The 72,089-nt window shown below is 31.6% G+C and overlaps 6 protein-coding genes across 7 annotated transcripts in view; 3 read left to right on the top strand and 3 right to left on the bottom strand.

Moving 5' to 3' along the window:
- LOC134701622 (uncharacterized) overlaps positions 1-2,152 on the top strand; it is a 6,639-nt gene extending 4,487 nt beyond the window's left edge. Inside the window, exon 3 of the mRNA XM_063562758.1 lies at positions 863-2,152. Within this exon, the coding sequence (XP_063418828.1) occupies positions 863-1,032 (170 nt within the window). The 3' untranslated portion in view covers positions 1,033-2,152. The remainder of the gene's footprint in view (positions 1-862) is intronic.
- A 29,501-nt stretch (positions 2,153-31,653) lies between these two features.
- Positions 31,654-58,076, bottom strand: LOC134701587 (uncharacterized). 2 transcript variants are annotated; one of them, XM_063562719.1, is made up of 5 exons: positions 57,956-58,076; positions 38,977-40,765; positions 37,736-37,933; positions 36,216-36,377; positions 31,654-34,428 (listed from the first exon to the last, which is right to left on the bottom strand). In XM_063562719.1, the coding sequence occupies exons 2-5, from the start codon at positions 40,714-40,716 to the stop codon at positions 33,844-33,846; spliced, it is 2,685 nt and encodes an 894-aa protein (XP_063418789.1). In that variant the 5' UTR covers positions 40,717-40,765; positions 57,956-58,076; the 3' UTR covers positions 31,654-33,843. The 2 variants fall into 2 exon arrangements, with proteins under 2 accessions (XP_063418789.1, XP_063418788.1); XM_063562718.1 differs by lacking the exon at positions 57,956-58,076 and adding an exon at positions 48,348-48,455.
- Positions 48,750-58,296, top strand: LOC134701588 (protein psiD-like). Its single transcript, XM_063562720.1, has 3 exons — positions 48,750-48,814; positions 56,148-56,331; positions 57,837-58,296. Exons 2-3 carry the CDS (start codon positions 56,300-56,302, stop codon positions 58,294-58,296), a joined length of 492 nt encoding a protein of 163 aa, XP_063418790.1. The 5' UTR covers positions 48,750-48,814; positions 56,148-56,299.
- A 3,703-nt stretch (positions 58,297-61,999) lies between these two features.
- Positions 62,000-63,457, top strand: LOC134701663 (uncharacterized). Its single transcript, XM_063562799.1, has one exon. It carries the CDS (start codon positions 62,000-62,002, stop codon positions 63,455-63,457), a length of 1,458 nt encoding a protein of 485 aa, XP_063418869.1.
- A 978-nt stretch (positions 63,458-64,435) lies between these two features.
- Positions 64,436-65,215, bottom strand: LOC134701662 (uncharacterized). The gene has a single exon (XM_063562798.1). The coding sequence runs from the start codon at positions 65,213-65,215 to the stop codon at positions 64,436-64,438; it is 780 nt and encodes a 259-aa protein (XP_063418868.1).
- LOC134701638 (uncharacterized) lies at positions 65,078-68,931 on the bottom strand. The gene is made up of 2 exons (XM_063562770.1): positions 68,806-68,931; positions 65,078-66,159 (listed from the first exon to the last, which is right to left on the bottom strand). The coding sequence occupies exon 2, from the start codon at positions 66,153-66,155 to the stop codon at positions 65,592-65,594; it is 564 nt and encodes a 187-aa protein (XP_063418840.1). The 5' UTR covers positions 66,156-66,159; positions 68,806-68,931; the 3' UTR covers positions 65,078-65,591.
- Between the last annotated feature and the right edge of the window lie 3,158 nt (positions 68,932-72,089).

Raw genomic sequence — 72,089 nt, 5'->3', positions numbered from 1 at the left:
AGATAAATTGTAAAAAAATATAATTCAATTCGTGTTTCGAATCAAAAATTGGTTTATTCATCTTGAATGTAACATTTTTGAAAATCTATATCATGGTTGAGGAATTAAAAATGGAAGAATGGTCATTACACTGTTTGAAATATAAAATAAACTTGTTGATTTTAGTTGGTAACAAGACCAAATGAGACCGTAATATCGCTTAACTTGTTGACACAATAAAAGCTAATCACAATCTCTTATACAATGTCTGTTGTGAAAAATGACAACGGTTGCCTAAAAGTTGCGATTGTGTTGAAATAGATGGGTTTATTTTTCTTCTTTAAGGTTGTGCCAAACACCTTGACTAAAATTAATTTGTCTCGTTTAATCTGAATTAAATTTTGACAAAATATTTACTTATAGAAAAATATATTGATTTCGAAAAACTTGAACTACACACTTTATCGGAAAAAATTCATTGGATATATGGCAGTTTGACAAACACTAATTTTGATCATTGAGAAGCTTCATATCTTCTTAAGAGTAGAACCTGATTAAAACGTTCAGCTGATTTTTACAGAGTTATCCCCCTGTAGTTTGATGAACCACTTTAAGTACTTACAGGTCAGAACACGTCCAAGCCATTAAATTTGACACTCTGGGATTTGCTTTATATTAGTTTAATTCAATTCAAATCAAAATTTATATCATTGAGAGTTATTGAGAAATGAGCCATTTATTGACGTTGAGAATACCAGAAAGTCGGCCATCATAGAAACAATTACAACTTGAAACTTGCATTTCCCGTCATACTAGATACAAGGTAATATTAACTTGGAAATCAATAACTAGTCAGTTTAACAAATATGTTATTTTTTTTCAGGAGGACATGCCTTGATCGGAACAATAGTCTTCGCAGCAATTTCTTCTGGTGGCATTATGTTGGATCCGTCCAACTTTCACTATTCATTTGGGCTATGTATTGTAGGTGGAATTGGAGGAATTTTTTCAGGCATTGTTTTCATCCTAGCATGGCGGTGGGTGAGAAACTGAAAAAAGTGGCTGGATCGAAAAGCTTATTGTATAAACGTTATTTCTATGATATATACGAAAGAAACTACATTTCGCTTCTCCATAGCAATATTAATGTATTCGAAGGATTTAAACGATGCAAGGTACTCAATGCTAGATAATGTCATATCATTATATTCAAGGCGAGAAATGTCATATCATTCTATGCAAGACGACATAATGTCATATCATTCTATGCAAGGCGAGATAATGTTATATCATTCTATGCAAGGCGAGATAATGCCGTATCATTGTTTGCAAGGCGAGATAATGTCATAGCATTCTATGCAAGGCGAGATAATGTTATATCATTGTATGTAAGGCGAAATAATGTCATATCATTCTATGCAAGTCGAGATAATGCCATATCATTGTATGCAAGGCGAGATAATGCCATTTCATTGTACACAAGGCGAGATAATGTCATATCATTCTATGCAAGTCGAGATAATGCCATATCATCGTATGCATGGCGAGATAATGCCATATCATTCTACGCAAGGCGAGGTAATGTCATATCGTGATATGCTAAGCATGATGATGCCATTCCATATTATGCAAGGCGAGATAATGCTATATCATTGTATGCAAGGCGAGATAATGTCATATCATTCTATGCAAGTCGAGATAATGCCATATCATTGTATACAAGGCGAGATAATGTCATATCATTCTATGCAAGGAGAGATAATGCCATATCATTGTATGGAAGACGAGATAATGTCATATCATTCTATGCAAGGCGAGATAATGTCATATCATTGTATAAAAGGTGAGATAATGTCATATCATTGTATGAAAGGCAAGATCATGCCATAGCATTGTATGAAAGGTGATATAATGCCATATCATTCTACGCAAGGCGAGGTAATGTCATATCGTGATATGCTAGGCATGATAATGCCATTCCATATTATGCAAGGTGAAATAATGTCATATCGTTGTATGCAAAGTGTGATAAAGTCAAAGAACGGCATATCAGTCTTGATATTGGAATATAAACATGTGTAAGGTGTTAAAACGCCGCATCATTCATTATATGCAGTACGTTTCTTTAACTTCTTTGATATTTGGATTATATTATTTATAATAAAGAATTTTATGAAAGGTAAAACAGATATTCAAATGTGCGCATTTGCTATATGCATTCATTGGACAATTTCTTTATAACTCTAGATTGTTCATTATGATTGTTAGTATCAATGAATGCATAGCACAAGGTGAATCGTTCACTTCGCCTCGTTATTCCGAACTACGTTGTATTCTCCACACAAAACTAAGCGTAAGATTTTTTTTCTCCAGATTTTCATCGGTAAAAAGTAGATTCTTGATTGTTGATTGTTTTAACCCACTTATTATAGAAGCGCATTATAATTTTCGGTATGTGTGTCCGTTCGTAGTTCCGCTGTCAGGTTAAAGTTTTTATTCTAGGTTGTTTACTAGGAAGTTTTTGTCACATCTTCTTGAAAATAATATAAGCAAAGGATACCTAAGGGAAATTCAAACTCATAAGTCGAAAATACACTGACTGCGCCATGGCTTTAAAAAAGACAAACATACAAACAACACAAAATAGAAAACAAAAAACTGAGTAACAAGCGCCCACTTAAACTAAGGTGCTCCGGAAGTGTAAGCAGATCTTGCACCACATGTTGCAGATAAAGCCCCAAACAACATCGTTTTTGTGTGTAAAACTCATTACATTAACTGCTTGATAAACGAATTAGGTATTGACAATTCACTTGGAAACTCAACATATACCCTCACGACACTTACCAAAGAGGAAATCCTGGATAATCATAGGTCTGTTCTGTGTTCCTTTGGAATTTCAACCAAAGATGAAGAACTAGATCTGCCATCACTGTATTGGATACCTAAACTACATAAGTGTCCTTACAAACAACGGTATATTGCTGGGTCTTCCAAGTGCTCCACGAGTTGGTATTGCTTTGCTTCGTTAGAAAGAATGGCCAACGTAGATACAAGTATCTTGTCTTAGGGAGGGATAAATCCTACTTTGTAAAGGATCACTCTGATTCGAACAAAAAATTCTCTGAAACTGATATTATCAAGATGCTTGATTTCTTAATTGACAACATATTTGTTACGTTCGGAGGACGTGTTTTTCAACAGACTGTCGGTATTCCAATGGGAACAAACTGTGCCACTCTACTTGCCAACTTGTTTCTTTATTATTATGAGGCTGACTTCATGCAGGAACTTCTTAGGAAGAAAGATAAGAAGTTATCAATATCCTTTAACTCTACTTTTCGCTATATAGATGATGTTCTTTCACTAAATAATTCAAAATTTGGTGACTATGTGGAACGCATATATCCAATCGAGCTACAGATAAAAGATACTACAGATACAGTTAAGTCGGCCTCATATCTTGACTTACATCTAGAAATTGAGGGTCGGTTGAAAATAAAACTTTACGACAAAAGAGATGATTTCAGCTTTCCAATTGTGAACTTTCCATTTCTAAGTAGCAACATTCCAGCAGCACCTGCATACGGGGTATATATCTCCCAATTGATACGATATTCCCGTGCTTGCATTTCCTATCATGATTTTCTTGATAGAGGATCGCTGCTTACAAGGAAGCTATTAAACCAAGAGTTCCAAATGGTGTAGATGAAATCATTCCTTCGTAAATTTTACGGACGCCATCACGAGTTGGTTGACCGTTATGGAATAACCGTTTCACAAATGATATCGGATATGTTCCTTACGTCGTAACTACAATCCCCTTCCCTTTCATGAATGTGACCTACCGAATTAGACTATTTACCGGATTTGATATCACATAAGCAACACGACGGGTGCCACATGTGGAGCAGGATCTGCTAACCCTTCCGGAGCACCTGAGATCACCTAGTTTTTTGGTGGGGTTCGTGTTGTTTATTCTTGAGTTTTCTATGCTGTGTCGTGTGTGCTGTTGTTTGTTTGTCTTTTCATTTTTAGCCATGACGTTGTCAGTTTGTTTTAGATTTATGAGTTTGACTGTCCCTTTGGTATCTTTCGTCCAGCTTTTTGCACCAGTCATTTTGCTCATGTTAGTACAAACCCGGTGGTAAGTCTAATTCGGTAGGTCAAATTCGGGGAAAAGTGGACGGGATTTTAGTGACGACAATTGGAACATATCTGTTGCCATCTATGAAAAGGATACGCCTTACCGGTCAACAAACTCGTGATGGCGTCCTTAAAACATTATTATTGATGTTTATAATGGTGTAGACATTTTACAAAATCTGCCATACAGAGGCGGCAAAGTCGCGCGGAGATTTGTTTTATCTTTTCTGAACAATTGGTTCCTCAGTGTTGTTGGGCGCGATTTGTATTTCCATCCTGGCTTAAACTGATTATAAAGTATGGGTATGTTTTAAGGGAGACGGATTTAAATAAGTTTTTCCAAACGTCTTTCATTATCCCATATTTAAACTTCATTTAACATGGTAATATTTTATCTTGAAATTTTTCATTGATAAATACTATTTAAACTAATTCTGTTTTGATATATATGCGTATTTCTCTTCTTAATCAGTTATAAAACATATTGTTTAAAAGAGTAAGTCCGGTAAGGGCCCATTTTGGCCTCAATTTTCAGGTTCATCTGAAGAAAGATTTTGTACACTTTTTAAACACTTATTATAAGTGTCTACTTCAGTCTATTCAATTAGTTTGTATGAAAAATTTTAACAGATTTAGTCATTTCAGACGGCCATATTCAAGCTTAAATATGACAAATCTATCAGTTATGCCATAATATGTCACTTTTCAGATAGTTTTTGTCAAAAATGAAAGTGGCCGCATACGTGTTCATCCTCAACCTTTACATATGTTATGTATTATCATCAAATACAACTTACATTTAAATATTAAGAATGAACACGAATGCGGCCACTTCTATTTAAGACGAAAACGGTATAAAATTTAACTCAAATGACTAAATTGTGAAGATTTGAGTAATTTAGCATGACTGAATGATGCTAGTATCCGATGTATGTGCATTATATTGTCAAAACCACCCCATATTTATGTAGCTTTATATTTATGCATCTGTATTCGACTTTCCAATAAGTAGGTACATGTAAAAGTTTACATTATAACAATTTTGTAAAACTGATATATTTTGTGGCTCAAAAGGGGTCTTACTGAACCTACTCTTTCATGGGATTCACACCACCAAGGTTCTATATGCCCTTAACCTTTTATATTGAAATTAGAAGCATATGCATTTTGTTTTGTGTGACGAATGAAAGAAGCAGACGTTATGTTTAAAGTCCTTACCTTTTTTCGTAATCGATAGGTTTTTATAAATTTGCAGGAGATCGTTACTATTTTGCTTTACAGTATTTTAATATGACAGCCTCCGTCAACAGGGTAATGCGGTAATGTGATTGTTGTAAAACTAAGTCAATCATTTTGAATTCACCAGTATGCTGAAATCATTATTGTTATAGAGAGCTTCATCCTGATATTTGACTTAACTATGCATTATATTGGCTTTTAATACTAAAAGAAAAACCGGAATTTAGGTAGCATACTTTTGTTTTGCGATCTTTTGTGATAATATTTCTAATCAGAAAATTGAATTAAGAATGACCTTAAGTTAAATTGATCACTTTTAAGTTGCTTAAATATTCAGACAAACTAGCATGATCTAGCATGCAATGTTGCTAGTGAAATGAATCTGATGTCTTTGAGAATATATTCTTTATAGTAAAATTTGTAATACCGATTAAATAAATATTAAATCTTAGTTTTCACAAAATAGTTTGTAAATTATTAAATTATAAAAAAAACATAACACGAAAAAAAGTCATGGTACAAGTATTGGTATTCAATTATATTTTGATATAAGTACGTATTTCAGTCCCAATTTTGTTTTAAAACATACTGTTATAATTTAAAACTATTTAAGAGGTTCCACAACACCAATCTGTAGGTTCTTTAAGTCCGATTTTTTTCCTTTTAAAATGTACATGTGAAACAAACAATTATGAATATACCGACCATGCTTTGTTTTCCACAAAAATTACACTAATACCAAAATAATGTTCGTAAACTACTTGTATGTGTGTTAAATATCGACTACCTTTTGCTTTTCTTCCTTTTGATTTTTTCATCCACAGGTTTCTCCTTTAACTGAGTGGATAATCCGTTTTCACTTTTTTCGCCTGTCATGTTTGACATTAACTTACTAAATGAATAGGAGATGGACAACAAGACCGAATTGTATTTAAGTACCCATTGTTTCCAAATGGAACAGTATTTAAAGGCCCGTAAATTTTACTACTGTATTATCCAGAAGCGCTTCCAACATTTTACAGTTTTTAGAATTGCATCCTGTTCAAATTAAATTTGATTTTATTGTTATGAAATACAATATACTTATAACCCAATAAAATAATATAATATGATGTACTGTAGTCTAATTATATATTATACCATCAGTGATAATCAAGGATATATTGTATAATGTGGGGTTTTCACTTCATTTTTATGTTACGTACCAGTCATTTTACTATTAACCTGAATAATGTGTAAAAAATGCAGTTAATAGTATTGAAATAGTCAATACCAGTACCTATGCATGCACTCGTAAAAATTGTGCATAGCTAAATGAGATTTTTATAATAAAAAAATAAAATAGAAAACATACGGGGAACAACTCTTCATCATCAATGATGTTGATTATCACAAATATGAAATTGTTGATGATCACTTCGGTCATAATTATAATTTAGTGGACAATGCAAATGAATATAATAATAATAATAATAATAATAATAATAATAACAATAATAATAATAATAATAATAATAATAATAATATAATTGATGATGATAATAAAAAGAATAATTTATTTTATATATGTATATATATATATATATTAGTAATAATAATAAAAATAATAATAAAGTTAATGATAAACAAGAAAATAATGTTTATTATAATAAATAAATGATATTAATATGATAAACATAATGATATAATGAAAAAAACATTACTAGTTTCACCTAAACACAAATGTTTGTGTCTGTACAAAGTTTGGACCCTCATGATTTGTTTTCATGTGTATTATCTCTATGTTTTGATGTTTGAAGAAGTTGACGTTCATGGCAGTGCCTTGATATGTTCTATTTAAGACAGATCTGTTAACTTTGTTGAATTCGGTCGCTATTTTAATAAAAGTAAATTAACAACAAATAACGAACTCCGATTAAATTTTAAACGGATAGTCCGTAAGAAAATAACAAAAATCAAAAGCTCTAACACATCAAACGAAAGGATAACAACTGTCACATTCATGACTTGGTCCAGACATTTTCTCAGGAAGAAATGGTGGATAAAACCTTGTATAATAGCTAGCTAAATCTCTCACTTGTATGACAGTTGCAATGATAAATTGTATAGAAACTATCGATTGTTGGAGAATATATGTTGATCCCTAGATACATGTATATTTTGGAAATAATTGTCGTTAGTTTGCTGTGTGTTTGAAGACATGTAGCTGTCTTTTTTTTATTTCTTGTCTTTTTTTTCTATTTCTGGATTCATTTATTTTTGTTTTTAAAATTTTTTGTTGAATCAGGAAGAAGTATTTTAAGAATATTCTACTTAGTGGTTAAACAAAAGTTTGAATTATACATTTTTATACATGTTTGGAATCGAACATTTTTACTCCCATGAACATTTAAATTCCTAGTTCATAAAAGGCCACAATATCCCTGACAATCATTATCTCCTGGATAGTGATAACTTTTTAATTTTTCTATATAGAATCGACTCTATAGAAAACAAGTGGAACTTATCACGTTTTGGCTACGTTTTCTTCTTTGCGTAAGACATTGAAATGACATTGACAAACAAGTGTCGAACCTGAGGTTTCTGATACAGCGATACAACTGTTATCTTCTATTTACTTTTTTAAAATCTAATTTTAAGATCACAAACTAGTTCATAGAAAAAAAAAGAATTGGAACTAATCATGTGTTGCTTCCCCTTTTTTGGAAGACATTGAAATGACTTTGACATAAAAGTGTCAAACCTGAGGTTTCTGATACAGAGCAATCATGGATTATACTACTGTTGCTTATTGAAGAGTTAAAGTAAATACTTATATTGACTTAACTTATGTACTGGAAGTTTTATTGTTATCAATAATACTTATTCTTAAATTGTTAAGATAAACAGTTTATCTATGCGTGATTTAAATACGAACATTAAATTTTGACACGACCTGCTTCCATTTATCATTGTCATACTTGGCGATATACATTTTAATTTCACTTTTGTGAAACTCTTACGAAAATATAGAAGAGTTTTTCAGTTTTAAACGTACTGTATGGTTGTATGCAACTTGACAAGGATTTTTTTCAGGAGTTGCATATAATTAACCAAAGATACATTTCCGTCAAATCGTTATACTGATTAAGGCTTTTATATGTGAGTTGCTTTCGGGAATACATGTATGATACGTTTTATCACTTCCTTTTTCTTTTATATTTATGTGAAACTGTATTCTTACGTTCATTACAAACATTCCAAGAGACTAAAAGACAAAACCATGCAGAATAATTTCAACTGTTTGTTTAAAAACATCTTTACATGCAATAGTTTGAAAAATTATACCAAAATACAAAAAACAAAAACAAAATCAGTAAAAAAAAGAAAATCAGCAATACTAAGACCAAACAGAAAAAAATCCGACGAAAAGACACTTCAATAAAGAACTTCACCGCAAATTAAAAAACCGAAAAAAAACAACATCGCAACACTTACGGATAGGGTGAATAGGTAAGTTCTCCTTTTTTCTCAAGGCAAGAATCAAACCTAGGATGTTACAATTGAGGATAAGAGGCAATAATATGCCGTCTCAGAATCTGAAGAACCATGGATAATTTCATCGTGCGTACCCCAAAATGAAAATAACGTCACGTCATTGGTTGAATTTTCATTGTTTATGACATTTTTAACCGATCACGTCGTTTTGGTGTACACCCAAGATGCATTAGATTCTGAAAAGACGAATTGGGACTGGAACTTCATCATTTGAAACTTTGGTTTATTAACTTTTATGCAATCATTTATTACATCCCCCTTTCAAAGAAATCATTATTGGAAAATTGAGCCCTGAAATATTGTACCAACCGATATATATTATACTAGTATACTGCATATGCAGGCGCTACTGGATTATGGCTACGGAAAATTAGAAAGTTTACAACTTCAAAATCCAACATTGTTTTAATCGACCCACATTGTTAATTTTTTATTCATAGTCAAGATATGACAGATGCAGATTTTACTGTATCTGTGGTATCCTTCATTTTAAAGTTCATTTTTTTAAGGTTGAATAAATACTGTCACTAAACTTTTATAATTATTCTATACAGCGGCAAAAATAAAAAAAAATAATGCCAACATTTTGCTTTCGTCGTGTGCAGCTCTTCTATGAGTCTGCATACAAAGAAGAAATATACATTTTGACAGAAGAAAAAAAACATTTAAAACACTGAAACGTATAAACTTTGGTCTACTTCGATCCTTATATATGTCAATCATGAATATACAATTCATTTAAGTATTATTGCTTTTCTAAAATAAACCCAAATACGCAGTTAAAGATTTTATTACATAGTATTATATAATAATAAAATCAAACTTCGAAATACGTACATGCTTCTATATACGTATTCATAACCTACTATACCGTATTTCACTGGTGATCATTTAAACATTTATGATTTTTATTTAAATTCTTTTTTTGTTGACTTACATTTTTTAATGAATATAATTTAAAAATGAACGTTCAACTATTCTACATAAATAACGGCAACAGTAGTACTGTTCAAAAGTCACAAATCGAATAAGAGAAAACCAATATGGGTTACAAACTAAAATCGAGGGAAACACATCAGCTATACGAGAAAACCAAAGGAACAGCAGAAAAAACTGAAGTGCAATACAACAAACGCCAACATGCGTAGAAACGAACTACATAAAATTATAATAATATTTAGACCTTTTTTTGTTTGTTTAACGTGAGTCTGAACTTTAAAAGATCCCTTCATTATGTTGTTTTTCTATAATATGTCATTATGCAGTTCTATAATATGTCATTACGTTGTTCTATTATGAATTTGAAAATACTTTGAACGACACCGACAAAATTATATTAGATTTACTCACGTAGTGGTATTAACCAAATGTGGATTCTTACAAAATCTACAGAACTTCTGGATAATTTTAAATCAATTTTTGTTTCTGAAATTAATTCTAACATACATTTTGATTTTTTAATCCTGTAAACAACCATTCCCCATGTTAAATCATATTTGTTTTGAATATACATTAAACGACAAAATTTCTTCCTTTGTGACGTTTACATTTTCTGTTATCAAACACGCGAAGCAACGAATGTGTTTTAAAATTTGATAGATGCTTTTTGTGCTTTTTTGTAAATTTTGTTTGTTTTATCGCTTGATGACTGCTGTACCCATATTTTGACTAGTTTACCTATTATATCTGTTTTGTTCACGCATCGTTGTAAATATAACGGAATTTAATACGACTATCATACAAGTGAGAGGTTTAGCGCTATAAAACCAGGTTTAATCCACCATTTTCTGCAGATGAAAATACCTGTACCAAATCAGGAATATGACAGGTGTTATCCATTCGTGTACATGTAATGTGTTCGAGATTTAAATTTTGCCATTTGGTTAGGCCTTATATCTAGAAATTGATAATGAGGGTCGGTTGAAAACAATACGTTTCGACTAAAAAGATGATTTCAGCTTCCCAATTTGACCTTTTCAATTTTAAACCAAGAGTTTCAAATGTTGAAGTTGAAATTATTCCTTCGTAAATTTTACGGACGCTATCACGAGTTGGTTGACCGTTATGGAGTATCCGTTATACATATGGTATCGGATATGTTCTCTATGTCGTAACTACAATCCAGGTCCATTTTCACGAATGTGACCTACCAAATTAGACTATTCACTATGCTACATGTTAAGTAAGATCTGCTTACCCTTCCGTAGCACCTGAAATCACCGGAGTTTGCGTTGTAACTGTACCCCTATATCCCTATTTGTGACATTTTGTTCACGCATCATTGTCAATATAATGCAAATTGATGCGCCTGTCGGACAAGTGAGAGGTTTAATTAGCTATTTAATCAGGTTCAATCCACCAATATCTACATTTCAAAATGCCGGTACCAAGTCAGGAATATGACAGTTGTTCTCCATTCGTTTGATATGTTTTATTTTTTTATTTTGCCATTTGATTTGGGACTTTCCGTTTTGCATTTTCTTCGGAGTTCAGTATTTTTGTGACGTTACTTTTAACTTATCTTTATTTTTCAATTCTCTCTTTGGAGAGAAAACAAGGAAAGTGTGATTATTGTTAACTGCTTTCAAGTGCATACAGCTTTATAAAAAGTTGATGTCTGTTGAAAAATGAATACTTTACATGAAATTCAACTTGCATGCTAGAAATAACACAAATTAAGTTTAATGATACTCTCATATAATGTATTACAAATGATACATGCTCTTAACTTTCTTATTTTGTGATTCTGCACATGCATTGTGTAAAAACTAAAACGTTATCGAGTAAAATAAAAGAAAAGATCAGTGTCAGATTTTGGAAAGTTACTGTTTTTTAAAGAAAAAAGAGCGTAGGCTCTTGGACCTAGTCAGTCAATTAATTCAATATATATTCTGTTTGCAGAACCAAATATTGATCTGGAAATAAGACGATGTGGTATGATTGTCAGTGCGATAACTCCCTATAAAATATAATTGAAAATGGAAATAGGGAATGTGTCAAAGAGACAACAAACCGACCACAGAACAGACAACAGCAGAAGGTCACCAATAGGTCTTCAATGTAGACAGAAATTCCCGCACCCGGAGGCGTCCTTCAGCTGGACAAAGGCTACATGACGTATCTGTTGTTATCTATATGGCATCATAAGGCCTTCAACAATTAGTAAAACTCATATCACAGAACAAGATATAAAAGCACCATAAAGACAAATGTTAAACTATACAAACGAGAAAAATAACGCATTGATTTATGAACAAATCAATAAACTAAACTGAACACACATTTGCTATACAAGTTCAAACGACAACCATTTAAAATACAGGCACGTGCAGAATGTGTATGGGTTAAACATTATAGGCGCCTCCCAACCCTTCCCTTAAACCAGGACAGTAGAATCACAGCACATCATATGAACAAAGTATACAAAGCAGTTGTAAAGGCACTAACTCACCAGATCAATATATAGCTATCACACAATTTACAAATGCACTGAAGTAATAGGTTTAAAGTGCAGATCTGAGAGTACTGGCAGTTACTAAATGCTAGTTCAAACGAATATAGATATTTGAGAAAAAAGGTACTTGAATGAAACGGTTTTAATTAGTTTATCAACAGTTACCACAAACTTTTCAACATTGAGGTTGTGAGCTCGAACCCTGCTGGAGGTAGATGTTGTCTATTCCAATGACAATTGACTAGAATTGAGTTTTCCTAGTGAAGGTTTGTGGTTCTCTCAGAACGTAAATTAATCTGTAGTTCGCATAATGACAAGAGCTACGTCATTCGAATGCAGATACAAACACATTTCTGAGGTCATGAAAGTTCATACAGCTCTCTTCAACACCAATACACAAACGTAGTCCAGCACTGGGTGAAGCTTTAAAGGGATGTCTGTATAGTTTAAAGTTACAGCCTAGCGGTATCTATTGAGTTGTATATGTATAATAAGACATCCAATTGCAGGATAAATACATTGGCACAACATTTTTTAATGCTAAGCCTGTATTTCTCTCGAATTTTGTATTTGATTATGGCCCGCTTGTGTTGTTACAAAATATACATTTGATGATTTTTCGTTGTATAAATACATAGTGAAATTAACAAACGTTTATCAATACAATCTTAATTTATTAATCATGTTAATATTTGTTTTTTAAAATCTTCTGTTGTCTTTGAATCGTTTTGATAAATATTTTCGTTTTGTTCTTCTGTCTACAAACATATTTTCTATACACATGGAAAAAAGTAGTGCCCACCCTTTTTTTTTTAAACTTGAAAAATCAGCCTCTTATTTTGGATGGAATATAATAAAATAATTGTATAATCATATTGAAACATAGTTAATGATAACATTGGCATTTAAACGAAAAAAAAAATGTTTGAAAAAAACACTGTTTTATCTAACCACAATATTATTTTGATAACATAATGAAGTGTTTTTTGTACAAAAAATGCATTTTACAACTTTTATTGTAGTTGAACTTGACATTTCAAAATTAATCTTAAGATGATTGTTCACATCATGGTTGATCGTTATACCCCAAAGCATTAGTACTTTGTGCGCAGCCTCCATTCAAACGAATAACCTCCTCTTAACGTCTTCTAAAGTTGACTAATTTGTTGCTAAGGTAGCAGCAACCATTCCGTTGAAGGGCATTGTTTATTTCATGACTTGCTTGAACTTGGGTGTCCTTTCGCGCACTTTACATCCAATTATGTCCCATATATGCACGATATGGTTCAAATCCAGGCTACGATCGAGCCAAGGAAGATAAACAGAATTTCATTGGAACAATTGATCTTCCTCCACGATGCTTATTGCCAACTTTGGCGAGCTCTGTACAACATTGGATACGGGCAACTGTGTGTCTGTTCGTTAGCGAAGGTCCCCGACATGGTCTTATCGCACGATAACCAGTAGCGATCAGTTGATCTCGAACAGTACTTGTTTAAAAGCTCATGAATGGCCATCACTCTCTTTTAATAATTGAATTGTTTGTAATGGGTTTCTTCTGACCAGCCTTCATTATGCTTGAGTTTCCCTAGCAAATGTTAGCAAACCTAGCTTCGTGATCTGGGAAGGTCTTTAACACCGTTTGATGCCTGATTTTTATTTTCAAAATGACTTATAGTGGAATGGTGATGACCAACAATACTTGCAATTGTCACAGCGACATACCTGTTTTTCTCATGCTGATACTCTGCTATCTTGCTGTAGTTAAGAGTCGTTGATGACCATTTACAAGTTGTCAATCACATAACTTTATAAACTTGGTTATTTAAAGTGTAGAAAACAATGATGATAAACACATCTGTTTTTATTGTTTACGGGTACAGTTGCTGCATGTGCAGATAAGAACTTATCGAGTTGATATTTATTGATTAAACTCGGGTGAGATTTGAATAATGTTTATTTAGTTCTATTTCAAAAAGTTATATCTAAAAAAATTAAAGAGTGTTTTTTTAATTTGAATTACAATTTGGTGTTGCAATACTTTTTTCCATGTGTATATTTAATACATCCACCGGTAATTGGTCGATACTTCGTACAAAGAGAGATAACATTGGGCGATGTTGCTTTACTATTTAGTTTTTAACCTGGAAAATTCACATTATTTGAAACCTGGTGAAAAAAAAGAATCTTTAATGAAATTACTTCAGTGACTAAAAGTGAAAGAAAAAGGAAAATTATACGGGGAACTTATATGTGTAACACTTTGGTGTTTCTATTTAAGGATCTAGCAAAATATTCAATTCAGGTTTTAAACTTTAAAAAATAGGAATAAGGAGCAACCATTTAAATTTGTTTTAGCTTAGTTTTTCGATGCTACATGTATCAATCAAATTTTACCACGATAAGGTATGGGCAAAATATGGATTCGGAATCATTTTTTACATCTGCTTCACCACAATCTATTTTTCATGAAATTGGGGATCATGATATATTATTAAGAAAAAACCATAACCTCCCCCCTTCAAGTTGAATGGTCGTTCCCTCAGAAATATTGACATTCAAAGACAAACTTCAAAATCATGTACAAGTCCCAATGTTCTGCATTTATAAAGTATATTAATCTCAAGAAATCGCTGTGTGCTGCATTTCTTCTAACAAATGTACCCTGTATAACAGAAAAATAATTATGATATAAACTTTAATATGAAATGTATAACATTTTGCGGTCTGATAACTTGATTTAAATAAGCTCTGAAAAATATCATATTTTTTATTGGAAACTAATTATATTTCTCTGAAAGAAGACAATACAATATGCCTAAATCATACATATGATTGAATTTCGATGAAATCTTACTGGGAGAACTTAAAGCTAAAACACCTACAACACATGTAACTTAATGTTGTTTAGGAAGATATTGACAAATTATAATTGTGATAAGGCATTAAGATTATTCAGTAGTAGATAGGTAAAAGTCACTTGTCTGAATCAAAACAATTACCAAATTCATAAAAAAAACGGCACATATTATAAACCTTTAAAAACTGCATATGAAAAATTGAAAAAAAAACACATATTTTTTTCGTAACAAAAAAAACCTGAACCATTGCATATAGAATGATATCAAGCATTGGAAATTTTAACAAGAGCTAACAAACCAACATGAACCAAGCTAACTAAAACTTGTTTTTTTCAAGTTCCTCTTTAATGTAGGCAGTCTTATTCGTATAGTGGCATATATCAAGTTACTCGGTCTCAGTAAACGCCACTGAAACTTGGCATTCGGGGATTAGTCGGATAAGAGGAATTGTGCTACTTGTAATGAAAGGTACCCGTGGTCATATATGATAATGGGTATAGAATCGAGAATGGATACGAGGAATCTGTCACAGAAACACCAGCTCTACCAAAGAGCAAAAACAACCCAACACCACAGCACAAGACCACCAACGGATATTTAATATAGCGAGAAAATGTCGAACTCTGAGGCAGCTCTAAAAAGCTCTGCAATGAAAGGGTATGTTAAGCTTACGATATGATGATTTAAACGTTAAACCATTAAGATCTGACCGTTTCACCGATGATATCGGATATGTTCCTTACGTCATAACTACAATCATCCCTTTTCATGAATGTAAACTGTTGAATCAGACATATTTACTGGGTTTGTAATAACATAACCAAAAAGACGGGTGCTCCACGGGGAGCAGGTTCTGCTTACCCTCTAGAGCACCTGAGATTACCCCCAGTTTTTTTTAGGTTTGTGTTGCTTAGTATTCAGTATTCTTTGTTTTGTCCTTTATACTATTATTTGTCTGTTTGTCTTCTTAATTTTTCGCCACGGCGTTCTGTTTATTTTCGATCTACGAGTTTGACTGTCCTTCTGGTATATTTCGCCCCTCTTGAAGACATACATCACGTATACAGTCCAAAATCTAATGGCTGGTGAAAAAATCATATAGAAAGCAATCGCTCTTCCAAGTCAATTTTCAAATATTTCAGATACATAAAGACGTTAAAACATTCAATCAAATGGATAGGTTAACAACAGAAAAAAGTAGATGTGTTTTGTTATGTCGAAAAACCTGATGGTGCATTTAAGGAATATTCGATTTCGATCAGATATGATTGTCTATAAAAGGTTACCCTTCTCCAATACGTAACTGGAGAATTTGAAATGACTATAACCTTATACTCATGTGACCTTTGCTTATGTAATGGTTTAATACCACCACATCATTATTTAAAGCATGCGGTTGATGCATGCCAAGAATTTCTTCATTTGAAACAAAGATACATTTTTTGAAAAGTGCGAATAAAACAAAGACTAAACTTGGAAAATCTTTGTTAGTATAACACCTAATATGGTAAGCTGCACATGCACCTTTGACATTGTGAGTACTCTCTTAAAACTGTATGTTTTTTAAGTGAAATATTATAAAAAAAATGAACCAATTTTATGAGAAAATTGCCTTGAAATAGGACTCTACTATGAATATTAGAAGACAGCGCAAGCCATTCTTAGTGTTTCTGGGAGCATTTTCTGACTTTTTCTTCTAATTTCGTATATTTTGGCATAAAAGTAAAAAAATTCCTCCGTTATTCTAAATACCAATATAGATCAGTAGCTGAACTATTTTTTAGAGCAGTAACAACGAAATAAACACTCAAAGGTAAGCTATTCATCTCCCTGTCTGTAACACGGGGTAAACTAACTAACACGGGGTAAATTTAACTTTTACATAAGGACTTATTGAAACCTCTTTGGCGTTTTATGGGATAGTTCATGCAGCTTTTATACTTCGATTACTCATTTACTCATTAAAACATTTCTATCAATAATGAGTGATAGTTATCCCAAATTGTATTTATTGGCTTGAAAAGTTCTAATTTTGAAGCAATCTGAGGTATAAATGGACCCAAAATAGACCTTATAATGAAGACGTAGAGGTCCATTAGTCATCTTTTGTATCATATTCAACTGGTTGTAGGCATATATAAGGTGTTTTCCTTTATCTATAACAATTTCATAGTAAAAGGCAAAACAATAAATAAATGGAAACAATGTCTATTAAAGGCAAAACACCTATAGAAATAGGTTTGACAGTTTTGACATACTAGTATATGGTTAATTATTGTAAAAGTTCATGTTGATGGCATCCCCTTAAAATATTCTGATTACGACATTATAGGATCGATCGATAATAACACATAGCAAGTGATGCAATAACTTAGACAGTATTCAAAGCTCTCTGTTATTATGTTCCTATTATTGATATTAAAGCAATAATAACCCGCATAATCAAATATTAATGTTTTTTACTGTAAAGTTTTTTACGACAAAACATGTAACTATTGCAAATAAATGATCGTCAAAAATATTTTCCTGAAACTTCACTGATAATACCTACATATATGAAAGAATATGGAATTTTATTTTGTACTCGATAACATCGGCTTGTTAACACAGAGTAAAGGGTGTGAAGTGCACATACGGTAATAACCGTAGGAAAACTGAAAATTTTTACAAGGTAAGAAAAAGACTCCAATACATTCCAGAAATTTTCGTTAGATTGCATTTGAGCAGGAAGCATCCATTTTATCTTCTTTAAAAAATCAATATTCGTACACGAATACAAATACTTACGCGAACACAGTGATACACTATCATGACCCCAACAGCCCACGCAGGAACAGTAATATGAATTTTCACTTGGATAGCAGAATCCGTGATTGCAGTTGATTCCATCACATGGGTTAACAACTAAAATATAAGAACACTCAAAAAGGGAACTACATAGCTAACATTAATTTTGGTAACATATTTTTTTAGTTAACTTAAATATGCGCGTTTCTTTTTTCATTTTCACAGTTTTGCATGATAAATATTTGAACTGATTTTTGTAGTAGAGACATGAAATTTGGGTCTTTTGTCGCAAGAAATAATAAGACGATTATAAATTGCAATAGCATGTAATTCATTCTGGTCATATAAAAATATACTTCAATATTTATCACGTCAAAACGAGTGAAGATGAAGTTAACAATTAGAAAAGGCAGTGAGAGTAGCATAATATTATCAGGAAGGTACGAGAAAATTTTATTTTTAAAATGCGCTGAGGAAGTATGTAATCGATGATATATTGGCTCTCAATAATGACGACTTTTGTATGTATACTAAAGAAATGTATCATGTTGAACTAGCTGAAAATAAATATTATACTAGCAATGATCACTGCGTATCCTTGATCTTGATATCTTTATCACTAACGGGAAGCTTAATACCAAAATGTTTGATAGAAGAGATGATTTGTCATTTCTTATCGTTTATTATCCATTTTTAGATGGCGACGCTCCCTTGCCACCATCTTATGGTGTTTATATATCTCAACTTGAACGTTTCGCTCGTGTATGTAACAACGTATTATATTTTAGCGAGAGACATTTATGTATTACTGAAAAATTATAACACTAGGGTTTTCGATTTCACAAACTAGTCAAACCATTTACTAAATTTTATCATCGGTACAAGAACATCATTCGTAAATATGGTATTATTCTTTACAAAGCACAACAATGATGACATTCACCTCAAAAGCTAACAAAATCTTTAAAAACTTAGACTTATTAAGAAGGGATATAGTTACAATACTGTTGGCATTATATTGCATTTTTGGGCTTATAGGGTCTTTTCATTGCAAATAAACACATCTAATCTAAACCCAGTTGTTGGCATGATACTGATTATGTTCTTCTCATACATTTTATGATGGTATAACGGGAGGGATTGTGTTTCATATTCAAATGTTGAAGACATAATCTTTTAATCTGTTTAATTGAGGTCTGGAGATGGCATGCCAGTAACAGCTAGTAGTCCTTTGTTGATTTATGTATCATTGTCATTTTGTTTGATTTTTTTTTTGTAAACTATTCTAACATCGGACTCGGACCTCTTTTAAACTTAGTTTTACTGTGCGTATTGTTGTGTGTTTGTTTTTCTACATTGGCTAGGGAGAGGGTTGAGATATTAAAAATTATGTTAAACCCGGCTGCATTATTGCATCTGTTCCTAGTCATAAGCCTCTGGCCTTTATTAGTCTTTTGTGACCTTTAATTTTAGTATCTTTTATATATTTCGGAGTTACGTATGGCGTCCAGTATTACTGAACTAGGGTACATTTTTCTTTAGTGGCCAGCTGAAGGTATATTACTACTAATTCGGTCCCGGTCTGAAAGAACATACAAGAAAGTAGTACATATTTAAAACAAAATTAATCCTATGCATAGCTGTAACTTTTAATTTGTAAAATATTTTGGCAATTTTGGTATCAAATGAAAGGTGAATGACTGTGGATCACTATAGAACCTTTGTTGAATGATTATATTAAACAATAAAAAAAAAAAGTTGATTGAAATTGGAACACGAGGGCATTTATTGCCTGATTCTGAGATCTGAAGTACCTGTTTTAGAACTTCCGAATTTCGGGGGAACCAGTGCGGCCTTCTATGCAATTAAAGGTATGGTTATTTTTCCAGCATGGATAACCATAATGTATTGTTTTGACATGGAATGAGTGTCACTTCATTTGAACTTTAAACGAAAGAGCTATGAAAGCTTGAAATCAAGGAATTTAACATAGAAAGCAATGGGACCATACATTAGTGGTTTTATTCCTTAAGGGAAATGCAGTGCACCCTAAAATCAGAAAACAATTGATTGCTTTGTCCTAAATGATCAAATGAAGAGAAAGTAGCCACATTTCAAACTTTTTTGGGACAACAAATCAGGTTTTGCAAATTTAGAGCCTAAAACCTGAATTTGTGCTATATTTAGCTTTTCCCACCCTGACCTTATGCTTTCATATAAAAAAATGTCCTAAACTGTTATAAATGGACAGAAAGCTGTTTCTGTGGTGTTAAACATTAAAAAATAGGTTGTTTACAACCCCCAAAAAATTGTCATAATGAAGATTTAATGAATTTATTTGTTTTTTACCCCTTATACGATTGCGTCATAACATGTATTTAGCAGACAACATAACCTGATGTAAAAACTGAATAAACTCACACAAATCACCTTTATAATCTCAAATGAAAGTTTTATAGAATACATTTTATTGACTGATAGTTAATATAAAAGCATTTAAATGACCATGCCTTCGGCTGCTGTCTGCTTTCGGTCGGGTGTTGTCTCTTTGACACATTCCCCATTTTCATTCTCAATTTTAAAGTACTAACACAAATAAATTTTAATTAGATAGATGTACATGGATGTATGATGATGAATGTGATTATGCTGCAATGTGTTAATGCGGTTCCCAATCCAAACCAAATATCTTCCTTAATCAATTTTTCGTAACATCAAACTTACGTTCACAGAAAGATCCATAATGAGTGCTAGGACAATGGCATTTCCAACCGGAATCAGAAACTGAACAAGTTCCTCCATAATAACAGTTTACATTTCTGCATGTGTCTGGAAAAAAGAATACATTTAACAATTATCTACAATATAGGAGGTATTTGATATTTCTTAGAAATACTAAAATGAAATAGAATTCATAATGGCAATGGGAAATCTTATAAAACAACTCGACCAAGATCAGGAAACAGCCCAAGTAAATCAAAGGGTCTTCAATACATCGATTTACAACAACTGGACGCGGTTTCAACTTTCTATAATGTGAAGTAGTTCAACGAAATATACGTAACTCTGAAACATGAATGTACCAAAAAAAAAAAAAAAAAAAAAAAAAAAAAAAAAAAAAAAAAAAAAAAAAAAAAACGAACAATGGGAGAGGTTCATGACTAGGAACATGTTTGGTGTGATCTTAAATACCTCACACTCATGTGAAAGGATAAAAAACGGTAATACACAAAGTAATCTCTGTTTCAAAGAGGAAAAGGTAACAGATGAACGAAAGACTTCCACCAAATCACTGTCTACAAACAAAAATAGGAAGATTAATAGGTCATGCCTGCACCAGCAACGTTTAAAAGGGTATTATATCAATCGACCTATTTATCTTCAAATAAAATTCAAATTATATTGTGTGTGTATAATTGCCCATTTGTCCATTTTCAATGGGGATCGAGAGCAACACAGTTACAAATCCAAATAAATTAGAATTTAAACATAATCGACAAAACAAAGAATCTATAATTCATAGATAAAACAATTTAAAAAAAAACTATATGTGCTACATGTGCTGAAATCTTCGATTAGGAAGATCGTTTGTAAACATTTTATCGGACCAGGCAGACATATATGTCCTGATAGCCAATACTTTGATCGAATCCTTCTGAAATAAAGTTAGCATAGTCCATGGATAAATGGGCGATTATACACACACAATATAATATTTTGCGATCATCATATCTTTTACATCTGTTTTGTGTTATTGTTAAATCCTCAAAAGACTCTGATTGTAAACTTCCTGATGGAAGTCAAGTTATGTGACATGTTTCTGTGAAATCCTGTATTGTCAGTTCATTTCAATCGACCTCAACTTAACATGCACAACCGAATTACATTTTCTTAATCCTTTGTATCTCGAGCCTTCAGCACTGACGTTAAGAGTTCGAATCCCGAACGTAGCAGGTGCGTTTTAATCCGATCCTTATTGACTGGAATTTTCAAATCATAAATCGATGTCTTGATTCTCCCCTGGCACTCCGGTTTCGTTCACTCCTAAATTATTACCGCTATAATGCAACCAATAGTACTGAAAATTGCGTCAAACACAAATCCATCAATAACCAATCACCAATTGTCAGCTATGCTTACACACTTTAGTCTCGAATTTATACGTTCGTCGATCAACATATATGTTATCATCATCACCAAAGAAAAGCTCCATCTCTTTAAATACATTAATCAGAGTGAAATTACAACTACAAAAAAAGGTACGAGTCTTACATGATATTATAACATACCTTCTTCCAACCATTTATTTCCGTATAAAATGAGCCATTGTTATCAGAAATACTGTCACCATGAATATAATCCAATAATTCGCATTCTAATTGACTTCTGTTAAAATTGACTGCGGTGCACCCTTTGTGCAGCAAACAGTCCTTGATGCACATCAATGGACCAACATTGTCATAGGCTACAATAACACGCGAGTTACTATATTTGTTTTCAATGAATGTACCATTTGAAATGTTTTGTCGAATTCCAAAATCAATATTGCAATAAAAATTTGAAAGAAATAAACAAACATTTCAATGCGCAATTCAGTGTGATAATCTAAACCTATTTCTTGTCACGCAAAATTTTATTAGTTTTTTTAAACCGTATGTTTTGATGGCTAGATACGATTGTTTAGACTACGTTGGTTTCATGGAACTGTATCAGTATAGCTCTCTATCGTCGTTTTATTCGTTGTTTCTAATGATAGTAAATGTATTTAACAGGATACACCATCACGTTTTCCGAACCAATAGTGAACCAATAGCAATAGTTTAAATCATAATACTTGTATTTCAATCCCACGAGTAGGTGTATTACTACAAACCTATAACTCGCCCACACCAGATTATTGTTGTATTTCGATGCCGACATGACTGAATTGGTGTGAGAAAATCAATTCAATATTAGGCAATGTTTTATTATTGATAATAACTACTAAAATTGATTGTAAAGTTACAATTAATCACTATTTATTGAAAGCAATCTATCCTTTTAGTGAGCACGAATGATCCTTTCATTTGTTGTCAATTTCAAACATGTTGGTGTAATGGGGAAACTAAATAAACATCCGTATTGTAAACAATACTTTGACCTATAATGGTTTTTCTTTTACAAATTGTGACTGAGATGGAGGGTTGTCTCATTGGCACTCATACCACATCTTTTTTATATATATGACATACTTTTGAAACGAATTAGTTACACAATTCATAAAAAGAATTAAAAATAGTGAGAATATACAATATCAAACCGCTTTACATGTCATAGAGTCTATTGTCTTATTTAATATTTATAACCCAACAAAAATTGCTCTGAAATATTGTGCCGTACACAAATATTACCATAAGCGGCCCCAAAACCAAGTCATTCTCAAACTACAAAGCCGAATAAACTGACGCGCTTCAAAACATTTCAACACAAAGTTGGCAATGACTTATTATTGTTAGTGAATATCATAATTATTTGTAGAGTGACAATTCATTTGACTGTTTGGCCTCTTTATTTTATTAATGACACGACACACCGAAGACTTCCTTTATACGAATGTTCAAATATTTTTACTTAAACTAACTGAACCTAAGTTGAACTTGAAGTCGATTTGCTTTGGTAAGTGTATTTTTTCAAACAAGGTTAAGCAACTGTTGGAAGCTACGACTAATAATAATGCATACATTCTAATGAATTTTATACATGTAACTATCATATATTTTTTACCGTATCGACATAATTAAAATAATTAGTTTTGTTAATAGACGTGTTAGGAAAATCGATGGCTACTGCTAGCGCTCGTGTTGGGCGGAAGATGAATACAATATGATGTGGGGACCGTCTCAATGAGTACAAAAACTGAACATTTTTGTTACCTGTTAGGGCGTGTTTGATACAACTGAGACAAATCTTAAACAATTGTATTTATTTACAGAGTACGCAGGAGAAATCAAATTATTTTTTTAGAAACAGAAAAGATTAAATAAATACATTTTTAGATAAATTAATATAAGTTTTGTGATTAATATATAATATTATCTTGTTTTAACATCTTGTAAAAAAAAGGCAAATGGGTGTAGTCATATGTTATAAGCCAAAAAGGGACACACGCAAAAATCCGTGATCTCGGATTGATTATCCGTGATATCGAATTGACAATCCATGATCTCAAGTTGCTAATTTATGATCCCGGAATTTTTTATCTGTGATATCAGATTGACAAATATATGATCACGGATTGATATTCCGTTATCTCAGAATGATAATCAATTAATTCAATGTCCGCTTATACTTCCGGAAGCCGTTGTTATTTGCTTTTACCTTTCAGTAACTGCAAGTACTCTGGTATTGGTACTTTGTGTCTATTGTCTTTATGTTATTTTTTTTAACGCTTCCTTCCGATATAATAAGTCATGCAATTTTCAACCGATTTGTATAGTATGATACTGATGATTTACTGTTACAACTTACACGACTCTCCGAGTTTAAGAGAAGGGTTGAGCGCTTACGAACATATTTAACCCCGCAATATTATGTATGAACCGGTCACACACCAGCAGCCTCTTATTCATTAATTGACGTTAGATTTTGAATGCGCACAATGGTAGTATACAGCAAATAAAAAATAAGTAAACACAAAACAAATAAACACAAAAATACCTCCCCCCACACACACATACACTCCTCATCTGTTATAAGACTAGAAAAAAGGTGTCCACGATTTTTGATTCTATATATCATAATCATACGTCTTTGGAAAGATCGTTATAGGCTTTGCTGATAATTCTGATTTTAGAAATAAAAAGTTTGAACGACATTTAAAGAACGATAAAAACAAACTTTGCTTTGGTTGACATTTGACGATTTGAACCCCATTGCCTGCGTGTAAAATGACATCTGTCTGCATTTCCGATTCGAATGGGTTCAAGTTTATCCTCTCGCCAACAAAGTTCGAGGGATTCTTTACCCTCGGTCCGTCTTTCCGTCCGTAACACACTTGTTGACACTATATATTTAACATCGTTCGAGGAATTTGACCGTACTTGGATCATACTTAGTCCTTATGAAAATCTTGAATCCTATTAATTTTCAAAGACAAAGGTCAAGGTCACACTTGGAATTATTTGACGCAATAAGACGTTTAGAGACAGTCAGAGTCGTCTGTGACCTTATGGGGATAGCAAAGAAACGAACTAAAACAAACAGTTGAATTGTGTGGTGGACTTTTCGAGAGACATTTAACAATGGAAATACTACCTAATCATACAATGCTATGTTATAAGGCAAGTGAACAACAAAATCCCAAATTTGCATTTTTAATAAATCATCGAGCGTTCATTTTGTGAAAAGGAGATTTGTGTTTTCCAAAATAGTTTTTTTTAAATCGTACAAGAATGAAGCAAAACGATAGTTTCAATTGAGAGATCTAGCGGGCCTTATTCAATTTTTTTTTGCAAGAATTTTGTTGATTTTGAGAATAAAATAAAAACATCCCCACTTTTTCATGTTTATCCTTAATTTACAATTGCACCACGTAATTGATTTTAAAATTCACATTTGATAATTAATTTTTGTTCTTTAACAATGCCCGATCGGCAAAAAAACGATAGTGTATTTAATATTTTGGAGATGACCCCACATCATATTGTATTCATCTTCCATCCAACTAGAGCGCCAACAGTAGTACTGACTGTCCTAACACGTCTAATATACAAACAAATGTATTAAATTACAGGCTTGTAATTAGAAACACAACAGTCTTGTTTTGTCTATATAACACATCCAAAATAAGAAGAGAACTACGACACAACAGAAACACAACACTCAAATGTAAAACACATAGAAACGAACTATAATAGAAAAATGGACATTTTTCTGACTTAGTACAGGACATTTTAAGAAAAAAATGGTGGGTTGAAACTGGTTTTGTGGCTAGCCAAACCTCCTGCTTTTATGGCAATGCTAAATTTTACCATAAAATGATAACATTACATGACAGGACAACAACACAAATAAATTGCAGATCATATAGGACAGAGAAACACACGAATAATAGCTATCAAAAGGTATAAAATTTAATACGCCAGATGCGCGTTTCGTCCACACAAGACTAAAAAGTGACGCTCAGATCAAAATTGTTCGAGAGCCAAAACAAGTACAAAGTTGAAGAGCATTGATTTTACAAGTTTCATCGAAAAGTATTTGATTTTTAAGGTAATCTAAAGACTGATACTCGAATCTGAAGAAATAAACAAAAACGTGACACATTCTTTAAAATGTGAAGTAAATATTAATTATATTCCCCTTTCATAAAAATAATACAAAAAGCTAAAACAGCAATTCATGTTACGGTGTTCATAACATGCACAAGTTTAAAAGCATTATGAAAAATCAATCACTTTTTATTATACATACAAATTAATCAATTACTTGCTATTACTTACTCAAATTAATTAAAGTCATACTTTCCCATTTTTGTATTTTGTACTTTTAAAGATCATTAGAAACAAGGAAGGCTTTACCACTTACGTGATATGTGAAAAAGTTTATTTGGCTACGTATATTTTTTAAACTTCACTGTTTAGTAAATTTTTGTTGATATACTTTTTTGCGTGGTTCGGTTTTTATACATGCTGCCATTGTATTATTATGCCGTAAACATTTTTTTTTTAAATTTATATCTGTCAATTTTTATTCGTACGTGCTGTGTCTTTAGAGGGTTTACATGCTATTTTGGTTTCCTCTGTTTACTTAGTTGTTTGTTTTTAAAGTGATAAAGAATATAAACAAAATTGACTGCAGTACCCCAACATTTGAAATTTATGATATAATATGTCTTTTTGCCGTTCACACATTGTTCTCAATATAATGGAATTCTACGCGACTTTCATGCAATTTGCCTATCTATACAATCCGCTTGAATCCACCATGTTCAAGATAAGCAGGGATATGATTGTTGTTTTCCCTTAGTTTGATGTGATTGAGCTTTCCATTATGTCGTTTTTAAGGGACCTTCGGTTTTAAATTTGCCTTGGTGTTTGATTTTACTTGTTAGACTTATTCACTCAAGAAGAAATGAAGTCTCTTTGAAAGAAGACAATCTGACCTTTATTAGTCTTGTTTTATTTTTAATTTTAGTTTCTTGTGTATAATTTGGAGTTTAGTATGGCGTTCATTATCACTGAACTGGGATATATATTTGTTTAGGAGCAAGCTGAAGGACGCCTCCAGGTACGGAATTTCTCGCTGCATTGAAGACCTATTGGTGACCTATTGGTGCTGTTGTCTGTTCCATGCATTGTCGGGTTGTTGTCTCTTTGAGACATTCCCCATTTCCATTCTCAATTTTAATCGTTTACATCAGGAGCTCAAACATTCTTGTAATATATAATCGAATGTCATTACTTGTTCCTACATGACAGCAAAAATGTGATACAGTGGTTAGTAACCATGACAAATCTAGACAACCCAAAATTAAAAAGAAACAAACTTTGTTTTTAAGGGCATGTTTTCCGACTCTATGGAATTGAAATTTAAAATTTGTTAAATTTGACAACAAATGCAGTTGAAATATCATTTGACTATAAATAAGAAAAAAAGTAAAAAATTGTAAGCAACATTAACTCATGCTCAACAAATCCTACTGATATCACGATAGATTTGTGATTTTTAACAAACCTACAATTTCAAATGAAATCACTTTAAAAGAAAGTCATTTAGAATTAAAGAATGGACTATGCTGGTTCTCCTTTTGAATTGTATTGTGTTAAATATTAGTTGCTTTGAATTTGTTTTGTTAGCATCGTCAAGTAGATAATATAAATTCATCATAGATTCAAGGACATTTACGGCATATTAAATTATTCTGACTTTAATTCTGCGCAGTAATTTCTATGAGATAAACAACGCAGAATAAAACTAATTAGAAATGTTTGAATGCGTAATCATTTAGAATCGATATACTGTATCAAGTTCCGTAAAGAATATATGGTTCCTATCAAGAATAAATGTCAATTACAATTCATTATTCAATACCTTGACATTGATATCAAAAGACAAATGGAACTTATCTCTACATACACGGCACGAACACGAACTTTTTTTCGAATAATTTATGAAAAAAATATAGATTACAGTATTATTCTTATTCTACCGAAAGCGATTGATGTTGTTTTTATAACATTTTTATTCGAATATGGCAAACTATTAATAATATCAAGTAGTTTGTTATGGCTTGATATTACGGATAAATTGAATTAAATTGAAATTCACGTGTAATATATAAAAAAAGTATTTTTTAAATAATTTGCTATATAATCTACAAACGTCATTTCAAGTCAATATGAATTACATATTGACCGACAGCAATTAAATGATTGATTTTGGGTTTGTAGGGAGACCAGAATATATATAGAATAATACATGGCAAAATCCGTATCGCAAGCTGTATCACGACGAGAAAACAATATCAGTCCCGATCAGTCATCGATTACATATACGACCCAAACCTAAAGCCATGAAATAAGAGTATGAACTGTGGGATCCGCAGTGTTTATCCTGTTATTATTTTTTTCGTTTGATGTGTTTTGGGCATTTCTTCAGTATTTTTGTGATTTAACTTTTAATATTGCTACTATTTCCAAAAAGAAAAAGAGATAAAGCTAAAAGTATAAATGTAATAATGGTCCATATGGGATAAAACGTCTAATTTATATATATATTTTTTTTATCAAATGTTAAGATCATATACAATGTTATTGAAATGACATCTGTCTATGAAAGTTTCTAAATGATCGATGGTGCCATGGAAACATAAACAATATGAAACTTCGAATTTACAAACAAAACACTTCCTAAATTTGAGTCAAAGTTCTGTAATCAAGTGTATGTCCCTACGATCAAATACAAATATGTACTGCTCACTGAATGAAAAAACTTAAATTGCGTAACAACAACTAACACAATCGTCCCGCATGATGTTCTGACCTAGAGAGGAAAAAAGAGGAGATTAATATTGGCATTTCTGAACTTGTATTCTGGGATTCAAACATCTGCTTAAATATACCCATTAGCTGAAATCAATCGATAAACGCCTGATTAAATTGTGCAGGTCAAAATACATATCAAATCAAGTTGAGAATGGAAATGGGGATTATGTCAAAGAGACAACAATTCGACCAAAGAGCAGTTAACAGCCAGAGGTCACCAATGGATCTTCAACGCATCAAAAAAATCCCGCATCCGGGGTTGGGCCTCGGATAGACCCTAAAAACAAATCTGTGAAAATGGACATCATAGCTAAAACATATGAATTAACTAAAATGATAAAACATACAACATGTACAAGACTAACAAAGGCGAAAGTCTCCTCACATGGGACAAGCGCAAAATTGCGGCGGGGTTAAACATGTTTTGTAAGATCTCAACCCTCCCTTACACCTCTAGCCAATGTAGAACAAAGAAACATACAGCAATACGTACAGTAAAATTCAATTTAAAAAAAGTCCGCGTCCGATGCTAGAACAGGCAACAAGAGAAACTAAGCAAAACGACAATGATGGATAAATTAAAAAAGTACCACTAGCAGTCACCGACATGTCAGCTACATACTTAAATTAAACTGATTGAAAGATTATGTCTTCATCATATGAATGTGTGTATCGTGTATATTATCTAATACATTTATAGTGTTGTATCTCTTTTTTTAAAGTATTTTTGCTGTAAAATATTTGTAATGAAAATTAAAGTTACCCAATCTATAAATAATTCTTAGACAAATTAACATTCCCGAATGTCTTAAACCACTATTACAAAATAAAAAAAAAATCGATGATCGATCAACACTAGAAATATTATGATGAATGGTCGAGTTCCGCAATAGCTATTCCGGTTGTTTTTCCGTATACGTTCCCGATATTATTTTTATCATCTACTTCCGGGACGTCTCTCATCATCAACATATCATAGCAACCACAATCAACAAGACGCAATTCACAAAATTAACTTACTATTTACGATCATCGATAATTTATAAAGGTAAACAGTTATGCTTTGGTATAGTACAACATATATAGATATGTTTTAATACAGAATCGAACTTGTTTTCATCTAGAAAGATGGATTCTGACCCAATCTCCTATAGTTTTGTACATTTTTTGCGTAAATCTTGTACGTTAAAACCGTACACGGCAGGACCAGTATATATCGCATTTGTATTTATGTGTACCCTTGGGCTGAAACAGGTTGAGAACAACCCCCTCAATGAGAAATGTCCCTCAAACAAGGTTTTATTTCCATGTTGTGGATAATTAGAAAACCAGAAAAACTTATTTTTGAAACAACATTTATAAAAGTGGGGTCCACTTTCTTTTAATATACAAGTGAATATTACAAAATTGTTGGACATGTTTTGACCATATGATATAAGATACTGATAGATATAAAGTTCTTTAGACAAAGTTTTATTAAATAATATAAATATGTGCCCTTTTGTAACAAGAATTGTTTCTACAAAAAAAAATAAAAAAAATATCACTAGAAATAAAACTTTTCTCTAAGAAATATACATCTATCTTGTATAATATGCCATAATAGGTTTAAACATGTCTAAGAATTTTGTAATATTCACCTGTACCCCTTATAAAAGGGATATACTTTACATTGAGGGGTTGTTCCAAACCTGTAAAATGGCTGTGTTTTTATCTCAAAATTTACTCAAAATACAGACAAACCTTTGCATCTGGAAAAGTTGTATGCATAGCAGAGAGTGTTGTTAATATTAGCTATTATTAGTCTTACAGTGCTAAATTTTAAGATAAAAGAATATATAGAAAAACAAATTAAAAAAAGAATAGAGAATAATGGAATATATATTAAAATATAATGATTAAAGAATAATGTGCAAAAAGTACAAAGAATAAAGATTAAAGAAAAATGACCTACAAAATTAGAGAATAGAAAAAATGGACCCCATACAGGCCCTCATATCATTCTCTCAGTTTTTAATTTTCTAAAACATAAAATTAATTTGCATTTTGTTTATCTTGGATATGCTATACTATGAAACTCAGAGTAAATTTTGAGATGAAAACACAGAAACACAACCTTAGCCTAAAGGTGACTGCAGGGTCAATATGAACCTTGAGTCAACTATAAAGAGTGTGAAATACTACATGTCAGCTATAAATCTTCAAAGTAAAATCCTAACTGCATCTTTGTCATATCAAAAATAAGGAGATGTGGTACTATTGCCAATCAGACAATTATACACCCGAGTTCAAATGAAGTTGATGTAAGCAATTATGGGCAATCGTACATCCTTCAACATTGAGACATACATGTACTCATACTGTATAGATATATATTACAGATGAATGTGTTGATATCCATAGATGTTAGCATTTATTCAGAAAACTACCAGGGTATATGTACAACTTTTTCACCTCATGTAGAACCTCAACAAATTGATCAAAACAAATGTTACTATGTGACGAAGTACTGTACACTACAAACCAGAAAAAGTCTGAAATGGCCTATATCTGTACTCGACTGTACTGATTTTTACTCGACCAGTCTGAATTGGTCTGAAAATTACTCGATAGTACTCGACTGTAGTCTGGACCATACTTAACAGTCTGAACTTGTACTCGACCTTTACTCGACCAGTACTTAACCATTTTGTGTGTGTCTGAACTATACTCGACCAAGTCTGAACCATACTCGACCTAGTCTGAACCATACTCGACCAGTCTGAACCTTTCTCGACCTAGTCTGATTCATACTCGACCTAGTTTTTACCAACCTAGACCTATTTCTGTACCTCTCTACTGTATTTCATCAATTTAGGAGCTATATCTAACAACAGTTATTTCCCTTTGCCAAAAATTTAAACAACAATTTGAAATCCATATTATATTTATTACAGCAAAATTTCACAATAAACATAATATAATCATCAATTCAACATTCATCAACACTATAGTCAGTTTTAAAAATTATTATACACATGTACAATAAATTAAGTTTTCCTTTAAATTAATTTTTAAAACATAAAAACAGTTATTTCCCTTTGCCATAAATTTTAAACTACAATTTGAAATCTATATTGTATTTATTACAGCATTGACCCAAAATTTCACGAAAAACATAATATAATATATATAAATAAATTTAGACTTTAGAGTATATATATATATCCAATCCCTAAAATAGAAATAATAAAGAGGTAATCAACGGATGTGATTTATAGACAGTTTTAAAAAATATTATGCAATAAATTAACTTTTCCTTGAAAGGATTTTGATATATTCTAGTCAATTCTTGATGATGTTTTCATGGTAGGAAATTTAAATTCAGCCGAATTTCACCAATCTAAAAGAATTTAAATAGGAAATGATACTAATATTTAAAGCAGAAAAAAGAAAAATGTCTTAAAAGGTATTTTAAATAAATTTATGAATTGTTTACAGAATATATTTTTTGTATAACAGCTTTTTGAAATGAACTTGCATGTTTAATGATTCTAATTTAAGGATTGGCATTTGCATACCATAAACAGTCCAGTGGCTATTTTTTTTAAATTTCAAATAGGAAAATTTCAAAGTACAAAGGTACCCTGGACAAAGCCTGGGCATGCCAAACACAGTCCAATTACTGACATAAATTTATTTACCTTAAGGTGGTACCTAACACTACAGGGAGATAACTCTGCAATATCAGCTAAACGTTTTAATTACGTTGTGTTGTTAAGGGAATATTAAGCTTCTCAATGATCAAAATTAGTGTTTTTCAAACTGCTATATAACCAGTGTAATTTTTTTGATAAAACGGTTGGTTCCAATTTTCTGATTTTTTTATATTTTTGTCAATGGGTCAAAGTAAATACTTTGTAAAAATCTTAAGAAAATAAAACGAGCCAAATTAATTTTAGTCAAAGTGTTAGGAACATTTTAATTTACAAGGGCATCCTGCACATGGCACGGGCATACCTTATGAAGTTATTTTATATCTGTTAAATAACTAACAACAGATTTGAGACCTCAATAAATAAAACTTTATATAATATGATTGACACAAGTACAGGAATTATAAATTATATACAAGTTTAGTTAGCACATTTTCGTCATTGTAAAACAGCAAAGTACATAATACACTTTCTTAAAAATTTTTATAACAAAGCATTAAGTAAAATATCAGTTGTTTTGATCATCACTTTTTGAAAACATTATAAAAATTTAAAGAATATCAGACGATTTTCTCGAAATATCAAGCTCTATGTTTGCAAGCAATAAAATTTAAAATGGGGAATGTGTCAAAGAGCATAAAGCAGACAACAGCCAAAGGCCACTAATGGGTCTTCAATGTAGCAAGAGAAACTCCCACACCCTTAGGTTTCCTTCTGCTGGCCCTTAAACAAATATGTATACATCTACTAGTTTAGTGATAATGGACGTCATACTAAACTTTGAAAAATTGCACAAGACTAACAAAGGCCAGAGGCTCCTGACTTGGGACAGTCAGTTTGTATTTTTGGTTATATAATGAAGTGCTGTTCTCTTTGACTAGATGTTCACAAAATACCATATAGTCTTTTTGTATGAAATTAAAAAAATTGAAATTCTATATACCCGGTACATAACTGTAGCATAAAGATATTATTAAAATAATGATAGAGATAGGCATAACCAAAGACAGTATGCTTATAATTTGCTTATTATCTTATCCATTTATGTAAAGAGGTTCACAGAAAACTGACAACTTGTACAAAAAGTCTGTACAACAATTGTAACATATTCAACAGGTGGCTTAAGCATTTAAAAACCAAATAACACCATCCTCAACTGCTGTGACAATAGGATTGCTGATATCCTTCAAAAGACACAATTTTGAAGTCAATGTTACATTCTCTGTAAACCAAAAAGATCCACTTGCCTCTGGTAAAGGAAATACATCTAGTCGTACCCAAGTAAAAACATTGTCCATGAAACAGTGTTGGTATATCTGCTTGATCTTTCCAAACAGCATTGTTGGATGTCTTACACATACAATATAGTCACATGATCTTGAGACTGACTGATATAAATAAGTAGTGAAATACACCTCTCTCTTGCGGTCTTCGTCATATCTAAACACTGTATTTTTCTTCTCTACTGTGGGATCTACATCAAATTGTTCAAATTGTAAGTTTGGAAAAATTTCTTTGTATCTACAATGTAGATCTTTAATGTCCTCCCGTTGTAATAAGCTGTTGGATAGTATACTATTGACACTGGTAACAGGATATTCCTCACTTGGCAAAACTTTCTCTGCAACTTTATGGAGTGCATTCTTCCTGCTACTGTCAGATTTGACTGTTCCATTGAGCAAATTGAAAACACTCCAGTCATATATCTGGAAAAAAAGACAAGATAATAAAACAAAATTGTAATATATTATCTAAATTGTACGACTGAGGACATAACTTATTATCAAAATCCTATTTATTTAGTTATAATGTATACATACACGACATAGTCGTTTTTTAATCAGTCATTTTTTTGGGGTTGGGGTTGGGGTTGGGGGGGGGGGGGGGGGGGGGCTCTTCAATACTTATTTGATAAGTGGAGATACTGGGTACTGTAACCCAACCCATTTTTTTTTTATTAAAGTTAATCTTAAAAAAAAGTCTTTTTTTCATATATTGTGCAGACCTGCCAAATTTTTAAAATCTTTACAGGGAATTTAGTGCAATTTTTGTGGCGTTTCAGTATCTGGTAAAGGAAATACACCCATACTTATTTGATAAGTGGAGATACTGGGTACTGTAACCCAACCCATTTTTTTTTTATTAAAGTTAATCTTAAAAAAAAGTCTTTTTTTCATATATTGTGCAGACCTGCCAAATTTTTTAAATCTTTACAGGGAATTTAGTGCATTTTTTGTGGCGTTTCAGTATGCCATATCTTTTACTCTTGAAATGGTCTCATTTTCTTATTTTTCCTTTTGGTATTCTGATGATGAGCTAAGGAGCCAAACTTGTGTTGAAGGCCGTTCATTGACCTATAATGGTTTACTTTTATAAATTGTGATTTGGATGGAGAGTTGTCTCATTGGCACTCACACAGCATCTTCCTATATCTAAGGAGCCTTGATTCTTGAATTGTATGATTCTTGTTCTAATTAGTTGGCAATATAACTTAAAGAATAGAGAAAAGTAGCCTTAATAAATAAAAGACTTTCTTATCATTACACCATGACCCAAATGACCTAAACCTAGATGTCCTTGAGCTAGAAGGATGAAGATGAAGACAGAGTTAGTCTATCACAATTTATGAGAAAATGGATAAAATTTGAGTTATCTGTCTTTGAAATCAAAGGTGCTTTTACTGCCGAAGGCTTATACACAGTAAAAGTGAATACAAAATGGCATCAAAATTAAATCAGGACTGGGCAGAAACACGTCAGATTTCAAAAATCAAATTCAAGATCAATGCTGTTTTCTACTGAGCTAATTATAGTTTTTGACTTTCAGAAGTTACTTATGAGTTTGTCATGAAACTATGGTAAACACTGCTAAGAGTGACCATATGATAAATTGATTCTGTTTACAAATTAATTAATTTGAAGACTGTAATGACCTATCAGACAGGCAGATTACTTGAACAACAAATCATGACACCTGTTGTGACCTTTAATCAGGGAAGTGTCGTAAACTTTTTATAAAATATGTCCCCATGTAAATTATAGATTAATAGAAATTTATCAGAAAAAATAAAACTGGTAATCAATAATTTTTTAGGTTTCCAACTTTTACACGCCCGGTATCAGTTTTTTGTTCAGTCCTGAAAATGAGGATAGTTGGGAGGTCTGATTTGGTTTATATCTATTTGGTATATAGAAAGTATCCTTGATTCTCTGGCCGGTTTAGTCTTGTTACTCTGCACTTATATGATTGACCGAGCACAAGAATGTTTTACCACAGAGTAGAAAACCTGTCAGAGGCGGATTTAGGGGGGGCCCTGTTTGGAGAAAAAATTTGGTTGCTTATATAGGGAATCACTGAAGCCTGACTGGAACGCCCCCCCCCTCTTAGGTCAGTCAGTGGGCCCCCACTTATGAAAAATTCTGGATCTGCCACTGATTGTAGAACCTATATACAAAAGTTGGTTATATGAAAATGGTCATAAATAGTTGCTTACACAGTATGTTTGCATGACTGTAGATTCTTCATGCCCATGCTGTAAAATCTGTCTTGTTATCCAGCTGTTGGCTCTTTCTAGTGGATACAACCACCTATCATATAATGGTCCAAAGTCCATAAACCCCTCAGGTATGTGGTGAAGTAAATGTGTCGTCAAATTCTGTAATGTTAATTATGAAATATATAGATAGAGTAGAAACTATTAAAATGAAAATGACCATTTCTCAATCTGTTATTAATTGTTGCTCCTTATCAAATAACCATAGAAAGGGAGATAACTTTTAAAATAAGTAATTTTATGCTTTTAAAGAAATTTCTTATTTTACTGGTAGCAAGAACATGAGTTTAATAACTTCTCTCTTTTTAAAAAAAAAATCTTATCAAGCTTTCTTTCTAATTACAAAAAAAAACATGCTTTTTCATGTATAATTTACACAACAGCAATTTTAAGCACCATACAGTGACCTCTAGCTGTTTAATTCTGAGTGAGAGACATTGGGTCTTTTTTGAGAGCTGTCTCGTTGGCAATCATACCACATCTTATTTGTTTATATAAAAGATAAAAATAAGTATTCCTCACTAGTTCCAAACTAGAGGCTCTCAAGAACCTGTGTCGCTCACCTTGGTGCATATTAAAAAATGGACGGATAAATTCATGACAAAATTGTGTTTTGGTAATCATGATGTGTTTGTAGATCTCACTTTACTATCAATCAATCAATCAAATATTTATTGTCATATAAATAAAATTGAGAATGGATATTATAAAAATCTGAACAATAAGTTTGTGACAAATAATATAATGATATAAACATACACAAAATACTGAAAATTCTTGTTGCTTCATTTATCTCTATCTATAATGAACTTGGCCCAGTAATTACAGTGGAAAATATTTTCTAAAAATTTTAATACAAAAATTTATGAAAATTGTTAAAAAATTAATATAAAGGGCAATAACTCCTTAAGGGGTCAACTGACAATTTTGGTCATATTGACTTATTTGTAGATCTTGCTTTGCTGAACATTATTGCTGTTTACAGTTTATCTATATCTATAATAATATTCAAGATAATAACCAAAAACTGCAAAATTTCTTAAAATTACTAATTTAGGGGTAGCAACACAACAACTGGTTGTCTGAAAATTTTCAGGTCAGGTGAGCTAAAAGTAGTATTAAAAGAACAAATCAATTTCTGGAAAAGAACTGACCTTTGACAGGAAAACTGAGAAACCTATTCAATTTAATACTGTATACCAACTTATTTTTGCAGATACTTAAATTAGTGTTTTACCCTTTCTGGTCCACTTCACAGCCATTTAATTGAGCAATTTTCTTATTTATTTGATGTAATTTTGATAAGAAAGATTCAGGTTTTTGATGATTATTTATGATTATTTTCTACTCGAGAAAGTGCCAAAAATAAGTTTGTTTACAGTTGGTCTTTTAATTTGATCATCTTTGCAGTGCATTAATTTGTCAGTACACGCATATTCAAATATATTATAACAAAATACCTGTAACGTCAGTGGAAAATCTCTCTCAAGTAGTGTCACAGCAATATGGGTGTCTTCTATCAAAGTAGGAATTTCATCTTTCAGGTATGAAGGTTTAACAAGTCTGCTCAACACATCAAATAGTTGAAAAAGTGTCTTCTCTTGTTGCTGTCCTAGTAGACCTCTCAAACACCATGAAGCAGCATTTTGGGTTACAAACTGAAAAGTTAATTAAAAAATGTACATGAACATACAGCTATTCTAATTTTAAGCAAATTCCATTTTTCATATTTGCCAACTTTTCAAGTTTAAGCTTAATTAAAAGAAATAGCTTAGTTCATAAAATCATTCCCGATTTTCCTCTACCACCTCTTAATTATTTCTTATTTTTTATCATTCCTTTTTAAGTATGGTTTAAATTTTGTTTAAATGTATGCATTAAAATATCTGAACCAATCTTATTTTTGTTTTGTTGATTTTAACCTTGTCATTTTCTTAAAGTTGTCAGTTGTCTTATGTAGTCATCATGATCATACAACATTATAAAAAAATTTTATTTTGCTTTCCCAGTTTATAAGTTTGACTGACTGTTTTCATAGATATACATGATATAAGAAGATGTGGTATGAATGCCAAGGAGACAACTCTCCATCCAAGTCACAATTATTAAAAGGTAAAACATTATAGATCAAACAATTCTGTTACTTTTCAGTGTGTGTTTAGCTCAGTGTTTATGGATGTGATTGTGCAGTGACTTATATGGCTTACAAAATACATTAATTTCTATAGTTAGGACTGTGATGGATAATTATTTTTTTCCCTTATGAGCCAGAATTTCTAAAATAGTATATGTTAATTATCCAGATGTAATAAACATGATAAACACCCTTACAAAACCTTAGCTAGGTATAAAACTGAAAGACTTATAAACTACAAGCAGAATTTAGTGAAATAATACCTTTCCATAATTTTTAATATTATGAGTCATATTATATTTCAAATTTTGATTAATAAAAACTTCACAATAATTTCTGAATTTACAGTATTTTTGTCTTCTTTCAAGCACTAGAAATGTTCTAAATACAGGGGCGGATCCAGCCATTTTAAAAGGGGAGGTGGTTCCTAACCCAGGATAAAAGGGGGGTTCCAATTACATGTCCTCATTCAAATGCATTGATCATTAAAAAAAAAGTTGGGTCCCAACCCCCAGAACCCCTATCTGGATCCGCGCCTGAAATATTAAATTTGATTTAACAACTTACCTGTTGCTTTCCATGCATTGTACGAAGTGTCCACTGTCTGGTGAAATGGTCAGCAGGTGTATAGTCGAATCCTCGAGGGTACTGAATAGATTGTGCTCTTTTGTCTGCAAGTTTTACTTGACTCTTTGAGAGAGACCATGGAGCATCTGGAAAACTGACTTCTTCTTCGGTGACAACATTTGTTGACTGGGGCTCTGACTGTTTTTTCTGTTTTTTCTTAGGTTGTTTTCCCGGATCTGTACTCCTTCTTTTATTGGTCACCCAAGTTTGCTCAAATCTGTTGTATTGCTTCTCACAATTTCGCACTTTTGCACTGTCAGTTTTCCCACTAATGAAATCTAACACATTCGAAATAACATCTGAAATGGTATGCATACCATCTGTTTGCATTTGCTTTAGTCTGTCAAAATACGGAAGTGGATACAAGGGATGAATGCCTCTTAAACCAGTTTCTTTCTGGTGGATGGTCTTTTGGTTCTTGTTTGGTTTCAAATCAAAATCTTTACGTGCTGTCATTTCTTCATCTTTAGAGTAAAATGCAGGCTTTGGATCATTGACAACGGTTTTAAGTGCAAAGTTTGTGCAGTCAAGTCTATAGGCAGAATCATCACTTAGGAACTGTCTGTTTGATATGTGGATTGTTTTGTTCAGGGAATTGTTCCTTACACCAACTTCTTTGCAGAATGTGCATGATCTTAATGCTGCTTGACCTGATAAGTGCAGCAATTTTGCAAATGCTGGAATATCACACAGATATTGGAGTAGCCCTATCTTAACTGTCACTGGAGCATCTTTGTGGGAATCATATAGCTGACATTCCATATTGGACAGCAACTCATCAACCAATATTGTAATATATGGATCCACAGACTTAGGCTCTTTTCTTCCATTCCCTGGGATAATGCCGACCAACATTATTGGTCCTAGAAGGTAGCGAATCTCCTGAGGCAATGATATCCAAGTCAAGATGATAGGCCACATAGATTTCTGAGCAGCATTGTTTTTGTTAGGATTTACACCATCAGTAAATAGTGCAAGTGGTACACAGTGCTCAACATCAGTGTCTTTAAATATACCGTTATTTAATTCTGCTTGAAATATTTGTCCATCAGTATAGTCACACAGTTTCCCATTTGTGTCAAGTTTCTTTGCATAAAGTATTTTTGCTAAATTCTTTGTTCCGAACCAACGAGCAAGTCTTGGAACAACTGGCATATAGCTGAATGTCTTCTTACAACGATTGGTGTCTTTATACAGAAGTGATTCATCACAAACGCTGCACTCACGGATATTGTCATTCATTGGATATATTTTACAGTCATTAACACAACATTTGTACTGTTTTATAGGAATTAAACTTGGTTTGATCATTTTAACTGCTTCCTTGTATGAAGCTGGTAAATAATTAGGTTGAGGCATGATGCGCTTCTCGTGCTGTAAGCACTCAGTTAAAGCTGCTTTGGACATTCCACTGTTTGATGAAAATATAAGAAAATGCTCTGATATAGCTTCAATCAATGTTCTAGAAGATCCTTCATACAATGGTTTCTGTAGATCATTCTTTTCTTGCTGTGCCTGTACTTTTTTATTGTAACTGCTCGTTGAAACATTGCCCAGTTGTGATATGGAGTTCAGATGACTAGCATGGGTCTTTGCGCAATGTATTTTAAAAGTTTTTCTTGGAACAGACTTTCCATTACAGAGTGTACACATGCACTTTTGTTTGCTGCTTGATGCCATGTTGTATAATAATACTGTCGACCTCTCTGTACCATATAGGTCTGTTTCCCTGAAATAAATAGATATATATTATTTCATGTCTTAACCAAGAATGTGTCCATAATACATCAATGCCCCCCATTTTTTTTTATGTTCATTGGACCGCTAAATTGGGTCAAAACTCTAATTTGGAGTACCACTTACATCATATCATTATGAATATGTGTACTAAGTTTCAAGTTGATAGAACTTCAACTTCATCAAAAACTACCTTGACAAAAAACTTTAACCTGAACACGGCTGAAGCGGGACTTTTAAGACTGACAGAAAAACAAACAAATGAACAAAAAACAGATCAAGGAACGAACAAACAAACGAAAGACAGACCAAAGAACAGACGGACAGACACACAGACAAGAATACCATACATGGGGCATACTAAATGGGGCATGAAAATAGGTTGCAATTCACATTAAAATACCTTTTCAAATGTAAATGAAAATAAAATGTGTTAAGGTGGTACCTAACACTTTCCCTTAAATTAATTTGGCTCGTTTAAATCTAATAAAATTTTGTCAAAGTATTTACTTTGCAAACCTTTTAATAAAAATATAAAAATTTCAAAAATTTGGAACCAACTGTTTTGTCAGAAAAGTTATACTGGTTATATAGAAGTTTGACAAACACCAATTTTAATCATTTAAAAGCTTAATATATTTTTTACAACACAACATAATTAAAATGTTGAGCTGACTTTACATAGTTATCTCCCTATAGTGTTAGGTACCACCTTAAGGTTTATTTTTGCATATATATGTGTACGGAAAAAGTCGCAATCATGTATTATATGTTGGAATGCACTTGGAAAAAGTTATATATAAGATATAGGAAGATGTGGTATGAGTGCCAATGTGACAATTCTACATCCAAATTACAATTCATAAAAGTAAACCATTATAGGTCAAGGCCTATGTGTATGAAATAAACAATTAAAATGGATTTCTTAAATTCATAAAATAAAATCATTTAAACAGTCATGTAATATTGATCAATTATTTTCAGGGAAACATTTTTTATGTGTATATCTAGACTAAAATACACATGGAATGAAGATCCATATTATCATGCCCATGCCAAGTCAGCTATGTATTTTAAACTTTTCAGAATTTAGATAAATGCTTTATAATTGGTATAAAACAAGTTAATATGAGAATTTGAGTCAAATCGGTGAATCTGATTTAGACAGCTAGTGTCCCTTTTAATATTGAGCTGTCTAACTTGCATCTACTTTGATATGAAACCAGAAAGATTACAAATGTACAATCAAACATGTATCAGTACACAAGCTTGTTCAAATTTCTTTTGCTTTAATTTTTGTCGAGCCTTCGACTTTAGTCGAAAAAGCGAGACTAAGCGATCCTACATTCCATTTATGGAAAAATTAAAAAGCATTGTGTATAATTTTCATAATTTATTTGCTAAAGTCAAAAACAAAAGAAAAAGAAGAACATTAAACAAATATTCGGACCTTCAGATGGACAAGAATAACACTTAAATGTCCCTTCACCAATATAACCAACCAAATTTTCCCAAGAAAGGGTGAACCCAGGGCCCCCAGGATCTGCCTATAGAAATAATGGCAAGGGTTTTATTAATGCAAATAATGCAACTGGTTCAACGATGTGAAGAAATACCACAAAGGACTTCTTAGTGCACTTAGACAAAAGTTTTTGCACTATAAGGCCACTAAAAGTATTTTTTAAGACCCCAAAAGAAAAACAGCACTTCAATTTATTTGATGAAATATTTGTTGTTTGCAATGCATTAATACTTGAAATCATATTGTCAGAATTCTATTGAAAAATCATATGCAAATCAAGTATGCAAAAAAAAATCAATGAAGGAAAGGGTTAAGATAGAGTTGTTATAATACTTTGAGTTAGAGCCAATGAAGTTTTTTATATATATTGATATGTCTCAAATGTAGTACAACACACTGTAAAAATATTATTGATAAAGTGCAAAATGTGTTGTATAAATGTCCCTAGTCTAACGCCCTGTTTGAAAAAAGTTTAACATGAGGAGCTTGGTGCATAATAGTTGACAATTTTTTTTTATTTCCTATAGCTTCATTATGCATTTCTAAATTTATTATTAAGTAAGAGCTACAGCCATAATTGCCCCTAAATTATTTTTGAACAGTCTTACTAGGTTTTAGATGACCCTTTTATTCTTAAATGGTATGCTTTAAGTAATTTGCCTTTTCATTCAAAGTACATTAAATACATATGTCAGAATTATTCACAAATTAAAAATTGCTGGAAAAAAATTACATCCCCCCCTTTTTCATTGGAAAACCTCCATTTTATAGAACACAGTCATATACATTTTACTTTTGAATAATTGTGATGAGTCTGATAAATCAAATGAGTATTCAATTTCTTTGAATACATGTATTCTATGGTCGGGTTGTTGTCTCTTTGATACATTCCCCATTTCCTTTCTCAATTTTATTGTTATTTAATAAGGCATTTAAAAAGGTTTTTTTAAATTTAACATGCCATGCTGATTTTTTTTATCATATTGTCTACAAGATATATTTATTGCCATGCAACTTTGTAAGCAGTCACATAACTTATTTAGCTTAAGATGTTCAGTAATACAAAGTATAATTAAGTATTCTTTCCAGTATAAGGTCCCTCAATTGTGTTTTCTTGTTTCATGAAAATAATCTTATAACTGAATTGTGACTTTTTGTCCTTTGACTTTCTGTCTCACAGTCTTTTTTATACACCCCTTCCAAATGTATTTCTTCATGTTTTTTTTGTCTCAAACAGCAAGATGGGGGACACAATTTTACACAGTAACAGAAAATGGGTCATGAATTTTAAAGTGAAGTAGTGATTTGGTCCAGCTGAATGTCTTTATTTGGCATTTTTAAAACCTTTAATAGATTTAATTATGCTGTAATTGTAAACCTTAAATATGAGCAATGATGAGGTTAATTAACCATCAAAGGATTAATTATTTTCATTTCTTTATAGTCAAAGAGAATTTCTATTTGAAAAAGACAAACTGAAACAGGACCCAAGCTAATATACACTCAGTTTTTGAAGCCATTACCATGATTACATATTTGTGTTTTAAAAAGAATTTTCAACTAATGATCATCAAACAATTAAATTTATATGAAATTTAATTTTGAAAGATATGAAACAATCAACATGATCAATCTTGATAATTATTAATGAAAATAACCGAGAGTCATTTTGAATGGATGATATATTGAAAAAAAAAGATTTTAGTAGGAGCAAGGTTAATTCATGGAAACCAATAAGTTTGCACTAAATACACAGACATTTAAAATGTGTATGATATGGACATGAAAAAATAACTGTGAAATGTTTTAATATTTAACAAGTCTTATATCTGTTTATATACATATATTCCTTCACAAACAGATATGATTGTTGAAATGATACTTTCAAAAGGTAAACGGACAGAAAGTCACAGGATAAAAAGTCATAAATTTGGTAGGACAAAAAGTCACAAATAATATGTTGACAGTTGTTTGAATATATCAAGGATTTGTATAGTCTAACTATACAGGTCCTTGAATATATGTAAGAGAAATATCTTTAAATATTTACTTTTTAATACATATATTCATATTCATGTTTAGGAAATGTGTCATTATACTTGAAAAATGAAGATTTATTAATTTTATTCATGCAAACGATATATTTCATGGTACCATGAAGCCATTTAAGTGCCAAGCCACTTTGACATTTTGTTTTGAATCATATTTGATATTTTTTTGATAAATTTGTTTACAAAGTCAGTTGCTTTATTTACAATAGTTCAAGAAAAAAATCTAAAATATTTTTGTAGGAATAAGTGTTTTTAATTCAAATAAAATACTTTTTGTCCTGTGACTTTTTTTCCATGACTTTTTGTCTGTGCCATAATTTGTTCCCTTTTATAGACCAATGAACATGATAAACCAAACTTGAAATAAATAGTGAGATATCAAGAGAGAAGCTAGGTAAACAATAAATATGTCTATTTTGAGTAAGAATGTAGAAAATACTTTTCTTTTTTGGTAAAGGAGAAAAAATAGACACAGGTTAGATTGTATATCCCTTGATGTCAACTAGGGCACCTGGAAAACAAAGCAATTAACAAAAGAATACATACAATATCTTAATTAACATTTCATTTCCTCAAAATATTTGTATGGCTTCTATTAAATTTGGCATTTAACAACACTGTCATGAGCATTGCATTGACCAATCATTAAAAAGAAAAAAAAATTGTTTTTATATTACACCAATCGCTGATATTAAAAATATATTAATTATTGATTGGTTCAACCAGTCCTTTATAGTCTGAGTACCTTAATTTTTTTTAAATTAATTATTGTTCACACAAAATTAATGATGGATTCCCAACAGCATAGTCAACAATACCTAGCGCGTCATCAACACTTCAACCAAACTGCATCACCACAGAATTTATTCGTTCCTAGACCCTATGTTCAGACTCCTCAACACTATCAGACACCTACTCAGATGTGTTATTTGAACTGCAAATGTTGTGCCATGTTTTTGATGACCAAATGTGTATGTTCATGCAATCAGCAGAAAGTCTCCATTGCTACACAGACAGACCAGGTCCAGAAGAACTTTGTGACAGATGATTACTTTAAGCCCAAAACCTCAGCTTACCAATTATTACCATTACAGGTATGTACTTTTATTTTATTTATACAAAGAAAGGAGGTTATTATAATATGAAAGTTCAATTGGTTCTATATCAAAAGAATGTTGAAAAATTATGTACAAAAATTACATATGAATGTTCAAGCACTGTACTGATATGGACTTATTTCCATAAAATCTTATTTAGAGAGACAGGTTTATATAAGGAAAACCTTGTTTTCGAAGCCCTGGGCTAATTGTATCACTGTATAATATTTATTTATGTATGTCATGAACATGATCATGATGATTTTTTTGAAATAAATATGTTTAAAGTTAGAATATCCCTATCCATTTAACCCAATTATAGTTTCCTAAATTTAAGCTCAAGTTAAACTTCATAGAAACCCAACATACTTTTGCAAGCTACATGCTTGCACCTCGCATGTTCGCCCCCAAGTATGTTCACACACTTCAGGTTCACACCCAATTTGTATTTGAACTTCAGTTGAATTATGAGTTATTTTTTGATTTTTTATATGTCCATATGAATAATTTGAGAAAGTATCATCAGATGTTTCTATTTTTTATATGATCAGTAATAATTAACTTTAAATTTTTTGAAAGATTACTGGTAATTGGTATTTGTACACCATGTATATGTTCCAGACTGTATGAGTATTTGGACCGTACGCGTACAGTCTGGACCGTATAAGTACTTTTTCCAAATACTCATACGGTCCGACTTATATAAAAAAAGATGGTCAGGTTTATTAGATACAAATGCATATATATATATATAGCAGATCAACATAACTTAACTATCAAATAAATATAAAAAAGTTCAATTGTAATTAAAACAAAAACTTTATATTTTAACTTTTTCTAAATTCACGCTAATTCAATCTGTTAATCTCTTTTATCTAGCATGTCAATCAGTAATATATTAATTGAAATATGATGAGTGAAATTGAAGATATTGGAAGTAAATATCATGTGGGAGGTCAATTGTTTTGGAATATTTAGCAACGTTACCACAAAATGCAAATGCAAAGAAACATGCATGAACTGAATAAAAGAAAACGTAAAAAATTACGTTACTTGACTTGTGTCACCTTGGGCGATAGTACCAAAATAGGATTCAGATTTAAAATTAAACAAAGACTTAATTTCAATTGTTCGTTTGTTCATTTTATCTAATTGTAATAAATTATCAATAGCAATTTGTAAAACTAAAAATCACTACTATAAGAAAGATTGTGATAATTGCTTGTTTCAATTTAATTAATTACCGATATGATAAAATAACATGCATGTATGGTCAGTTCATACTGGACTGTACGCGTATCTCATACAGTCCAACCGTACGCGTATGGTCGGACTGTACGCGTATACTCATACGGTCTGACCGTACGCGTATGGTCGGACCGTACAAGGATACGTATACGGTCCAGATCGTACGGTCCAAATACTCATATGGTCTGGAACATATACATCCTAATGAATGTTTTTTTTAAGTGTTTACAAATCATGATTGTTGGATGATGAGTTAAGCCTTTTTCATCTGACATGTCTGGTTTTATAGGTCCTTTTTATTACCATTGTCCCAGTTAAGTGATGTTGGTGCTTTTCACAGCTGACTATGTAATATGGGCTATGCTCATTGTTGAAGGATGTATAGTGACCTGTAGCTGTAAATATCTCCATCATAAGGTCTCTTGATGAGATGTTTCATTTGTTATCATACCACATCTTCTTAATATATATCAATGAGATACTTAGCCACCATAATAAGGTTGAGGCAAACTTAAGTTGGAGAAGGGAAAAAAAGAAATATGAATTATTTAATTATATGTATTAAATTATTATTAGTAAAGGAGGCATAATTGTAGAACTGTAAAATTCAAACCTGATCTGTATTATTGGTTATAAGCATCAACAATAATTAAATAACGAGGCCCAATTTGTCAGCCTTCATCACGTAAAAACGATGAATCAAAGAATTTAACTTTAACTAATAGTAAATTATATTGATATAGGAAGATGTGGTGTGAGTGCCAATGAGACAACTCTCCATTCAAATAACAATTTAAAAAGTAAACCATTATAGGTTATTATATATCATGATATATAGTAAAAATATAGGAAGTACCCCAGGTATGATTTCAGAGTTTGACTATAGAGTCAGAAATTTCTGATTATTTAACAAAAAACAATTTGTGTTTATCTTTTAAAATAAAAAATTTATGTTTTCTTTCGAAAAAGAAATTACAGCCACAAATCTGAATTTTTGAGCAAATATACAAAATTTTGACCTCGTTTAATTTTACCCAAAAAGTAGCACCTGAAGGTATGTTTTTTATTACATATTTGAATTAATCAGGTAAAATATAGCCTAATTGCAAATTTTCACAAACTTGTAAATACAGGATCAAAACTGTATCGTATGCCCTTAAGGCAGCAACCATTTGATTTTCTGGGTATGGTCTAAAAAAAATTGTTTCCAGGTTTTGGCACAGGAGGTTGAAATCCTATCAATGAGGGTCTATAAATATGTCAACTCGACTTAGTAGAGCTTCTCTCTGTGATAGTCGAGTTGACATATTTATAGACCCTCATTGATAGGATTTCAACCTCCTGTGGTTTTGGTGAAATAAATAATTTGTTTTGGACCTTGAGAAAATAAAATGTTTGTTTCACCCTCAGCTGCCACTATATCCTGTAATGCTAAAATTGAAAGAAAAAAAATTGTTTTTGGTTTGTCGCTAAAAAATAGATAGTTTTTGGCCGAAGTCGAAAAAAAAGTTTGTACAGAAAAAAAAACATAGCCCCCCCCCCCCCCCGAAAATCAAATGGTTGCTGCCTAATAGGGGCCTGCTCCGCTTCAGTAATTCCCCATATAAGCAACCAAATATTTCATACTTTTGTTGTTTGACAAATGTGTGTACTTACATTTAATTTTGACTCTGCAGAGCAAATATGATACTTGGCTGTACATGTTAAGTTTATGGTTAAAAATTTATAATGTTGCTAAAACAGGCATGTATAATTGAAACAGGCATGTGTTAAGGGAGGTAAGTCTGAAGAGAACAATATCTTTTATGAAGGGGGACTAGATAAAAACAGTACTGCAAATGGGCTGCATGCATAAACATGTAAAGCTTTCTGGCAATTTTAAATTATTCACATGTGGATCTTTCACCGTGTAAATATAATTATTAGCACTTATTCATAGTTCAATTGGTTTAACAAACATTCAGAAGTAAAGATGTTTGTATTAAACTATAAAAAGTAGCGACATCCTCTTACATTGCATAAGGGGCCGCATTGAATCATATTAGTGTATCCAATAAAGGACAAATATGACATGCAACAAATTTTGTAAAATAGATTCCATGGATAAGGTGACAAGGTCTTAAGTAGGAATTATTCATTTTAATCAACCTATTCCATTGTAGTGATCAATCTTACGTTATTTCTAGTATCCTTATTTTATATGTTCATATTTCAAACAAAAATTCTAGTGGAAATAAAAAAGTAATGTTCTTTGGAAAAAAGGGAAATCCTGTCCCAAAGTTAAAGAGGGTCTGGAAAGGTGGAGGGGGTCTGTTATTCTGTAAACTTTTAATTTTCACCCCTTTTTTCTCTAATCTTCCAAAAATATTTTTTCTCTAATCTTCCAAAAATATACCTTTTATATCTAATCTTCAAAAATTAACCCCTTTTTTCTCTAATCTTCACTTTTTTTGCCCGTTATTCTCTAATCTTCATTTTTTAAGGGCATTTTACTCTATAATTATTTGACCCCATCCAAACCCTATATTATAAATATGCTTAGTCTGTGCAAATATGTTTGTTTTTTACTATTGGTAATTTGAACAATGCTAATTTTATTTTGATAATCTGGTAAAGTGATCTCACATGGTGCAAATTAATTCACTTCATTTAGTTAGCATGTTAAGTCATGTTTGTATCACATTGTCTTTATCACATTATTTCAAATCTTACATAAATATGCCTTCTGTGATAGCGCAGAGCTTCCATATACATTTTGTAGCATCAATTGTCAATTGATCCCATGTAAAAAAGTGACATTATCCAATCAAAATAATCGTTACAAACTTTGTTGCATTAGTGACTAGAAAGCTGCTAATAGCAGTCATTAATCATATCTGGATATACTTGTCAAACATAAAATAGAGATGTGGTATGATTGTCAATTATGAGACAACTATCAAACAAAATTAAAATGAAGTGAATGTAAGTATTCATTAACAACCATTCAGTCTTCCGCAAAGAGAAAATGCCATATCAAATAGACAATGATAGTAGGCTATATACATGTATAAAAGCCATGCAAAAAAAATTATGAAATTATTCCACTCAGAAAACTTAATGACCTAAGCTACTGTTCATGTAGGTATTAAAAAGATGTGGTATGATTGCAAATGAGACAACTCTCCACATTAGCGACCAAAGTACACAGAAATTAACAGCTATAGGTCACTGCACGACCTTCAACAATGAGGAAAGCCCATACGATTTCACATAGATAGGTATAAATGGCCCTCGAAATATTATTGTAAAATAAATTACCATGGATTCATGAATATGGTAGACAGTGAATTTTTGTTAAGGAGTTTTAAATAACACTTCTATTATGTTTTAACATGCTATGCCAACATCTTATTAAGGGTCTGTTGTTTTCAGTATTTTAAGTATATATGATAATACTGAATACTTTTCAATACATTTATTTTAGTTATGATCATACCATAATGACAGTAACACAATATTGAAATTTTGATCAATTTTTATATAAATTTAGACTGTTGGTTTTCCATTTAAATGCTTTTACACTATAATCATGTTTGATGCCCTTCATGGCTTGCTGTTTGGTCTGAGTCAAGGCACCAAGTTGAAGAGCTTACTTTGACCTATAATGGTATATTTAAATGCTTTTAACCAAAATTTGAAGATATATTCAAATGTTGGCAATATGTCAATTACCATTATAGAGTAACACCCCTTTATAAACTGGCCAGAGCCGGATTTATAGGGTTTTTCAGTGGGACGCCTCCCCCTCTTTTTGGAAAAAATTGGTTGATTATATAGAGTCATTCAAGCATGATTGGAGTGGGCCCCTCTTTGGCAGTTAGTGGGCCGGCCCCCTGGCCGAAGACCACAATTAATGACCCCGCTTTTTTGTTGTTCACGAATATAGTTCCCTTTAATTATAGTGTATTTTTTCTTAATTTTTTTTCTTTGCCTTTTTCATTCATTTGTTAGTTTTTATGGGGTGGAAATGAAGGAAGAGAGGTGAAATAACTTTTTGTTGAAGGTATTTTAACTGATTTTAATATGTAAAGAGTGATAAGGTCAAGTGCAAAAAGGTAATATTTACAGTTTTCGGAACATCTCTTGACTTGTCCATAGGCGTATGGATGTGTATTTGCTAAATTTGTAAGTTACATCGCGCAATCTTTCTGAATTTTGGATATGTTTTTGAATTAGTACTATACATTACACAAACAAAACATTTGACAAAAATATTAGGTGCAATTTTTTAAATGAGACAAAAAGTTATAAAGAACTAATAGAGAAATTAATTGTGGTCTGTGGCCCCCTGTATGAAAATTTCTGGATCTGCCTGTTTATAGGAATAATTGGGGAAAAAATTTGATACTGCACTGAGTAGCTGAAGTTTGTCTCAACCAATTATAATGAAAGCATACAATTACCTTTAAACACAAAATGGAGACTTACAGTTCAAGTTAAGGTTGTAAGTCATTTATCATGTGTAAGTTTTGCCCCCTTTTAAATTTGAAAATTAGCAAATAATGAGCAATCTTCTTGTTGATAATCAATATGCCTGCAGATATTCATGGCAGGCAATAAGAATAAGAATTATTGCCTTAGTTTTTATGAAATGTCATAAAAATTCATCATAAAACCATGAAAATTGAAATTTTCTATTTTGTTTCATACTAAAAAAAAAAATCGAAATTTTTGGCTTGTGAAATGCAAACATATGAAACAATTTTAAAAATAGAATTTAGAATGGATATGGGGAATATGTCACAGAGACCAGTGTTGGATCCATACATTTTTGAAAAAGGGGAGTTCTTACACAGGAAAAGGGGATCTGGCTATCAGACTATGTTCCCATTCAAATGCATTGATTGTCCCCAAAAAGGGGGGGGGGGGTTACAACCCTGGAGACTACAACCAGACCAAAGAGCAGATAACAACTGAAACACATTCATTGAAGGAAATTAAATAACAAAAGTATAATAAAAATAGTAAATTGATATATATATATGTTAATATTGAAATTTTGAATACTATTTCTCTTAAAGCTTTATTAAGATCATAAAGACTATATATATATATGTATTATATTAAGTTTACTGGGATGTATAACTAACATAACTAATATACGTCCTTGACTGGGTGCATTTCTGCCAGAGTTTTTCAACATCTTTTTATCTTAGGATGCAGTGGATTTCTTAAATATTAGCTTATTTCATTTAATAAATTTCCAGTACTATTTACATTCCTGTAAAAAATCTACTGTCTGGGCATCCTTAACGCTAAAAATTATATTTGAAATTTATTCAAACATAATTTGTAATAATTTCCAATTAATATTAAGGTATTACAAAAAGAAAAAAGAACTAATTGAACTGTTTCGTTACAATTGTTCATAAATGATTCAAACAATATTCCCTATCAAATGTTTTATTTATTCTTCCACATTTATTAAATTGCTTTTTTTAATAATTTTTTCGTTACAAATTTTAATTTTATCCTTGTGACTTTTACTCTGTTAACCTAAGATATATGTCCAAGGGGAAAAGAATGCATAACAAAAACCATAAGATATAAAGTTTCTTATACCATTTTGTACATGTAGGACCATACTTATTAATATAATACAATATATTTGTATTATATGTTCTCTATGTTGATAGGATTAAGTTAAAGACAAATTTTTAGACCTTTTAGTCTATTCAGAGACATATATATACATATATTTCTCTGGTCTTTTGAAATAAAACAAGCTTTAAAATTTACTTACCCACACAATTCTTTCACATCTTTCACATCTTTTTCAAATTGAACATGCACAAATAAAATCAACAAAATAAAATAAGTCATTGGAAAAACTACTTCAAGATTATGAAAAATTACACAGGTGATTTTATTATATAACCCTTAAAGGTGAAATATACTGACTCCACCCACTTAAATGGACCACGGTTTTCATTAGCAGTTGGAATATTTTTATTGCTCAGGTTCAAACTGATTGGCTGAAACAAAACTGATGATGCAGAGAGACAGTTAAGATTTAATTAAAGCAGATTAAAAAAGTAAATAATATATATTTATTTTATCAACTTTGAAAAGAATATATATATAAAGAGAAATATAAATTTACTAAAGATTTATTATAATGTAATTTCTTTTTATTATGGCTTTTATTATAAATTTTGATTTAATTTCAATTTCTTCAAAAATTTATATACAGAAAAGGCATACATGCAATTATAAATGTGGTGCAGTTATTAAAGATGTGTAGTTTTGAAATAAGACTGAATGTGTTGATAAATATAAGAAACCTGAGCAGTTCTCAAAATTAGTGATATTTTTCCAAAATATTTAAACCAATTTTGAAAGCTATTCATATACATGATCATGTTTTCATTGCATAATGTGCATAAAAAAATCTTTGGAAATTTTATCCATCATTCAAATATTAAAGATGGGATTGAAAATATTTAGAATGGATATTTAGAAACTTTTCAACACCAATTGATTTTAGTTGATAATGCATCAACTGTTGTTTTATTGTAAATTTTTGAAATTTAAATATGAATAATAGCAACTATAAAATAAATTTTGAAAATGCCACCTTTGATTTATGAAATCAAGGATTTTTGTTATTAAATAATTCTCATAGCAATCCTACTTCTAAATAAAGCTAAAATGTAAAATGAAAAAGGTTGCTGAACTATGTTGTCAAGTGAAAGACATGAGATAAAAGAAATACTTAACAAAATTTAATTACCTCAGTATTTTTTACAGGTAAAAAGAAAATCCTCTTTTTCCTTAAACTCGTGTATTACTTTTCTAGCTTATTCAAAGGGCCTTGCAATTTAAGTTTTACAACATGTTATCTAATTTTCACAGGATGTTAATTACAAAATATTACTCTCTGACCAGGTGTGCCCTTTTTAATTAGTGTGTCTTGAACAGGAGGTATTACTTTGTAATTTACCCCTGATCAAAAGAACAACTTAAATAATTTCTTTGATTTTTTACCTCATTTAGACATTATTTAAAAGAAGATATGATGACTTTTTTACTTCTATTTTAAGTAAAAAAATCTGAATGTCTAAGGGACATAACTTGGCCATTATATTTTTTTAACTATACATTTTAGTAAATAAAATTCACTTGTATAAGTATACTACAAATTTACCTATATAAGTATATTAATACTACTTCTTCAAGTAATTAAAAAAACTTTTACAAGTAGTACCCCTGACTGTATAATATATATAATCACTGAAATTTTTATGAATATGCATTATCACTAGAAAAATTAACAACTTTAGAAACAAATCTTAAGCACAATATTATAATACAAATCATCATAATTTTTATATGACTGCAAAAATTGAAATTGCACAATAACTTAAGTATAAGTAAACAGAAATCTACGAAATTTTAACATAAGGTCTATAGATGACTACAAAAGGAAGGTTGGCCTCAGTGAATATCAGTTTTTCAAAAGTCAATAAAACCACATCTTAACCTCATCAAAAGACAGTAATTGTATAATATTCAATTGCACAATATTGTCCCGTTTTCAAATTGGTCTACATTCTCCAAAGGGTCAAAAATTAAACTTTGTTTGATTTCAACAAAAATTAAATAGTATGGGGTTCTTCAATATGCTGAATCTAACCATGTATTTAGATTTTTAATATTTGGGCTCGGTTATCAAATTGGTCCACATTGAGGTCTAAAGGTTCTAAAATTGAACATTATTTGATTTCATCAAAAATTTAATTCTTGGGGTTGTATATATATATGCTGATTCTGACCATGTATTTCGATTTTGGATATTGGACCATAATAGGTAAATGTCCAATTTAAAAGTTTTTAAGTTTAAGTTCTTAGACCACATTCATTCTGTGTTAGAAACCTATGTTGTGTCCACTAATTCATCACAATCGAAATTCAGAGCTGTATCAACCTTAAATGTTGTGTCCATTCTTGCCCCAACTGTTCAGGGTTCGACCTTTGCAGTCGTATAAAGCTGCATAGAAAACAAACTTCATAGAAAATTTTGAAACCATCTGCTCTGAAGGTCTGCATGGGAGACCCCTCATTTTAAATTCTTTATTTTTTTAAATAATGTTTCTTCAAATTTGATTTATTTTGCTAACTTTTCTCTATTTTATATATTTTAGTACAATATTTAACTGATTAATCTCTACTTATGAATTTGCCATCTTTGTCTATTCTTTATTCTTTCTTTTTCAGTCCTTTAATTTGCTCTCTTCGCCTGTAATTCTCTATTCTGTAAACCCTATCCAGACCCTTTTGAGGGCATACAGTCCCACGTCCAGTTTTGATCCCATATTTAACTTAACTAAACAGGTTTTGAACTCTTACAATTTTTTTATAATGTAATAATTTGGAGTATATTTTAAGAATACTAAGTAAGAACTGTTTAGAATCTACAGTACATCTTGCATACATTTGAGTTTTAAAATTATAGATTTTTCAGCGTATAAATATAGGTAAACGGACAGAAAGTCACAGGACAAAAAGTCACAGGACAAAAAGTCACAGGACATAAAGTCACAAATTTGGAAGGACAAAAAGTCACAGGACAAAAAGTCTCAAATAATTTGTTGACAGTTGTTTGAATATATAAGAGAAATATCTTAAAATATTTACTTTTTAATACATATATTCATATTAAAGTTTAGAATACTTGAAAAATGAAGATTTATTCATTTTAATCATGCAAAAGAAAGATTTCTTGGCACCATGAAGCCATTTAAGTGCCAAGCCACTTTGACATTTAGTTTTTTTTTTAACAATTATTTGATCACCTTTGATATTTTTTTGATAAATTTTGTTTACAAATTGGTTTATATACATTAGTTCAAGAAAAATGCAAAAACGTTTTTGTAGAATTAAGTGTTTTTTATTCAAAGAAAATAATCAGAAAAATGAATTGTGACTTTTTCTCCGACTTTTTGTCCTGTGACTTTCTGTCCTACATTCTAAATATAGTATTTGACATTGGGTCTGCATGATAAATTTAAAACATATTCAACAAAAACAGTAGCTATCAAATATAGATATGTTATCATTATTTGAGGGGTATTTAAGGTGGTGTAGGGGATGGGTTGAGTATTGAAGAGGAAAACCATGTTATTTAAGGGTTCTACACTCACAACTAGTCTCCAAATTCATATGTAGCTGTATTACATATATCAAGTAAAGGAAATTCTGTAACTATATATATAAAATGACCTTTAATATACAGATTTTTAATCATACTATTAGTTCACAGAGTTGCCATTTTACAATTTTGCACTGGAGGAGAAGTGGTTGAAATTGACACCAATTCTAAAAAAATGTTTCATTTAAATACTAGAGATGTTTTCATTGCAACAAATTTAGAGAGCTAGAATATTGAAACTAAATTGATCAATTTATTTGCAGGCAGAAATTACTAGAACAGCTCATAGTAATAGGTTTCACAGCACATCTGATCAGGGTTTTGAGATGGCCATATCATCAGTTATACAGTACCTAGGTGATCTGCAAGACACCCAACAACAAGAGAAAAAGTTAGATACCGCCTTAAAAAGAGAATGTACAACCAACAGGGTTATGAAAAAATAAAGTAAGTTTTTCTATAACATTCATAGACTAAGGGCTGACCTTTGTAAAAATAAAAAAGTTCTAGTACTTGTATTATATCAGAAATATTTGAACCTACAAAAGATACTAATTACAAAATTGTTAAAATTTAAATTTTAGTTATTTATTGGAAAGTAGAATGCTTCTGCTACATACATATGCCGATATGGGCTGTTTTTTTGGGCTGAAATTTACAGCCAAAATCGGCCCTTACTCCTTTAAGAATGGAGGATATTTTAATTCCTCTTTCATAATTTAGGCAGTACCATATAACATGATATAAACTTGATAAGCAGTCTCTTATAGTACGTTCTTATGTTGTACTGTTATACCACTGTCCCAGGTTAGGGCTAACATGTTTAACCCCGCCGCATTATTTTTGTATGTGCCTGTCCCAAGTCAGGAGCCTGTAATTCAGTGGTTGTCGTTTGTATAAATGTGTTACATATTTGTTTTTCATTCATTTTCGTTCATTTTTTTACTTAAATGAGGCGGTTAGTTTTCTCGTTTGAATTGTTTTACATTGTCTTATCGGGCCTTTTATAGCTGACTATGTGGTTTGGGCTTTGCTCATTGTTGAAGGCCGTATGGTGACCTATAGTTGTTAATGTTTGTGTCATTTTGGTCTTTTGTGGATAGTTGTCTTGTTGGCAATCATACCACATCTTTTTTATATATCTTGTCTGAGAGGAAAATTATATCTCTTCACCCTAACCTAATACAAGGTACTGGATCTCACATTAATGAGTTATAACACTCAGTCACAAATTTTTGCCTTTTTTAACTGAAACTAAAAATTTTTTTTTGATGGGAAAATACATTGATATTATCAAGATGTAACAGATGGAAAAGACTGGACTTTCGCAATACACAGCTGATGTTTGTGAAATGTGAAATTCAAAATATATATGAATAGTTCAAATACTCTAGTAGTTTGAAAGCTGTTATGTTATTACAAATAGAGTCTCATGCTTTTTAATTGAACAATTTGGATTTGATAAATAAAGGAGTAGGTCCAGTAAGGACCGATTTTGGCCTCAAATTTCAGGTTCATCTGACAAAAGATTTTGACCACTTTTTAAACACTTAAGTGTCTATATCATTTGAATCAATAAGTTTATGTGAAAGATTTGAACTGAATTTGTCATTAAAAACAATCTGGTTCAAGCTCAAATATGAAAAATCAACCAAAAATGCCGGAAAATGTCACCTTTCGGATGGTTTTTTGTCGAAAACGAAAGTGGCCGCATCCCTGTTCATCCTCTACCTTAATTTATGTTATGTATTATCATAAAATACAACTTCCATTTCAATATTAAGGATGAACATGAATGCATCCACTTTCGTTTTACATGAAAACCGTCTCAAATTTAACTTAAATGCTAAAATTGTGAAGAATTCAGTATTTTAGCATGACTCTAACTCGAACGATTGCATGCATGATCCACAAAGGTAAAAATAAGTTAATTTATTTATTTATTTTTGTAGAAATCTTGCACAAATGAATGGGGTGAGTGTAAAGAAATGCCAATCTGCAGCTGTGAAGCGTGGTCTACCGTTTATAAATGAGCCAGCAACAAAACAAACCAAAAACACAGAAAACTCACCTGTGTCAACTTCAGTTTCTCCTATCAACACACCTATTGTGTCTCCTGCTGCCACACCTATTGTGTCTCCTGACGTCACACCTATTGTGTCTCCTACCGTCACACCAAGTATTTCTCCTGCCGTCACTCCTATTATTTCTCCAGCCGTCACACCTATTGTCTCTCCTGCCATCACACCAGTTGCTTCTCCGACTCCGTCTAGATCTTCATCAGTCACCATGTCCTCAGGGTCACCAAAGATAACCGAGAAGGTATTCAAAACAGCTAATGGTGTCACGTTTACATCAAAGATGTTGTTTGTATCGCAAATTCAAAAACACACTGTGACTATGCTGAAGTAAAAAAAGTCTGGAAGACCAAAGTGGACATTCATTATTTGAAAAAAACTTCAAAGGGACTTTCAAGTTGGATGCTTTCATCAAATGTAAATTACAAAGACAGTGTCCACATCAATTCCATTTTTTATTCATTAGGAAAGACAGAATTTAGCCAAGAACACCACCAAGTCATCAAAGAAAAACTATCCAAACTTTTTTAGAATTTAAATAATCATATTGTATTGTTGAGAACGTATATATATATATATGTGTAATTTGTTAGTCCTCTACTAGAAATGCCAAGGGAACAAATCTGTCTGTCCAATTTGTCCTCCTGAAAAGTCAATTTACCAATTTTGTTCATCATCCTTGACTATTTTATTTTAATATTTGGTATATACATAGGTTTATTACTAAAATTTACATGTCGTGTCTATATTGTGTTCCAATCATTGAGAAGCTTAATATTCCTTTTACAACACAACGTAATTAAAACGTATAGCTTACTTTACAGAGTTATCTCCCTTTAATGTTAGGAACCACCTAAATAGCATTTTGTCTAGTAATTAGACATGTTATTCAATATATATAGGAATTTATTTGTCAAATACTGGTTTCATGTTCACTATTTTGAGGGGGGGGGGGGGGGAATACACAATTAGGAAGAGTTGGGTATTGATTTTTATTTCAAATAATTGAAATAAAGAGGAATTAAGTGGAAACAGCTAATTTTTCCTTGTGCAATTTGTGTAAAACATGTATACGCTTTTAAAATCTATTTATTTCAATTGTTTTTATGTTTAGCTTCTGATATAATTTAGTTTTAAAAAAAAATAATCTTTTATATACTTTCGAATGACCAAAGTCAAATCGCCAAAATTTTTAAAAGTGTCTAACATGTCTCATAACTGAATGGATTAGTACTTTTGCACCATTTTTTGTAGTGAATAAAACTGATAAATTTAAATAAATGCAGAAAATAATCTATAAATTAAATTTCATGTTTAGATTATTAACTGTTTATTTTAAAGAAAGTTCTTTTTTAAATATGAAATTGAAAATATATTGTGAGGTAAACATTTTTGTCAGTATTTTATAGGTGTGTGTGTTAAATACACAATATGTTATAGGTGTGTGTGTACAACACACAATGTCAAATCATTTCTCTATTCATAAATGATCATAAATATATATATATGTATATAAACTGAAAATCATTTCCATTCTCTTCTTATTCCCTTGTTGTGCTAATTCTGGGTAAAGCAACCAACAACAATTAATTCATTCTCTGTAATAAATATCATGTATATATATTCATTTCATATAAAAACACAAAAAACATACGTTTCAGCCAATATGTGTGTATGAATGTATGTGTGTGTGTATATAAACAATGTATTCAAACTGAATGTCATTTCCATTCTCTTCAATAAATATCATGTATATGTATGTATATATTTAATATAAAAACACAATATTCCGTACTTTCAGCCAAAAAGTGTGTATGTATGTGTGTGTGTATAATATTTAAACAATGTCTTTTCCATTCTCTTTTTAGTATATATTATACTAGTATACACTATTTATCAAAATATTTTTAATATTCAAAAAAGATATATGTCTTCAATGTATATTGATAAATTAATCTGTCATTAACATACTTTTAATTCTTGAAATGTGGGAGATATTTACATGCATGTTTATAAATTTATATGATAAAGAACATGTTACTGCCAGAAATATCACTCTGTGTATTACTTTAATAGTATAGCTTTTACATATTACATGTATTATGTATATACAAATGTATTTGCATTTCATCAAATCCTACATATTAATGACATTTTAATTTCTGCATTACATTCTTGTATTTTTGTTAAAATATCTTGTATAATAAAATCATTATTTATTTGAAAATGTTTTGTTTTTACTTATTATTAAGGTATGACATTTTTTGATGCAAAGGGATGTAACTCAATCTAAAATAATTTAAGTAATTTTTAATTTATATTAGTAAACAGTTAAAATTAATATAAGTAGGGTTTTGTGGTCGAGTATGGTTCAGACTGGTCGAGTATTGTTCAGACTTTGGTCGAGTATGGTTCAGACCTTTGGTCGAGTATGGTTCAGACTGAAAAAAATAGGTCGAGTACAGGTCGAGAATGGGTTCAGACTGTTTCAGACTGGTCGAGTACAAGTTCAGACTGTTTTCAATGGCAAAAATAAGGGTTTAGTACAAATCAGTACAGTTAAGTATGGTTGAGACTGTGGTCGAGTACTTTCAAGTAAGATTCAGACCAATTCAGACTAGTCGAGTAAAAATCAGTACAGTCGAGTACAGAAATAGGCCATTTCAGACTTTACTGGTTTGTAGTGGTAGTTTATCATAGGCTCACACAGAGGAAAAAAAAAACTTATGTCAGTCAATAATAAGCTTCTCATTTAAAATCACTTGGTTTGAAATTCAAACACTATTAAAATTGATGTCTCAGATTGTTATAACATATTATTTTGCACGCAATAAAATTATTTTCACAGCAAATTACTATATTCCTCACATATGCGTATATATATATACTGTATACAATTATCTCTTATTTCTAATGAAAGATCTATGAAAGAAGCAAAGGGGCTCCATACATGCTTCGATGATTCCCTATATAATCAACCAAATTTTTTCAACGAAAGGGGGTCCTTGGGCCCCCTGAAAAGGCCTATGGTTATTATCTTTTATTAATTTTCTTATATATATAACCCGCAGAGGGAATATATAATACAAGCCCAAACTAAATAAAATATATATTAACAAGTCTAAATTGAAAACAAGTTCAAACCTATGATTGTCTGGGATAATAACCACAATTTTTATACGTGTGCATGTAAACCAAATTTCATTGTACATGTACGTAGAGGGGTTTAAATACAGCACATACAACATTTTTCAAAAGACCAAAAAAGTGAAAAAGTATATTTTAACAAAAACGCATTTGAGTAACAGGTCGAACAACTGGTGTTCTTTAATTCTGATGACTGCCAAATAAATTGATCACAAGAGAGGGTGCGGACCTTTTAGGGACTTCGTAATTGGGTGTTTTTAAGCTCAGGTTTCAGGATTGATCCTTTCCATTTTGGGATCCGTGATTTCTTTTTTTTCGAATTTTGGGATGTCGGGATGTAAATTTCTTCAAATTCTGTACCTCAGGATTTCATGTTTTTATGCCCGGGATTTCATGATCAGGACCCATCCGACCCCGCCCCCCTCACAAGATGTTACAAAATGGATCTTTATATTAATTAAAAACCAAACAGAAGACTAGACTTGCCACAGTTAAGTATACCACAAACATGGGGTGCAAATATCCCATGCCATATCCAGATTTCAACACTTAAGGTCTATTCAGTGATGATAGGGATCAAAACGGAATTTGGAAGGCCATATATACATGAATATATATATATATTATATAGTGAATGTTTAAAAAAATATTTGGTTCATTGTACCTATAAATCATTAAATCCGTGCTTATATACCCTGCATGAGATCTTTAAAACATATAATGTATCCGATATCAGATTGCTGGTTCCTACATGTATGATTGCCATACTTATCCAGTCACATTACTCACATTATTTAAAAATCTCGCAATAAATTATACTTGCTATAGTTACAGTACATATTGAAAACCTTAAGCTTGCATTCAATATATATAAAGTACTCTTTTTTAGGATGGGTAAAAGATACTGTTGCGTTCCGGGATGTAGCAACACCTCTGACAGTGTAGATTTAAATGGCAACAACATTATTTTGCATCGTTTCCCAATGTCAGAAAAGAAAGCACACATCAAAAGACTATGGATTCAAAGATTGAACAATGTAAGAGCAAATTTGGTGGTGAAAGACCATACTAGAGTGTGCAGTGCTCATTTTGAAGGGGCATTCACAGATGAGTCAATACCAACCATATTCCCTAGCAAGCCAAAAAAACAGGAAACTCCTCGCCGACCACTGATTAGGAAATTAAGCAATAATGATGAGTTGAATGATGATGAAGAAAATGAAAACCCAGTTGGACTTGAACCATACAGCAAATTCAGATCAGTGTCAACCCAAACTGATGATGTAGTTTTAAACCATGCTGAGACTAACACAGAAAACATGTCTACTGAAACAGTAGAGGTTCAAACAGAGAGTTCCTTTTCTTCTGTTTCAGTAGAGCATGTAGAGGTACAGGCAGACCTACCAAGAATATCCATTGAAAACATTCAAAATGATGATGCAAAAGTTCGATTTTATACTGGGTTTGTCGGCTTTCAAGTCTTTTGGATGTTTTTTAACACACTTGTCAAGCATGGTGCTGATAATTTAAATTACTGGGAAGGAGAGGCACGATCAATGGGACAAAAAACTTACCATGAACCAGGTGTTTGTAAACCAGGAAAAAAAAGATTTTTAAGGCCAATAGACGAATTTTTAATGACTTGCATGAGATTAAGATTAGCACTCAGACATGAACATCTTGCTGATATTTTTCGTGTGTCTGAATCTACAGTATCCAGAATAATGAACACTTGGATAAATTTTTTATATGATCATTGCTTGACACTAATAGCTTGGCCAACACGTGAACAAATTATGCGCAATTTGCCAAAACTTTTTACAGGACATCCTGATACGAGAATTGTTGTTGACTGCACAGAATTTTATATTGACAAACCAACTTCTTTGAAAGCTCAGTGGTTAACTTGGTCTGAATATAAACATTCAAACACCTTTAAAGTTTTGATTGGTGTTGCACCAAATGGAATGGTGACATTTGTGTCTAGACTATGGGGTGGAAATGTGTCAGATAGACATATTTCTCAACAGGATGGATTTTTACCGAAATTATCACCTGGAGATGTTGTCATGGCCGACAAAGGTTTCACAATAGAGGATTTGTTACCAGCCGATATTGGTTTAAATGTGCCACCTAGAGTATCAACAAAGCGTCAAATGTCCTCCAAAGACTTTTTCAAAACTACAAATATTGCATCTGCAAGGATAGTTGTTGAAATGAAAATGGAACAAATTAAGAACTTTAACATTTTGAATTCTGGCATTCCATTAAGTGAAGCCCATTTATCAGAACAAATTGTACTAATATGCACTGCTTTGACCAATTTGTTACCTCCACTTCTGAAGTAAAAATATTGAAAGGGATATAGTAAAGCCCATTTTTTTGGGTTCTACACTGTAATTTTCTGTATAGCTCATGAGAATTTTTTTTTTTAATTTTAGTTGTTTAACATTATCAGAACATGTCAAAAATCCGGCTTTTACATTTATTAAATATGATAAGAGATTAATTTATACTTTCCAGAAGCAAAAATTCAATATTTTATTTTATAATTATCCAAATGCCAATTTAATGCATGCATGTGATGATGTATAGAATTATCAACAAAAAGTTTTTAATTTTATTCTATTTCTCAAAAATGATTGACAATATGAAAGTTTCACAAGTTGGTGGTTTTTTTTTAACAGAAAATGAGCTTTACTATAAAATTGCTGTTTTCGTTTATATTTGAGATGAAACTTTGTTATATCCATGTATATCATGTAAAATGATGTATATTTGCTATTTATTCATGTTAAAAGTTCAACACATCAAGTTTGGCCTCGTTTTATTTACTGGTTTTGCTTAATTATTGAAGGCTGTACAATGACCTAGCCTATAGTTATAAACTTCTAAGTCATTTGAAGTCTGGTGAAGATATAAAAAAAAAGATTTTTATAGTTTGTTCTTATGTTGTACTGTTATATCACTGTCCCAGGTTAGGGGAGGGTTGGAATCCCGCTAACATGTTCAACCACGCCACATTATGTATGTATGTGCCTGTCCCAAGTCAGGAGCCTCTAATTCAGTGTTTGTCATTTTATTTCGGTGCCTTTTAAAGCTGACTATGCAGTATGGGCTTTGCTCATTGTTGAAGGCCATACAGTGACATAAAGTTGTTCATTTCTGTGTCATTTTGGTCTCTTGCGGAGAGTTGTCTAATTGGCACTCATACCACATCTTCTTTTTTTATATGATGAAGAAAATAAAATGTCATTAATAACATGAAATAGTCGTGAGGGTTCAATCAAACATTTAAAGTAAAAATCTGACTTGGGTTTAAAATTCTAATAAAGAGACTTTCCTCTCCTTACTCTTCTTGTAAAAAGTTCTGGAACAATTCCACTTACATAGAAGTTCTTTAACTTAGATAACATTTCATCCCAAAGAGTTTGCGAACAGTTTATTCTTTGAACATTTATCCCTTTCTTTGTCCACACAACAAAATCTGCCCAATCTAGTTCATACAGTGCTAGCTGACCTTGTACTTGAAACATATAATTGTGATTTTCATCAAGTACAAGGTTAGAGTCTCTCTCTGAACAAAAGAATTTTTTGTCCTTGCCACATTCAATGGGAAGCATATTTCTCCAAGGATCAGAGCCATAAGGACACTTCACTTCAACAATGCCAGTTCCACACTTAGAGCATACCACTAGACCATCAATACTTGCACCAAGATAGGGATAGGTGGGATTTACTAACAGTCCACATGATTCGATACGGACATCATCACAAGTTTTCAAGTGTGACCTTGTATAATCCCCAATTGCAACAGCTTCATTTTTGCGCCCATATTGAAGACTTTTCACTGCATCTGGTATTGTAATGTACCCACACAATTTTTTCACCAAATTATCAGGCTCAAGTTTTTTACGCTTGACAACTTCCCCCATTACTGAAGCTGTAGATAATACACTTCTGGCCTTCTTCCAATTTACATTAAAATGCTGACCCCTTGTAGCTTTCTCTAAATTCTCACTAATCTTGGAAGTGACCATCAAGCTGTTAACAAACGCTTCAAAGACATTTAAACATTCTGCTGATTTGATAATAATATTATCCATATAACTAAAATTGGTTTGAAATAGTTCTAAAAATGTATCAATGTTTGCATGTTCCGGCCGCAGAGTCTGATAAAGTACACACTCGGGGTATACATCCTTTAGTCCATCTAATATATCATGCAAGAATAAATTGCCTTCTTCTCTACAAGGTCCAGCTTGATATACTCCAGGGTATGGTTTTATTTTTTCAGCTTTTTGTTCTTTTTCAGTTTTAACAAATTTAATGTCACACACTCTTTTTGGGCTTGGTTTCCTTTGTAGTGGCCTAGGTCTATCCCATCCACATGCATTAGATGTACATGCATCTTTTGTCTTAACAAGTGTGTACAGAAGTGCACCTACGTGTGCACATAGCCCTGCTCCCCCTGCTTTACAGTTACAAAAAAGCACTTACAATTAGGCCAGTGACTTTGATGGTACTTATATGCAGATAATAGTACTTTGCAGTATTTCCAGTGTCTCCAACTTGTACAATTTGTCTCATAGAAGGCATACATTTACTCCTAAAGTAATTGTGTTCTGATCCTTGATTAATAGGATTATATTCAATGTCTCTTATGAATCCTTCGTTACACAATCGTTTTGCCTTTTTCATTTGCCTTTCAAAATTGGTACTCTCCCCAGTTGTGGGATTTTTGTGGTACATGAAATAGCTGTCAACATCTTTAATGGATATTTCTGGTATATCAGTAAAGTCTAGTGGTTTCCATGGATTTGAAACTAAATCAATTGAAATAACTGGACAAGATTCTTCTTCTGAAAAGTCTGAGTCCCCATTTGACATTGCCCTATATACACGTTTGACTAATGTATCCTTTAGACCTGATTTTTTTAAATTTCTTCTTTCCAACCAATCCTTTAGTTCTGGAACTTTCCATTTTAACAGTTCTGCCAATGACAGCTGTTCTTCTTGACATTCTGACTCTGAATCTGATGACATAACTCTGAAAAAAGAAAGAATTTAACTCTTTATACTGCTCACTTTTCAAATTTTTCAAAGGATAATATTTTTCTGCAATTTTGTGTCATTTCAAATGATTTAGAATATCAAGATTTTACACAGTATAATCAAAATAACTAGATATCATTGAGATGAGAGCCATCTCCTTGGGCCACGCTGATAATAATGTGTGGTAAAAAATTTGTATCTTTATCATTGGACATGGGGTTGTCCACTGAATCCGAAGTTTATGACCTTGACCTTTGACCAAGGAAACTTTACAAAAATTATGACACACCCTCTGGTGTTGGTTTATATACATGCATGTCAAGTATAAACTTTGAAATCATAAGGGTTCTCTAGATATAGAGCAGACAAAATTTGTTATGGACGGACAGACAGATCACTATAGGGCATCCGCCATTCAGTGGGGCCCTAATTATCATAACAGCCTTAACGGTTAACTTTTGAGACCACAAGCCTGAAGCTCAATTTTTACAAAATTTTAGTTGTCCAGAAGAATTTTACAAGCCTGAAAGCATTTTTACAAGCCTGGGCCGTAGGACTTGTGGTCAAGACTGAAGGTAGTCATATATGATATAATCAAAATTCACAACTCATTACTAAACGTTGTCTTTTTTCTTGTGAATGGGACAGCCTTGACAATAAACTTCTGAATCTATGGTCAACTTTATGAAAATTTTATAAAGATTCCATTGGCCTGTTCAAATAAATTTTACAGGCCTGTATTTACATTTCTGTAAGTTTAAATCAACCCTATGAGGTGAGCCCTTATTCAATTATTGACTTTTGACCTAGGTAGTTGTACATAATTATGACACACCCTCTGGTGTTGGTTAATGTATACATAAATCAACCCTATGAGGTGAGCCCTTATTCAATTGCAGCTTTTTCTTGTCAGCATGGTCAGGAGTGTGAGTTCAGTAGTTGTCATTGGTTGATAGATTTCGTCACATTTCATTTGGTAATTTGTTTTGTTGTTAATTTTTCTCAATTGAATTGTTTTAGAACTTCACTGTCATGGCTTTTTATAAGTGACTAGAGAGTATGGGTTTTGTCAATATATGTTGAAGGCTGTATGGTTGCCTATAATTGCTTAAATCCACCTCATTTGAACTTTTGTGGATTGTTGCCGCATTGGCATTGATCATGTTGATTACACATCTCTTTATTTTTATATATGTACATGTAGATATCAATAAAATAACCATTAACTGACTCGAAATGTAAATTTTATTTGTACAAGGCTTACAAACAGGTAGAAAACAAGACTTTGCCAAACATTTATATCCTGTTATGACACGAATATGCATGCGAAAAAATTTGAATTCACGAAATTTTCACTTATTTTAAAGACTTTGTACATGTTGAATATTCAACGTGTTTATCAGGGGATTAATCATGTCACATGCACATGAGTTAATCCATAATATTATAATTAAAATTAAAGGTTTAGGAGGATCTGGATCCTCATAAATGGTTTATATCCTCCTTAATGGGTATTATACATGTTTAAAATCAACAAATTGTCATTGATAAAAATATAAGCCATGGATTTAAAAATATTTTCTGTTATGGTGCATGCATTCAGGGAATGGACTTGATTTTGCCTAAAGACAACATAACTGAACATGCTGAATATGATCATCAGGAACAAAGTAAACAAGAACATAGTTATTTCGTCATGTTCGTAGTGCGTTTCTTTTATACAATAAATGCAATTAAAAAATGTACATGTATATCCAAATAAAAGAAAAATTCATCAGCTCTAACTAATTGTATGGAAAATTTTAGGTTAAGAGGCCTTGGGTCTTGAATTCTTATGAATGGTTCAGACTTACTAGTCATGCTACATTTTGTAGTTATTAACCTTTTTTGTCTAGACTAAAACACTGCAACAATCATAACTTTACTTTAAAATGTATGACCCAAATTTGATTAGCATTGAATTTCACCCCTAGAACGTACAATATATAGTTAACTGTGTTATATACATTTTGTACATGTACATGTAGCTACAGCCTACATGTACTTGCTATATATTTGAGGCATACAAAATGAAGAAATAAAAAAATGCAACTAAAACACTGTCCAGGAACGGGACTGTTAGTGGACCAGGAAAATTGAAGAACGATAACAGTGTTCTTTGACCAGCCTTCAAAAAGTAGGATTTGTACATAAAAGTTCTCATTTGTACTACATGTATGGTCTTATTATAAATGGGATTTGCATTATGACAGGTATTATGAAGATATACAATTTTTTTTAACACTAGAAAGACGGTAATCTGATAGTTATGATATATGTACCCAATTTTGGTCCATTTTTGGATAATAAATCCAATAAATTTAAAGTATTTCTTATTTTATCAGCATTTTAAAGCTTTCTTATGTTTTTGGAATAAAATCTTTTGATTATGAGGCACAGATGTTAAAAATGTGGATTTCAAACAAACAAACACGGATATAAGTGTAAGAATTTATCTTAAAATAAGTTAAAATCGTGTTGGTTGAAGAAAAACAACATCTTGTGAAGTCTTGTTTTCACATGTATTGATTCCAATTTCGTGCTTTTTACGCTTTATTATCACATTTATGACAAGAAGCATACTCATAAATCTTAACCTTACCATAAATTAAAGTAACTTGTTGAATAGAATTAATACATGGTCGCTCTCCTTTCTGTTATACTATGATGAATGGCTTGTTGTGATTTTTTCCTGCGTAAAGTGGTTGAACGTCCCGGAAGTGAAAATCTGTAAATACTAATGGTCGGAACGTAAACGGAAAAAAAACCGGAACGGCTATTGCGGAACTCAGCCATTGCTAAATCATTAAGTATTCTATCTCCAGAAAAGGTAGTTCTTTGTTATTTAGTATACTAAACGATTGAACATTAGTCAAACAGTTACACTTCGTGTACGTTAATTTTATCCCTGCATAACTTTTTTATTTCGACGTCCCAACACTTAGAGAAAAAATGGACTAACATCAATATTACACTCATACGACAAATTTTAACTTCATTTGTAACGATCCAGTTCCAATGACATTGATCATATTTTGCTGATACTTAAACTGCCGATCTTGACGTTGCAATTAATACATTATCTAAATAAACTCAACATAGATAATATTATTAAATTTCGTATTTACGCCAGACGCGCGTTTCGTCTACAACGGACTCATCAGTGACGCTTGAATCCAAAAACGTTAAACAGGCCAAATAAAGTACCAAATTGAAAAGCATTGAGGACCAAAATTCCGAAACGTTTTGACAAATACAGCTAAGGTAATCTATTCCTGAGGTAGAAAAGCCTTAGTTTTTCAAAAATTCAAAAGTTTTGTAAACAGTTAATTTATAATTATGATAATTCATGTCAGCAAAGAAGTGCTGACTAATGGGCTGGTGATTAAACTAAATGTTGAAGTAGAAAAAAACCAAAGCCTGTATATATGTACATTTCAAATGATATTTTACATTGTATCATTCAAGGTTTGTAAAGGTTATGACTGTAATGCTGATAAAAAAATCAAAAATCCAAAGTTCGTTGTCAATGGGTTAAACATATTATACGATTATCGGCAAATGGGTGCAGTCGTGTCTAGCATAATCAACGATTGGGAAGTTAATGTATTTAAAACAAGTTGTCTTTTTTTTTTATATACCAAATGCGCGTTTTTGTTTGCGATATATATTGTAAACTGCAATAATGTTTCCACCATTCAAAAATATCGGGTTAGGCGATTTGAGGTTGGACGTAAGAACAGAACATGTAATACATAACGGAATTACCAGACTAATTATAAAGAGCAAAACATGGTTAATATATCGTCTTCTTTTGAGTTGTCTATCGTTAACCAAACAAAAATTGAACACAAAATAATCAAAAGTCGAACAGATCGATTATTAGTTATTAGTCATTTGGATAAAGTAAAGCTGATTATAAACTTAAAAACGTATTACGAATGGTCTTGAAATATTATCATGATGAGTACTAACATTGTTAATGTTTGATTTTATAAATCAAAATACGACTACATCATGAATATACACATGCATAAAATAAATATGTATTTCAGGAATAGCTAACTGTCTTGGTTTAACCTAACTGTTAATGATGTGTTTTGCATCAATTCCTTGTTTTCGAAATGATATTTTAGCCTTCGAGTACCACTTGTATTCATTCTTTTTTTGTTTAATGATTTTATTATGTGTTTAATGTCTTTTGGTGAGTGATTTGTATACTTAGTTATCATACGATACTGCTAGAACAATGTCTGTGGTTATGGGAATTGAGTTACCGATAAGTAAGCCGCATTCTGGAAGTAAATATTACATGTCGTTATCGTGTCAGTAGCTCGTTTAGCTATGTGCACATATGTGTTGGTCGTCTTTGTAGCACACATTGTGTCTCTTTCGAACAATTTTTCTAGCCTGGTCTTTTATAGATTTCTATATGGGTCTTGTTCAATATGATTTTTGAATGCCATAGAGTGTCCTTCATCTATTTACATGATTGTCCTTCGGTCGAAGGAAGATGTATGTCTATTTCGTTATTATGTCACAACAACTTCATTTCTTAAAATCATCATGGTTATAATGAATTTCACAGGTAGAGCAGGATCTGCTTATTCTTCTGGTTCCCCTCAGATCACCACTAGTTTTTTGATGGGGTTCAGTTATTAGTTTTCTCATTTGTGTGTTTCTGTACTTTTGTTTGTCTTTGTTCTTTTTTTCTTTATTAATAAAATGCTATTGCGTTGTCAGTTTATTTTCGACTTATGAGTTGGAATGTCCATTTGGTTCTTTGGTATCTTTCTCCTCTCTTCTATAACAAATGTATAATAAACAGGTCTGACAGGTCAAATACATTTGTAACGTATTCTTCACCAGACGCCCGCAATACGTTTCAATATTTCAAAATATCAAACTGAAATAAAACGTATGCATTTCCAAAGATTAGAAAATAAATGTACTTACGCAATTTATTTATAACAATATGCATGATATGTAGGCAGTTTATTTTGGTTTATATCACCTACGGAGAGAAAAAAGTTATATTCCACAGTCAAATGTAAAACAATACTTCTGAATGGTGATCAATTATTCAAATACGATTGAAGATTGTAAAACAATAATTAATTTTTGTTTATGCTTAGTCTTTTTATCTACTAGTTCGATAGAGTGAATACTTGTAAATGTTTCTGTTTGATGAGAAATATATTACTTATTAGTCTGAGATTATTTTACAGCTGTGAAAAACATCCTAGTTTGTTTGCACAAATTTGCGTGCAATCAAAACAGTTACAGGATTTTTTTTTTCACTTTGTAGTACATTGTACACATTATTAGACCATTTGATATTTTTTGTAGATCATTTTCTGTGATCTTATTGTATCCATTTCACAATCTGTATTTTGTTTTCCGTAAACTTTCTAGTATGGGGTTAACACAAGTCGAAAATACGTTATTGATTTCATAATTATATGTTCATTGACACATAATGAAATGTAGGTAATATGTGATTATGATGAGTACAAATAACGATGCCGAACAAGCAATTAATTTAAGCAAACATTTAACACTAGTAATTTTGGGGCCCTTTATAGCTTGTTGTTCGCTGTGAGCCAAGGCTCCGTGTTGAAGGCCATACATTGACCTATAATGGTTTACTTTTATAAATTGTTATTTGGATGGAGAGTTGTCTCATTGGCACTCACACCACACCCTCCTATTTCTATTGATCACATTCAAAATCAAGATGTGTAGATAAAATACAAAGACTTTTGTTTTGATCTCATTAATTAGTTATACATTCTAAATCAATTGGTTGTATTTTCGTCTCCAACTGCACAACTGTACCTTTAGAACACATAACAAATTTCTTATCAAGTACTCTCACTATATCAT

This window comes from Mytilus trossulus, unplaced genomic scaffold (assembly GCF_036588685.1).
Source record: "Mytilus trossulus isolate FHL-02 unplaced genomic scaffold, PNRI_Mtr1.1.1.hap1 h1tg000247l__unscaffolded, whole genome shotgun sequence".
Classification (NCBI taxonomy): Eukaryota; Metazoa; Mollusca; class Bivalvia; order Mytilida; family Mytilidae; genus Mytilus; species Mytilus trossulus.
This window is presented reverse-complemented; position numbering and strand designations above follow the sequence as displayed.

Coding starts and splice junctions, on each gene's coding strand:
- LOC134701588 (XM_063562720.1), top strand. CDS start 56,300: ATGTACAACCAACAGGGTTATGAAAAAATAAA. Junction 56,332..57,836: donor CAGGGTTATGAAAAAATAAA/GTAAGTTTTTCT, acceptor TTATTTTTGTAG/AAATCTTGCACAAATGAATG.
- LOC134701662 (XM_063562798.1), bottom strand. CDS start 65,215: ATGGATAATATTATTATCAAATCAGCAGAATGTTTAAATGTCTTTGAA.
- LOC134701638 (XM_063562770.1), bottom strand. CDS start 66,155: ATGTCATCAGATTCAGAGTCAGAATGTCAAGAAGAACAGCTGTCATTG.
- LOC134701663 (XM_063562799.1), top strand. CDS start 62,000: ATGGGTAAAAGATACTGTTGCGTTCCGGGATGTAGCAACACCTCTGAC.
- LOC134701587 (XM_063562718.1), bottom strand. Junction 36,378..37,735: donor ATTTTCCACTGACGTTACAG/GTATTTTGTTAT, acceptor TTAACATTACAG/AATTTGACGACACATTTACT. Junction 34,429..36,215: donor CAGTCATGCAAACATACTGT/GTAAGCAACTAT, acceptor CTTTTTTTCCAG/ATATATGACTGGAGTGTTTT.